General features: G+C 46.8%; 1 protein-coding gene across 1 annotated transcript; it reads left to right on the top strand.

The window, feature by feature from the left end:
• Nucleotides 1–30,788: 30,788 nt before the first annotated feature.
• On the top strand, nucleotides 30,789–56,204 carry LOC130291919 (olfactomedin-4-like). The gene is made up of 8 exons (XM_056541353.1): nucleotides 30,789–31,305; nucleotides 31,527–31,783; nucleotides 32,979–33,173; nucleotides 34,106–34,351; nucleotides 39,688–39,837; nucleotides 42,374–42,586; nucleotides 43,038–43,194; nucleotides 54,980–56,204. Exons 1-8 carry the CDS (start codon nucleotides 30,789–30,791, stop codon nucleotides 55,804–55,806), a joined length of 2,562 nt encoding a protein of 853 aa, XP_056397328.1. The 3' UTR covers nucleotides 55,807–56,204.
• The last annotated feature ends 15,885 nt before the right edge of the window (nucleotides 56,205–72,089 follow it).

The following is a 72,089-nucleotide window of genomic DNA, read 5'->3' as shown; positions in this document are numbered from 1 at the left end:
GCCCTCCAGCTGGTCCCTCGGGGACGGAAGTTCTTGAAGAATCATCAAGTGAAGGAACTCCTGATGACTCGGAGGTGGTGTTGCGGCGGTCTCAAAGGACTACACAGGGCAAACTACCCATAAGGTACCAGGACTCACATTTAGTACCTGCACACATAGTACCTTTGATAACCCACTTCAATGCTCTGCCAATCACTTTTCAGTACCCTAGATTACTAACTCAGATGTACTACCTCAAGTTTCTCTAGTACATACATCAAAATAAATATCTCACTTAAGAAAACACTTAGGAATTGTAGCATATTGATACCCAATTCCTGCCACTGTTAGCTACACTTCTTCTTCTCCTTCCTTGCGTGTGTGAGATGCTCTGCCTGGCCAGTAGGTGCTCTTGCTAATAAAGTATTAAACACATAATTCTAAGAATAACCTAGATAGGTTGTTTTGAAAGTGTTCTAGGGATAAGTAGCGTGTAGACGATAGACCCTAGCAGCCACCCTTACTGTGACCTAGCTTCCGGCTAGCCAGTATAACCTCATGTGTACTTACAGGTAACTTATTGTTGGCGAATAAAATGTGTGAAATGATAAAAGTGTCTAGTCAGCTTGAAACTAAAGGTAAATAGAGCTGTACTAATGTCTAGATAGTAGTATGCTCGCGAATATTCGCAATGCGAATTTTATTCGTGAATATCGCATATTCGCGAATATTTTGTTCACAGTACACATCACAGTGATCATCCCTCTCTGCTTCCAGCTTGTGTGGTGTAAAGAAGGCTGCAATACTACTGTGTGCGACTGGCGCACGAATTTTCGCATATCGGAAAATTAGCATATGCTACTTTTCGCATATGCGAAATTTTGCTTATGCTAATTTTTGCACATGCAAACTTTTGTTTATGCTAATTGTAGCATATGCAAATTTTCGCATATGCGAAAATATAACGTGAATATTACGAATATGCGAATTTAGCGAATATATGACAAATATTTATCCATATATTCGCGAAATATCGCGAATTCGAATATGGCCTATGCTGCTCATCACTACTAGATAGTCTCATGTATAGAGAGTTATATTAATGTTCAGTTACATAGTTACATAGCTACATAGTTAGTACGGTCGAAAAAAGACATATGTCCATCAAGTTCAACCAGGGAATATGTAGAGAATTAATAAAGTGTCTTAGGAGCTAGCAACTACAGGTCAGATAGCTGCGTAATTGTCTAGTAAGCTTTGGAATGTATAATAAGTTTAATAAGGTTGTCTAGGAAGCTAGAAACTAAAGGATAGATAGCTTCTTCAAATTTGTAGATAGCATCAATGACTAGATAGATTCTAATTGTCTAGTCCAGATACTAGTAAGAGTATCAAAAGAATGTAAAAGTGTTCACTGTTTACTTCTTTACTTGTATTGCACTTGTATAGGAAATTTATAGATCATCCTGTTCTAGTCCTAGTCTCTCTGTCTTAGGGGACAGACGTAAGGGGGATTGTGGTGTCCCAGTACCGTATCCTATCCGGTACCTTTTTATTGTGGGTCCCCATAGCCAGAGTCCCTAGGACGTCAGGGTTCCTATTGTCCTATCTACCCCTAGTCACCTCTCATCCAGATAGTTATTGCACCAATAGCTTACTTAGGAAGCATGTAAATATTATATAAAAGCTCTATAAATAGTTAATTACCTGTCCCATAGCGTAGCAGGACCTGTGGGTCACGTGGTTAGGTGAACTCTATGGTATTTCTGCTCGAGGACCTTTGGAGGTCCTTGTGACGTAGTCAATCCCATCACTCATTGTAACAGTGAATGACGGATGTTCGGACCAATCAGATTAGCCCCGCCCCCTTCCCATATAAGAGAGCGGTGGCCATATTTTTGCTCTCTTGTTCCTGTGCAAGCAAGCAAGAAGCATCTGCGCTGCTGAGATCTATGAGTCTAGTCCTGAACCTTGCGGCGACGGCCGATAACTTCTAAATTCTGAGTGTATCAATAACCACGCACTCTGCAAGATCACCGGACCTTTTCTATCCCCTAAATCCGGACGGAACTGCAATAATTACCGTAAATTCAGAGACTTTAATTTATTTCAAGGTCCGCAACAATTGTCAGTATATAAAGACTGTATTCCTGAGACTGTCATTGTTCATTTGATGTACCTCAAGCACTTAAGTAAAGTTACCCAAGTTCAAGTTCAAGTACATTGTGGACCTTCAGTCATTTCATTATATGCACCTGTCGTTTCTGGGAAGGGCGGCGATAGGCCGGAGAATTACCTCAGCATACTAGCCCTCAGCCTGGTGTCACGAACTATAGGGTTAACATTAACCCCTTACCTACTACAACATCCCAACTACCATACACCCCCCAAGGCTACCACACTTGTCCTTAGTGTACATAGCTCTGCTTGTCCTCAGAGTACAGAGCCCTGCTTGTCCTCACTGCACAGAGCCCTGCTTGTCCTCAGTGTAAGAGCCCTGCTTGTGCTCAGTGTACAGAGCCCTGCTTGTCCTCACTGCAGAGAGCCCGGCTTGTCCTCACTGCATAGAGCCCTGTTTCTCCTCGGTGTACAGAGCCCTGCTTGTCCTCAGTGTACAGAGCCCTGCTTGTTCTCACTGCAGAGAGCCCGGCTTGTCCTCACTGCATAGAGCCCTGTTTCTCCTCGGTGTACAGAGCACTGCTTGTCCTCAGTGTACAGAGCCCTGCTTGTTCTCAGTGTACAGAGCCCTGCTTGTCCTCAATGTACAGAGCCCTGCTTGTTCTCAGTGTACAAAGCCCTGCTTGTCCTCACTGCACAGAGCCCTGCTTGTCCTCAGTGTACAGAGCATTGCTTCTCTTCAGTGTACAGAGCCCTGCTTGTCCTTAGTGTACAGAGCCCTGCTTGTCCTCAGTGTACAGAGCCCTGCTTGTCCTCACTGTACAGAGCCCTTCTTGTCTTCAGTGTACAGAACCCTGCTTGTGCTCAGTGTAAGACCCCTACTTGTCCTCACTGCAGAGAGCCTGGCTTGTCCTCACTGCACAGAGCCCTGTTTCTCTTCATTGTACAGAGCTCTGCTTGTCCTCAGTGTACAGAGTCCTTCTTGTCCTCAGTGTACAGAGCCCTGCTTGTCCTCAGTGTACAGGGTCCTGCTTGTCCTCACTGCACAAAGCCTGACTTGTCCTCACTGCGCAGAGCCCGACTTGTCCTCAGTGCAGAGAGCCCTGCTTGTCTACAGTCCACAGAGCCCTGCTTGTCCTCAGTGTACAGAGCCCTGCTTGTCCTCAGTGTACAGAACCCTGCTTGTCTTCAGTGCACAGAGCCCTGCTTGTTCTCAGTGTACAGAGCCCTTCTTGTCCTCACTGCACAGAGCCCTGCTTGTCCACAGTGTACAGAGCCCTGCTTGTCCTCAGTGTACAGAGCCCTGCTTGTCCTCAGTGTACAGACCCCTTCTTGTCCTCACTACACAGATCCCGGCTTGTCCTCAGTAGACAGACCCTGCTTGCCCTTGTCCTCACTGCACAGAGCCCTGCTTGGCCTCAATGCACATAGCCCTGCATGTCCTCAGTGTGAAAAGGATGACCATTATGATTTTAATTACTGATAACTTTGATTACTTTAATATATATTATAGATAGATGTATATGCTAATATGCTGCAGGAAAACATTATTTTCCTCATGAGACATATCAGCTTGCTATTTGCTTGTAACTAAGTTGAAGACTGTTGGATGAGACCAAAAGACATCCAGAATTTTCTGGTAGAATAGGGAAATGGCAACATAAGTGACCTATGGAAGAAAGAAAGAAATGAATGCTTAATATGCTAATATATACAGACTCAATATTCAAATAACCAATCAAAATATAACATGATGATTTAGACCTGATAACTAACCTCCCCTTTTTGTCAAAACAATGTACTTCCGTAAAATAAACAGAACTCCTTGGGACAGCTCCTTAGCCAGTATGCTGAGAAGGAGATATATACCAACATTTTGTCTGGTGCTTATTTCTTATGTTGACACTCAGCAGTATACAGCGGCAGTCACTCACATTTTAAGGCCTAAACAACAGCCAACCTTAACAAGTGTACAGAGCTCTGCTTTTCCTCAGTGTACAGAGCCCTGCTTTTCCTCAGTTTACAGAGCACTGCTTGTCCTCAGTGTGCAGAGACCTACTTGTCCTCAGTGTACAGAGTCCTGCTTGTCCTCAGTGTACAGAGCCCTGCTTGTTCTCACTGCTCAGAGCCCTGCTGGTCATTAGTGTACAGAGCCCTGCTTGTCCTCACTGCACAGAGCCCTACTTCTCCTTAGTGTACAGAGCCCTGCTTGTCCTCAGTGTACAGAGCCTGGCTTGTCCTCAGTGTACAGAGCCCTACTTGTCCACTCACACTTCCTGTATTTGGACTCCTCACAGAGACACACAGGCAATAGCTGCAGGAACAAAAATATACACATTTTTTAATCAGTGTCTATTACAAATATATCTATATTATATAAAAAGCTTTTGTTAACAACAGGTACACTTTAAGTAAATCCTTTTCTCACAGGAGGGAAACATATTACATCAAGGCATCAAATCCCTAGTGTACTTGCCTAGCCATGATGGGGTTAGAGAGCATTTATAGCCAAGGAATCGAGATAATTACTAGTTTCAGGATCACCTGGCAGACACTTAGCTGCTCATTTGCATGTGGCATGTGATTCATTAAAAATAACAACTTAATTTTCTCTGATTAGTATATATGATTGGCAATACAATTATGTTTTGAACATGACAGCACAAGACCTATGTAGTGGTTTAGGCAGTTTGGTGAATCCAAGTCTGCTGATGGTTTCCTTTTAACCCCTTAAGGACTCAGGGTTTTTCAGTTTTTGCACTTTCGTTTTTTCCTCCTTACCTTTTAAAAATTATAACCCTTTCAATTTTCCACCTAAAAATCCATATTCATATTATGGCTTATTTTTTGCATCACCAATTCTACTTTGCAGTGACATCAGTCATTTTACCCAAAAATTCACGAAGAAACGGAAAAAAAACAATTGTGCGACAAAATCGAAGAAAAAACACCATTTTGTAACTTTTGGGGGCTTCCGTTTCTACGCAGTGCATATTTCGGTAAGAATGACACCTTATCATTATTCTGTTGGTCCATACAGTTAAAATGATACCCTACTTATATAGGTTTGATTTTTTCATACTTCTGGAAAAATCATAACTACATGCAGGAAAATTTATACGTTTAAAAAGGTCCTCTTCTGACCCCTATAACTTTTTTATTTTTCCACGTACAGGGCTGTATGAGGGCTCATTTTTTGCGCCGTTATCTGAAGTTTTTATCAGTATGATATTTGTTTTGATTGGACTTTTTGATCACTTTTTATTAATTTTTTAATGGTATAAAAAGTGACCAAAATTTTTTTGCGCGTACGCCATTGACCGTGCGGTTTAATTAATGATATATTTTTATAGATCGGACATTTACGCACATGGTGATACCACATATGTTTATTTCTATTTTTATTTACACCGTTTTTTTTTTTATTGGGGAAAGGGGGGTGATTCAAACTTTTATTAGGGAAGGGGTTAAATGACCTTTATTAACACTTTTTTTTTGCAGTGTTATAGGTACCATAGGGACCTATAACACTGCACACACTGATCTCCTATGCTGATCACTGGCGTGCATTAACACGCCTGTGATCAGCGTTATCGGCGCTTGACTGCTCCTACCTGGATCTCAGGCACGGAGCAGTCATTCGTCGATCGGACACCGAGGAGGCAGGTAAGGGCCCTCCCGGTGTCCTGTAAGCTGTTCGGGACACCGCGATTTCACCGCGGGGGTCCCGAACAGCCCGACTGACTAGCCGGGATACTTTCACTTTCGCTTTAGAAGCGGCGGCCAGCTTTGAGCGCCGCTTCTAAAGAGTTAATACCGCACATCGCCGCGATCGGCAGTTGATGAGCACTATAACCCTGTGTATCGGGTTATAGTGCGGGTGAACTGTTGACCGTTTTCCTTTAAGATTGTTTAGGAACACTAAAGAAAACTAAACCCGAAATCATTTGTAAAGCATGTTTTGATATGATTTAATGCTGCTTTGTTGCATCAGGACCTGTGCAGCTCACCATAATTGATGGATCTTGCATTTTGACAGTGACTTTAAAGTGGACATGTCAGCAGAGGTGTTAATAAGCACACGGCTATATAGAGCTTCACATTAGAATCCCTGGCATACCCTTCTTATCTGCATATGCCTAAACCTCAATGACACACAGGGCGTACATATGCACCCTGGACACAATGCGGGTAAATGAAACTGCATACCCGGTGAGTACTGGATGCTATCAGCCAGGACCCACCACTAATACACATATCGGTGTGATTACCGATGTCTACATTGGTTGCAAAAAAAATAAAATTATGTGCCATTCTTACTTTTTCATGTGACATATATGTAGTGAGGGGGTGGGAAATCTAGATTATGTTGTAAAGATAATAAAAGTAATTATTTGTTAAATTCTCAATTGTAATGAAAAATATTGTAATGGTCAAAAGGTTCTGTGCTTTAGGATTCTATTTCAATCACTGCTGTCTCCTAGTTCCCTAATTTCCTATGTATACTTTTATCATAGGTTATAAATGTCCCCATATGTGCAGCTGTTATTATGTAACTCAACAATAAAGTACTTTACCTTACTTTAAAAATCAATTGCTTCCTTGTTCATGTGGATCGTCATTACCAATAATTCAAAGTTCTGCCTTGTCCTTTACATAGACTATAATAACATATAAGGTTAGCCGGAAATAAAGTTAAATAAAGCTGAAAACATTTGCAACAATCTGCAGACTAAGAGTTTATTTTATATTTCTTTAGAATACTTAGATTAGGAGAGAAAACACAAGCTCTAACCCAACTCTCTTTTATTTTTAAAGAGGGAATAGCAGCCATGCTGTCACGATTCGGCTGGCAGGAGGTGGATCCTCTGTGCCAGAGAGGGATTGGCGTGGACCGTGCTAGTGGACCGGTTCTAAGTTACTACTGGTATTCACCAGAGCCCGCCGCAAAGCGGGATGGTCTTGCAGTGGCGGTAGTAACCAGGTCGTATCCACTAGCAACGGCTCAACCTCTCTGACTGCTGAAGATAGGCGCGGTACAAGGGAGTAGACAAGAGCAAGGTCGGACGTAGCAGAAGGTCGGGGCAGGCAGCAAGGATCGTAGTCAGGGGCAACGGCAGGAGGTCTGGAACACAGGCTAGGAACATACAAGGAAACGCTTTCACTGGCACAATGGCAACAAGATCCGGCGAGGGAGTGCAGGGGAAGTGAGGTATACATAGGGAGTGCACAGGTGAACACACTAATTAGACCAACTGCGCCAATCAGTGGCGCAGTGGCCCTTTAAATCGCAGAGACCCGGCGCGCGCGCACCCTAGGGAGCGGGGCCGCGCGCGCCGGGACAGGACCGACGGAGAGCGAGTCAGGTACGGGAGCCGGGGTGCGCATCGCGAGCGGGCGCCATCCGCATCGCGAATCGCATCCCGGCTGGGGGCGGTATCGCAGCGCACCCGGTCAGTAGATCTGACCGGGGCGCTGCAGTAGCGAGGATGTTGCGAGCGCTCCGGGGAGGAGCGGGGACCCGGAGCGCTCGGCGTAACAGTACCCCCCCCTTGGGTCTCCCCCTCTTCTTGGAGCCTGAGAACCTGAGGACCAGACTTTTGTCTAGGATGTTGTCCTCAGGTTCCCAGGATCTCTCTTCAGGACCACAGCCCTCCCAATCAACCCAAAAAAATTTTTTCCCTCTGACCGTCTTGGAGGCCAGTATCTCCTTCACGGAGAAGATGTCAGAAGAACCGGAAACAGGAGTGGGAGAAACAAGTTTGGGAGAGAAACGGTTGATGATGAGTGGTTTAAGGAGAGAGACATGAAAGGCATTGGGAATACGAAGAGAAGGAGGAAGAAGAAGTTTGTAAGAGACAGGATTAATTTGGCACAAGATTTTGAAAGGACCCAGATAGCGTGGTCCCAGTTTGTAACTGGGGACACGGAAGCGGACATATTTAGCGGAGAGCCATACCTTGTCTCCGGGAGCAAAAATGGGGGAAGCTCTTCTTTTCTTATCGGCAAACTTTTTCATGCGAGATGAAGCCTGTAAAAGAGAATTTTGGGTCTCTTTCCATATGGTGGAAAGATCACGAGTCACTTCATCCACAGCGGGCAAACCAGAGGGCAAGGGAGTAGGGAGGGGGGGAAGAGGGTGACGGCCGTACACCACGAAAAATGGGGACTTAGCAGAAGATTCAGAGACTCTGAAGTTGTACGAGAATTCGGCCCATGGTAGAAGATCTGCCCAGTCATCCTGGTGGGAGGAAACAAAATGCCGTAAATAGTCACCCAGGACCTGGTTAATTCTTTCTACTTGCCCATTGGATTGAGGATGATAAGCAGAAGAGAAGTTTAATTTAATCTTGAGTTGTTTACAGAGAGCCCTCCAGAATTTTGACACGAATTGGACGCCTCTATCCGAGACGATCTGCGTGGGCAAACCGCGAAGACGAAAAATGTGTACAAAAAATTGTTTTGCCAACTGAGGCGCTGAAGGAAGACCAGGAAGAGGAATAAAATGTGCCATCTTGGAAAATCGATCAACGACCACCCAAACAACAGTGTTGCCACGGGATGGGGGTAAGTCTGTAATAAAGTCCATACCAATCAGAGACCAAGGCTGTTCGGGGACAGGCAGAGGATGAAGGAGACCAGCAGGCTTCTGGCGAGGAGTCTTATCCCGGGCACAGACAGTACAGGCCCGCACAAAATCAATAACATCCGTCTCCAGAGTCGGCCACCAATAGAAACGAGAGATGAGTTGCAAGGACTTTTTGATGCCCGCATGGCCTGCGAGGTGGGAGGAGTGACCCCATTTGAGAATCCCGAGACGTTGGCGTGGAGAAACGAAGGTCTTCCCTGGAGGAGTTTGCCTGATGGAGACTGGAGAAGTGGAGATCAGACAGTCAGGAGGAATGATGTGTTGCGGAGAGACCTCTACTTCCGAGGCATCCGAGGAACGAGAGAGAGCATCGGCCCTAATGTTCTTGTCGGCAGGGCGAAAATGAATTTCAAAGTTAAAACGGGCAAAGAACAACGACCACCTGGCCTGGCGAGGATTCAGCCGTTGGGCAGACTGGAGATAGGAGAGATTCTTGTGATCGGTGTAAATGATAACTGGAAATTTTGATCCCTCCAGCAGATGCCTCCATTCCTCAAGTGCCAATTTAATGGCCAGTAGTTCTCGATCCCCGATGGAGTAGTTCCTCTCCGCCGGAGAGAAGGTCCTAGAAAAAAACCCACAAGTAACAGCATGCCCGGAAGAATTTTTTTGTAGAAGGACTGCTCCAGCTCCCACTGAGGAGGCATCAACCTCCAATAGGAAGGGTTTAGATGGGTCAGGTCTGGAGAGCACGGGAGCAGAAGAAAAGGCAGACTTGAGCCGATTAAATGCGTCTTCCGCTTGGGGAGACCAGGACTTAGGATTGGCATTCTTCTTGGTTAAAGCCACGATAGGAGCCACAATAGTGGAAAAATGTGGAATAAATTGTCTGTAATAATTGGCGAACCCCAAAAAACGTTGGATAGCACGGAGTCCGGAGGGGCGTGGCCAATCTAAGACGGCAGAGAGTTTATCTGGGTCCATTTGTAGTCCCTGGCCAGAGACCAAGTATCCTAGGAAAGGAAGAGATTGACATTCAAACAGACATTTCTCCATTTTGGCATAAAGTTGATTGTCTCGAAGTCTCTGAAGAACCATGCGGACATGCTGGCGATGCTCTTCTAAGTTGGCAGAAAAAATCAGAATATCGTCCAGATACACAACAACACAGGAATATAAGAGATCACGAAAAATTTCATTAACAAAGTCTTGGAAGACGGCAGGGGCGTTGCACAGGCCAAAGGACATGACTAGATACTCAAAGTGTCCATCTCTGGTGTTAAATGCAGTTTTCCATTCGTCCCCCTCCCTGATGCGGATGAGATTATAAGCACCTCTTAAGTCCAGTTTGGTAAAGATGTGGGCACCTTGAAGGCGATCAAAGAGTTCTGAGATAAGAGGTAGGGGGTAGCGGTTCTTTACCGTGATTTTATTAAGTCCGCGGTAATCAATGCAAGGACGTAGGGAGCCATCTTTTTTGGACACAAAGAAAAATCCAGCTCCGGCAGGAGAGGAGGATTTGCGGATAACCCCCTTTTTTAAATTTTCCTGGATGTATTCAGACATAGTAAGAGTCTCTGGGGCGGACAGAGGATAAATTCTGCCCCGGGGTGGAGTAGTGCCCGGGAGGAGGTCAATAGGACAGTCATAAGGCCTGTGAGGAGGTAAAGTCTCAGCTTGTTTTTTGCAAAATACGTCAGCATAGTCCATATAAGCCTTAGGGAGACCGGTTACAGGGGGACCCACAGGGTCACGGCAAGGAGTACTGGGAACCGGTTTAAGACAGTCCTTGAAACAAGAAGTACCCCAGCTCTTGATCTCTCCTGTGGACCAATCAAGGGTTGGGGAATGGCGTTGAAGCCACGGTAGTCCAAGGAGAATTTCGGAAGTGCAATTGGAGAGGACCAAAAACTCAATTTTTTCGTGATGAGGTCCGATGCACATTAGGAGGGGCTCCGTGCGGTAACGCACGGTACAGTCCAATCTTTCATTGTTAACACAATTGATGTAGAGGGGTCTGGCGAGACTGGTCACCGGGATGTTGAACCTGTTGATGAGAGAGGCCAAAATAAAATTTCCTGCAGATCCGGAATCCAAGAAGGCCATAGTAGAGAAGGAGAAGGTAGAGGCAGATATCCGCACAGGCACAGGAAGGCGTGGAGAAGCAGAGTTGACATCAAGAACTGTCTCACCTTTGTACGGAGTCAGCGTACGTCTTTCCAGGCGGGGAGGACGGATAGGACAATCCTTCAGGAAGTGTTCGGTACGGCACAGTACAGGCAAAGATTCTCCATGCGGCGTCGTGTCCTCTCTTGAGGTGTCAAGCGAGACCGGTCAACTTGCATAGCCTCCACGGCGGGAGGCACAGGAACGGATTGCAGAGGACCAGAGGAGAGAGGAGCCGGGGAGAAAAAACGCCTCGTGTGAACAAAGTCCATATCCTGGCGGAGCTCCTGACGCCTTTCGGAAAAACGCATGTCAATGCGAGTGGCTAGATGAATGAGTTCATGCAGGTTAGCAGGAATTTCTCGTGCGGCCAGAACATCTTTAATGTTGCTGGATAGGCCTTTTTTAAAGGTCGCGCAGAGGGCCTCATTATTCCAGGATAATTCGGAAGCAAGAGTACGGAATTGGATGGCGTACTCGCCAACGGAAGAATTACCCTGGACCAGGTTCAGCAGGGCAGTCTCAGCAGAAGAGGCTCGGGCAGGTTCCTCAAAGACACTTTGAATTTCCGAGAAGAAGAAGTGTACAGAGGCAGTGACGGGGTCATTGCGGTCCCAGAGCGGTGTGGCCCATGACAGAGCTTTCCCAGACAGAAGGCTGACTACGAAAGCCACCTTAGACCTTTCAGTAGGAAACTGGTCCGACATCATCTCCAAGTGCAGGGAACATTGCGAAAGAAAGCCACGGCAAAACTTAGAGTCCCCATCAAATTTATCCGGCAAGGATAGTCGTAGGCCGGAAGCGGCCACTCGCTGCGGAGGAGGTGCAGGAGCTGGCGGAGGAGATGATTGCTGAAGCTGTGGTAGTAGCTGCTGTAGCATCACGGTCAGTTGAGACAGCTGGTGGCCTTGTTGCGCTATCTGTTGCGACTGCTGGGCGACCACCGTGGTGAGGTCGGCGACAACTGGCAGTGGAACTTCAGCGGGATCCATGGCCGGATCTACTGTAACGATTCGGCTGGCAGGAGGTGGATTCTCTGTGCCAGAGAGGGATTGGCGTGGACCGTGCTAGTGGACCGGTTCTAAGTTACTACTGGTATTCACCAGAGCCCGCCGCAAAGCGGGATGGTCTTGCAGCGGCGGTAGTAACCAGGTCGTATCCACTAGCAACGGCTCAACCTCTCTGACTGCTGAAGATAGGCGCGGTACAAGGGAGTAGACAAGAGCAAGGTCGGACGTAGCAGAAGGTCGGGGCAGGCAGCAAGGATCGTAGTCAGGGGCAACGGCAGGAGGTCTGGAACACAGGCTAGGAACATACAAGGAAACGCTTTCACTGGCACAATGGCAACAAGATCCGGCGAGGGAGTGCAGGGGAAGTGAGGTATACATAGGGAGTGCACAGGTGAACACACTAATTAGACCAACTGCGCCAATCAGTGGCGCAGTGGCCCTTTAAATCGCAGAGACCCGGCGCGCGCGCGCCCTAGGGAGCGGGGCCGCGCGCGCCGGGACAGGACCGACGGAGAGCGAGTCAGGTACGGGAGCCGGGGTGCGCATCGCGAGCGGGCGCCACCCGCATCGCGAATCGCATCCCGGCTGGGGGCGGTATCGCAGCGCACCCGGTCAGTAGATCTGACCGGGGCGCTGCAGTAGCGAGGATGTTGCGAGCGCTACGGGGAGGAGCGGGGACCCGGAGCGCTCGGCGTAACACATGCCTTTGTCATGCTCCATCAGAAGTGGAGCTACAAGGGGAGTAGACAGGCAATCGCACATAGCTGAAGAGACCCAGAGTCTCTTCTGTGGCGGCATGGCACATAATAGATGTAGGTCCACAATGGATCCCGGGATCTTCAAGATGCTTCTACTGCATGTACCTCACTATTTATGTGTTAGTGGAGCTTCTATAAAAAGGTCAAAATCTAACTTCTGGAAATTAGCAGATACAACCGATTTAAAATATATCATTGTTACTCTTCATGCCCCCCTCTAGTATCATGCTGAGTGTGGCTGCCAGCACTTCATTTGTCTGTGGCTATGCTGTATCATCAGGGCTAGCCTGCTCTGATGATGTCATGAAGCAGAATTTGTATACAGTATCTGCTCTCCACACTGCCTTCAGCCATCCAGCCACCCTCATTGCCTTCAGCCATCCAGCCACCCTCATTACCGTCAGCCATCCATTCACCCTCATTGCCTTCAGCCTTCCAGCCACCCTCATTGACGTCAGTCATCCAGCCACCCTCATTGCCTTCAGCCATCCAGCCACCCTCATTGCCGTCAGCCATCAAGCCACCCTCATTGCCTTCAGCCATCCAGCCACCCTCATTGCCTTCAGCCTTCCAGCCACCCTCATTGCCTTCAGCCATCCAGCCACCCTAATTGCCTACAGCCATCCAGCCACCCTCATTGCCTTCAGCCTTCCAGCCACCCTCATTGTCCCCTGATTCCCAGCCACCTCCATTTTCTCCAGCCATCCACATTGCCATCAGCCCCACAGCGCTATTGCCTCCATCCATCCCACCGCTATTGTCTCCATCAACCCCATCGCTCTATTGCATCCATCGGATATTGCTTCCATTAACCCCCACGCCCAACTATTGCCTCCATTCACCACCCACCAATCCCTGCTATTGCCTCCATTGAGCATGCCCTGCTATTGCCTCCATTCACCCCCACCTGCTGATGCCTCCATTCACCCCTCACCCCTGCTATTGCCTCCATTCACCTACCAATCCACCCCCTATTGCCTCCATTCACCCCCCCCACCGCCCCACAATTGCCTCTATTTACTCCCTTGCTATTGCCTCCATTGACCCCCCACCCTGCTATTGGACCGGGGTGTGATGCAGGTAGATGGTGCAACACACCATAGTCCATAAACACTCCTGGCAACCACGTGGCTGTATATTTGCCTTATATCCTCCTGATGACCTAAACATGTAGAGGGGAGGTGGCACTTATTCATGTTTTAACATTAGTGTTACATTGGCGCTGACAGTTGGATTTCTGCAGTCTCCAACCTTTATGCACTGTTGTGAACTGACATCCACCCAAATAGGAGGCACCTATACTATTACAGCACTGTAACACTTGGCTTTTAACTTTGCCATAGTGACATATATTTTTTATTACTATGGACTAATTAAAATTTATGCTTTAGGGGTATTTTTGTATAAAAGGTCTCTTTTGCCCCTGCCCTGTTTCTTTGGGGAATTTTCCTTAGTTAGGATCCCTGGATCATCCTGGGAGCTTTTATGAGTTATAGATGCATAATATGATGGATTTGAATGTTTATTTGTTGTTTCCATTGACTTATAATGAGGTCTGAATGCGTTCCGTCAAGGTTAATGGCATTTTAACAGCAAGAAGAGTAAAAGAGACTCTAGAAAGCAATGTGAACAGAAACTTACAAAGAAGGGTCAGTGGGGGAATATTTTTCAAAAGCCTGGGTGACTCGATCCTATCAAAAACATTTCTACTGAAAAAAAATGATTTATAGATTTTTTTTGTTGTTTGTTTTCCAAGCACATACTGCAAGGGAGAAGAGGCTTTTGAATAATTTTAACCCCTTAAGGACTCAGCATTTTTCAGTTTTTGTATATTAGTTTTTCCCTCCTTACCTTTTAAAAATCATTACCCTTTCAATTTTGCACCTAAAAATCCATATCATGGCTTATATATTTGTACCACCAACTCTGCTTTGTAAGGACATCAGTCATTTTACGGCAAAACAGAAAAAAAAAATCGTTGTGCGACAAAATTGAAAAGAAACTGCCATTTTGTAAATTTTGGGGGCTTCCGTTTCTACGCAGAGCATTCTTCGGTAAAAATGACCCCTTCTCTTTATTCTGTACGTCCATAGGATTAAAATTATACTCTAATTAGATAGGTTTGATTTTGTCTCACTTCTGGAAAAAATCATAACTGTTAAAGCCTGCGCTCCGGCCGCACATGACGGCCGCGAACGCATTGTCCCTTCTCCCGGCGGGGCTGGGATTCGCATCGCGGGTTGCTCCCGCATGCGAATCCCGGCCCATCACTTACCTCGCCCCTCTACCACCTCCTCCACTGTGTCTCAGCTCCGGCGCGCATGTCCCCGTCTCCTAGGGCACGCGCACGCCGGAGCTCTGAAATTTAAAGGGCCAGTACGCCCATAATTATGTGTAACACCTGACACTACTCTATAAGTCCCTGCACCTCCCAAACTTCTCTGCCGGATCGCTTGACTGCTCCTGCCTGGATCTCAGGCATGGAGCAGTCATTCGTCGATCAGACACCGAGGAGGCAGGTAAGGGCCCTCCCGGTGTCCTGCAAGCTGTTCGGGACGCCGCGATTTCACCGCGGCGGTCCCGAACAGCCCGACTGACAAGCCAGGATACTTTCACTTTCACAGTGTACAGAGCCCTGCTTGTCCTCACTGCACAAAGCCCGACTTGTCCTCACTGCACAGAGCCCAACTTGTCCTCACTGCAAAGAGCCTGACTTGTCCTCAGTGCACAGAGCCCTGCTTGTCCTCAGTGTACAGAGCCCTGCTTGTCCTCAGTGTACAGAGCCCTGCTTGTCCTCAGTGTACAGAGCCCTGCTTGTTCTCAGTGTACAGAGCCCTTCTTGTCCTCACTGCACAGAGCCCTGCTTGTCCTCAGTGTACAGAGCCCTGCTTGTCCTCAGTGTAGAGAGCCCTGCTTGTCCTCAGTGTACAGACCCCTTCTTGTCCTCACTACACAGAGCCTGGCTTGTCCTCAGTACACAGACCCTGCTTGCCCTTGTCCTCACTGCACAGAGCCCTGCTTGGCCTCAATGCACATAGCCCTGCTTGTCCTCAGTGTGATAAGGATGACCATTATTATTTTGATTACTGGTAACTTTGAATACTTTAATATATATTAAAAATAGATGTATATGCTAATATGCTGCAGAAAAACATTATTTTCCTCATCAGACAAATCAGCTTGTAACTAAGTTGAAGCCTGTTGGATGAGATCAAAAGATGTAAGATTAAGAAGGAGTTGGAAGTTAGAGACAAAACATTTAAAGAAATATAGACTGTGCAGAAGGACAAATACATCCAGAATTTTCTGGTAGAATGGGGAAATGGCAACATAAGTGACCTATGGAAGAAAGAAAGAACTGAATGCTTAATATGCTAATATATACAGACTCAATATTCAAATAACCAATCAAAATATAACAAGATGATTTAGACATGATAACTAACCTCCCCTTTTTGTCAAAACAATGTACTTCTGTAAAATAATCAGAACTCCTTGGGACAGCTCCTTAGCCAGTATGCTGAGAAGGAGATATATACCAACATTTTGTCTGGTGTTTATTTCTTATGTTGACACTCAGCTGTATACAGCGGCAGTCACTCACATTTTAAGATCTAAACAACAGCCAACCTTAAAAAGTGTACAGAGCCCTGCTTTTCCTCAGTGTACAGAGCCCTGCTTGTCCTCAGTATACAGAACCCTGCTTGTATTGGCAATAGAGGTAAAGGAAATGAAGAGAGTTCACTCACCACTTCTAGTGCTTGTACTATTTTATGGGGTGCAGTAAAACAGCGCCTACATGGATCTGTTCGGACGCCGGCTTAGACACGAGTCTTGGCCTGCTCGTGTCTCAGCCGGCGTCTGAACAGATCCATGTAGGAGCTATTTTACTGCACCCCATAATAAAGTACAAGCACCAGAATCGGTGAGTGAACTCTCTTCATTTTCTTTACCTCTATTGTCGATAAATTATTTGAATACTCTATGAGATTGATGCACTCGCAACAGTAGCCAAGCTTCAAACACAAGAAAAATAGTGCCGACCGCTGTATCTTTTTGCATGTACAAGAACCCTGCTTGTCCTCAGTTTACAGAGCCCTGATTGTCCTCAGTGTACAGAGCCCTGCTTGTCCTCACTGCACAGAGCCCTGCTTGTCTTCAGTGTACAGAACTCTGCTTGTCTTCAGTGTACAGAGCCCTGCTTGTCCTCAGTGTACAGAGCCCTGCTTGTCCTCAGTGTACAGAGCCCTGCTTGTCCTCACTGCAGAGAGCCCGGCTTGTCCTCACTGCACAGAGCCCTGTTTCTTCTCAGTGTACAGAGCCCTGCTTGTACTCAGTGTACAGAGCCCTGCTTGTTCTCAGTGTACAGAGCCCGGCTTGTTCTCAGTGTAAAGAGCCCTGCTTGTCCTCAGTGTACAGATCCCTGCTTGTCCTCAGTGTACAGAGCCCTACTTGTCCTCATTGTACAGAGCCCTACTTGTTCTCAGTGTACAGAGCCCTGCTTGTCCTCACTGCACAGAGCCCTGCTTGTCCTCAGTGTAAGGAGCATTGATTGTCCTCAGTGTACAGAGCCCTGCTTGTCCTTAGTGTACAGAGCCCTGCTTGTCCTTAGTGTACAGAGCCCTGCTTGTCCTCGGTGTGCAGAGCCCTGCTTGTCCTCAGTGTACAGAGCCCTTCTTGCCTTTAGTGTACAGAACCCTGCTTGTCCTCATTGTAAGAGCCCTGCTTGTCCTCAATGTACAGAGCCATGCTTGTTCTCAGTGTACAGAGCCCTGCTTGTCCTCACTGCACAGGGCCCTGCTTGTCCTCAGTGTAAGGAGCATTGCTTGTCCTTAGTGTTCAGAGCCCTGCTTGTCCTTAGTGTACAGAGCCCTGCTTGTCCTTAGTGTACGTAGCTCTGCTTGTCCTCAGTGTACAGAGCCCTTCTTGTCTTCAGTGTACAGAACCCTGCTTGTCCTCAGTGTAAGAGCCCTGCTTATCCTCAGTGTACAGAGCCTGGCTTTGCCTCACTGCTCAGAGCCCTGCGTGTCCTCAGTGTACAGAGCCCTGCTTTTCCTCAGCGCACAGATCTTTGCTTGTTCTATATGTACAGAGCCATGCTAGTCCTCAGTGCACAGAGCCATGCTTGTCCTTAGTGCATAGAGCCCTGCTTGTCCTCAATGTACAGAGCCCTGATCAATGTACAGAGCCCTGCTTGTTCTCACTGTACAGAGCCCTGCTTGTCCTCACTGCACAGAGCCCGGCTTGTCCTCAACGCACAGATCTTTGCTTGTTCTAAGTTTACAGAGCCCTGCTAGTCCTCAGCACACAGAGCCCTGCTTGTCCTTAGTGCATAGAGCCCTGCTTGTCCTCACTGCACAGAGCCCTGCTTGTCCTCATTGTACAGAGCCTGACTTGTCCTTAGTTTACAGAGCCCTGCTTGTCCTCAGTGTACAGAGCCCTGCTTGTCCTCACTGCACAGAGCAAAGCTTGTCCTCACTGCAAAGAGCCCCACTTGCCCTCAGTGTACAGAGCCCTGCTTGTCCTTAGTATACAGAGCCCTGCTCATTGTACAGAGCCCTGCTTGTTCTCAGTGTACAGAGCCCTGCTTGTCCTCACTGCACAGAGCCCTGCTTGTCCTCAGTGTAAGGAGCATTGCTTGTCCTCAGTGTCAGAGCGCTGCTTGTCCTTAGTGTACAGAGCCCTGCTTGTCCTTAGTGTACGTAGATCTGCTTGTCCTCAGTGTACAGAGCCCTTCTTGTCTTTAGTGTACAGAACCCTGCTTGTCCTCATTGTAAGAGCCCTGCTTGTCCTCAGTATACAGAGCCATGCTTGTCCTAACTGCAGAGAGCCCGGCTTGTCCTCACTGCTCAGAGCCCTGTTTCTCCTCAGTGTACAGAGCCTTGCTTGTCCTCAGTGTACAGAGTCCTTCTTGTCCTCAGTGTACAGAGTGCTGCTTTTCCTCACTGCACAGAGCCCTGCTTGTCATCAGTGCACAGAGCCCTGCTTGTCATCAGTGCACAGAGCCCTGCTAGGCCTCACTGCACAGAACCTTGCTTGTCCTGAGTGCACAGAGCCCTGCTTGTCCTCAGTGTACAAAGCCCTGCTTGTTCTCAGTGTACAGAACCCTGCTTGTCCTCAGTGTAAAGAGCCCTGCTTGTCTTCAGTGCACAGAGCCCTGCTTGTTCTCAGTGTACAGAGCCCTGCTTTTCCTCACTGCACAGAGCCCTGCTTGTCCTCAGTGTACAGAGCCCTGCTTGTCCTCAGTATAGAGAGCCCTGCTTGTCCTCAGTGTACAGACCCCTTCTTGTCCTCACTACACAGAGCATGGCTTGTCCTCAGTACACAGACCCTGCTTGCCCTTGTCCTCATTGCACAGAGCCCTGCTTGGCCTCAATGCACATAGCCCTGCTTGTCCTCAGTGTGATAAGGATGACCATTATGATTTTGATTGCTGAAAACTTTGATTACTTTAATATATTAAAAATAGATGTATATGCTAATATGCTGCAGAAAACATTATTTTCCTCATGAGACATATCAGCTTGCGATTTGCTTGTAACTAAGTTCAAGACTGTTGGATGAGAACAAAAGACGTAAGATTAAGAAGGAGTTGGAAGTTAGAGACAAAACATTTGAAGAAATATAGACTGCAGAAGGACAAATACCGTATTTATCGGCGTATAACACACACTGGCGTATAACACACAGCCACATTTTAACAGGGAAATTTAAGTAACAAAAAATTAAATGTAAAATAAATGACTGGACTAAATGCCACATCATCCCCCCAACTTCGTTTTCTTCTGCACCTCAGTTTGGTCCCGTCCCCTCCAGTGCCACATGATTCCTTCCCTTTTATCAGTCCTTGTACCACATTATCCCTCTCATCGCCACCCCTCATGTCTCATCATCCTCCCATGTCTCATCATTTCCCCCTGTCATAGACCACCACTGGCCATACAGACATTAAGCATTTAGTGCCTCCCCACCATCATTTCCCCCTGCCTCATCATCCCCCACCCTGTCTCATCATGTCCCCATCATCCCCCCCCTCATCATTTCCCCGTCTAATCATCCCCACCCTGTCTCATCATGTCCCCCATCATTCCCCCTTCATCATTTCCCCCTGTCTCATCATCCCCCACCCTGTCTCATCATGTCCCCATCATCCCCCCTCATCATTTCCCCGTCTAATCATCCCCACCCTGTCTCATCATGTCCCCCATCATTCCCCCTTCATCATTTCCCCCTGTCTCATCATCCCCCAACCTGTCTCATCATGTCCCCCCATCACCCCCCCTCCTCATCCCCCACCCTGTTTCATCATCCCCCACCCTGTCTCATCATGTCCCCCATCATTCCCCCCTCATCATCCCCCTACCCTGTCTCATCATGTCCCCATCATTCCCCCCTAATTATCCCCCCACCCTGTCTCATCATGTCCCCCATTATTCCCCCCCTCATCATTTCCCCCTGTCTCATTATGCCCCCCATCATTCCCCCCCCCCCCACCCTAAAAATATTGTAATGGTCAAAAGGTTCTGTGCTTTAGGATTATATTTCAATCACTGCTGTCTCCTAGTTCCCTAATTTCCTATGTATACTTTTATCATAGGTTATAAATGTCCCCATATGTGCAGCTGTTATTATGTAACTCAACAATAAAGTACTTTACCTTACTTTAAAAATCAATTGCTTCCTTGTTCATGTGGATCGTCATTACCAATAATTCAAAGTTCTGCCTTGTCCTTTACATAGACTATAATAACATATAAGGTTAGCCGGAAATAAAGTTAAATAAAGCTGAAAACATTTGCAACAATCTGCAGACTAAGAGTTTTTTTTATATTTCTTTAGAATACTTAGATTAGGAGAGAAAACACAAGCTCTAACCCAACTCTCTTTTATTTTTAAAGAGGGAATAGCAGCCATGCCTTTGTCATGCTCCATCAGAAGTGGAGCTACAAGGGGAGTAGACAGGCAATCGCACATAGCTGAAGAGACCCAGAGTCTCTTCTGTGGCGGCATGGCACATAATAGATGTAGGTCCACAATGGATCCCGGGATCTTCAAGATGCTTCTACTGCATGTACCTCACTATTTATGTGTTAGTGGAGCTTCTATAAAAAGGTCAAAATCTAACTTCTGGAAGTTAGCAGATACAACCGATTTAAAATATATCATTGTTACTCTTCATGCCCCCCTCTAGTATCATGCTGAGTGTGGCTGCCAGCACTTCATTTGGCTGTGGCTATGCTGTATCATCAGGGCTAGCCTGCTCTAATGATGTCATGAAGCAGAATTTTTATACAGTATCTGCTCTCCACACTGCCTTCAGCCATCCAGCCACCCTCATTGCCTTCAGCCATCCAGCCACCCTCATTGCCTTCAGCCATCCAGCCACCCTCATTGCCTTCAGCCATCCAGCCACCCTCATTGCCTTCAGCCATCCAGCCACCCTCATTGCCGTCAGCCATCCAGCCACCCTCATTGCCGTCAGCCATCCAGCCACCCTCATTGCCTTCAGCCATCCAGCCACCCTCATTACCTTCAACCATCCAGCCACCCTCATTGCCTTCAGCCTTCCAGCCACCCTCATTGCTGTCAGCCATCCAGCCACCCTCATTGCCTTCAGCCTTCCAGCCACCCTCATTGCCGTCAGCCATCCAGCCACCCTCATTGCCTTCAGCCTTCCAGCCACCCTCATTGCCTTCAGCCATCCAGCCACCCTCATTGCCTTCAGCCATCCAGCCACCCTCATTGCCGTCAGCCATCCAGCCACCTTCATTGCCTTCAGCCTTCCAGCCACCCTCATTGCCGTCAGCCATCCAGCCACCCTCATTGCCTTCAGCTTTCCAGCCACCCTCATTGTCCCCTGATTCCCAGCCACCCCCATTTTCTCCAGCCATCCACATTGCCATCAGCCCCACAGCGCTATTGCCTCCATCCATCCCACCGCTATTGTCTCCATCAACCCCATCCCTCTATTGCATCCATTGGATATTGCTTCTATTAACCCCCCCCCCAACTATTGCCTCCATTCACCACCCACCAACCCCTGCTATTGTCTCCATTCACCCCCACCTCATTATTGCCTCCATTCACCAACCCCCTGCTATTGCCTCCACTGAGCACCCCCTGCTATTGCCTCCATTCACCCCCACCTGCAGATGCCTCCATTCACCCCTCACCCCTGCTATTGCCTCCATTCATCTACCAATCCGCCCCCTATTGCCTCCATTCACCCCCCCCCCACCACCACCACCCCTGCTATTGTCTCTATTTACCCCCTTGCTATTGCCTCCATTAACCCCCTCCCCCTGCTATTGGACTGGGGTGTGACGCAGGTAGATGGTGCAACACCTCATAGTCCATAAACACTCCTGGCAACCACATGGCTGTATGTTTGCCTCATATCCTCCTGATGACCTAAACATGTAGAGGGGAGGTGGCACTTATTCATGTTTTAACATTAGTGTTACATTGGCGCTGACAGTTGGATTTCTGCAGTCTCCAACCTTTATGCACTGTTGTGAACTGACATCCACCCAAATAGGAGGCACCTATACTATTACAGCACTGTAACACTTGGCTTTTAACTTTGCCATAGTGACATATATTTTTTATTACTTTGGACTAATAAAAATTTATGCTTTAGGGGTATTTTTGTATAAAAGGTCTCTTTTGCCCTTGCCCTGTTTCTTTGGGGAATTATCCTTAGTTATGATCCCTGGATCATCCTGGGAGCTTTTATGAGTTATAGATGCATAATACGATGGATTTGAATGTATATTTCTTGTCTCCATTGACTTATAATGAGGTCTGAATGCGTTCCGTCAAGGTTAATGGCATTTTAACAGCAAGAAGAGTAAAAGAGACTCTAGAAAGCAATGTGAACAGAAACTTACAAAGAAGGGTCAGTGGGGGAATATTTTTAAAAAGCCTGGGTGACTCGATCCTATCAAAAACATTTCTACTGAAAAAAAAATGATTTATAGATTTTTTTGTTGTTTGTTTTCCAAGCACATACTGCAAGAGAGAAGAGGCTTTTGAATAATTTTAACCCCTTAAGGACTCAGTTTTTGTATTTTAGTTTTTCCCTAATTACCTTTTAAAAATCATAACCCTTTCAATTTTGCACCTAAAAATCCATATCATGGCTTATATATTTGCACCACCAATTCTGCTTTGTAAGGACATCAGTCATTTTACAGCGAAACTAAAAAAAAAAATCGTTGTTTTGCGAAAAAATTGAAAAGAAAATGCCATTTTGTAAATTTTGGGGGCTTCCGTTTCTACGCAGAGACTCTAATTATATAGGTTTGATTTTGTCTCACTTCTGGAAAAAATCATAACTGTTACAGCCTGCGCTCCGGCCACACATGTCGGCCGCTTCCGCATTGTCCCTTCTCCCGGCGGGGCCGGGATTCGCATCGCGGGACGCTCCCGCATGCGAATCCCGGCCCGTCACTTACCTCGCTCCTCTGCCACCTCCTCCACTGTGTCTCAGCTCCGGCGCGCATGTCCCTGTCTCCTAGGGCACGCGCGCCAGAGCTCTGAAATTTAACCCCTTAAGTACTCAGGGTTTTTCCGTTATTGCACTTTCGTTTTTTCCTCCTTACCTTTTAAAAATCATAACCCTTTACATTTTCCACCTAAAAATCCATATTATGGCTTTTATTTTTGTGTCACCAATTCTACTTTGCAGTGACATCAATCATTTTACCCAAGAATTCATGACGAAACGGAAAAAAAAATCATTGTGCGACAAAATCGAAGAAAAAAACGCCATTTTGTAAATTTTGGGGGCTTCCATTTCTACGCAGTGCATATTTCGGTAAAAATGACACCTTATCATTATTCTGTAGGTCCATACGGTTAAAATGATACCCTACTTATATAGGTTTGATTATGTCGCACTTCTGGAAAAAATCATAACTACATGCAGGAAAATTTATACGTTTAAAAATGTCCTCTTCTGACCCCTATTTTTTTTTTTTCCACGTACAGGACGGTATGAGGGCTCATTTTTTGCGCCGTGATCTGAAGTTTTTATCGGTATGATTTTTGTTTTGGTCTGACTTTTTGATCACTTTTTATTCATTTTTGAATGGTATAAAAAGTGACCAAAATACGCTTTTTTTGCGCGTACGCCATTGACTGTGAGGTTTAATTAACAATATATTTTTATAGTTTGGACATTTACGCACGCGGCAATACCACATATGTTTATTTTTATTTTTATTTACACTGTTTTATTTTTTTTTATGGGAAAAGGGGGTGATTCAAACTTTTATTAGGGAAGGGGTTAGATTACCTTTATTAACACTTTTTTTGACTTTTTTTTGCAGTGTTATAGGTCCCATAGGGACCTATAATACTGCACACACTGATCTCCTATGCTGATCACTGGCGTGTATTAACACGCCTGTGATCAGCGTTATCGGCGCTTGACTGCTCCTGCCTGGATCTCAGGCACGGAGCAGTCATTCGTCGATCAGACACCGAGGAGGCAGGTAAGGGCCCTCCCGGTGTCCTGCAAGCTGTTCGGGACGCCGCGGCGGTCCCGAACTGCCCGACTGACAAGCCAGGATACTTTCACTTTCGCTTCTAAAGGGTTAATACCGCACATTGCCGCGATCGGCGATGTGTGGTATTAGCCGCGGGTCCCGGCCGCTGATGAGCGCCGGGACCGACGCGATGTGATGCGGGGTCGCAGCGCGACCCCGCTTCACATCGCGGGAGCCGGCGCAGGATGTAAATATACGTCCTGCGTCGTTAAGGGGTTAAAGGGCCAGTACGCCCATAATTATGTGTAACACCTGACACTACTCTATAAGTCCCTGCACCTCCCACACTTCTCTGCCGGATCTTCAGTGACATTTGACTGAGAGAAAGTGTTCCCATTGCCTGTTTTGCCATTCCCATGTATCCAGACCTTTCCGCTACGTTTTTTGACTACGAACCTTTGCCACCTGCCTTGACCTTCTGCTACGTTTGACTAAGCTACAGCCTCATCCTTCGGTATGTCGTCTTGCCCAGTTACCTGTGTGGTCGAGCCGTGTCGGGAGTAGCGATCTGGGTGTCGCCTGCCCAGCAAGCCCATCCTGCCTTGCGGCGGGCTCTGGTGAAAACCAGCGGCACCTTAGACTTCGCTCCATGATACGGTCCGAGTCATCAGCCACACAGGTGGAGGATCCACTTCCAGCTCCGTGACAGCCTCCATCCAGGTGAGTGACAATAACTACATGCATGAAAATTAATACCTTTAAAAATGTCCTATTCTGATCCCTATAACATTTTTATTTTTCTGCATATGGGGATGTATAAGGCCTCATTTTTTGGCGCCGTGATGTGAAGTTTTTATCGGTACCATTTTTGTTTAGAATTTTTTGATCGCTTTTTATTCATTTTTTTTATGTATAAAAAGTGTCCAAAAATACGCTATTTTGGAATTTTTTTTACGTTTACGCCATTGACCGTGCGGTTTATTTAACAAAATATTTTTATAGTTCGGACATTTACACATGCGGCTATACCAAATATGTTTATTTTTATTTACATAGAGGTTTTTTTTATGGGAAAAGGGGGGTGATTCAGACTTTTATTAGGGAAGTTAAATCACATTAACTAACACTTTTTTTTTGCTTTGTTAAAGCCCCCATAGGGGACTATAACATAGCACACACTGATTGCGGCAGGCTCTGGTGTGTTACGCCTAGCGCTCCGGGTCCCCGCTCCTCCCCGGAGCGCTCACGGCGTCTCTCTCCCCGCAGCGCCCCGGTCAGTCCCGCTGACCGGGAGCGCTGCACTGTCATGGCCGTCGGAGATGCGATTCGCACAGCGGGACGCGCCCGCTCGCGAATCGCATCCCAGGTCACTTACCCGTCCCGGTCCCCTGCTGTCATGTGCTGGCGCGCGCGGCTCCGCTCTCTAGGGCGCGCGCGTGCCAGCTCTCTGAGACTTAAAGGGCCAGTGCACCAATGATTGGTGCCTGGCCCAATTAGCTTAATTGGCTCCCACCTGCTCCCAGACTATATCTGCTCACTGCCCCTGCACTCCCTTGCCGGATCTTGTTGCCTTGTGCCAGTGAAAGCGTTTAGTGTGTCCAAAGCCTGTGTTACCTGAACTTCTGCTATCCATCTTGACTACGAACCTTGCCGCCTGCCCCGACCTTCTGCTACGTCTGACCTTGCCTCTGCCTAGTCCTTCTGTCCCACGCCTTCTCAGCAGTCAGCGAGGTTGAGCCGTTGCTAGTGGATACGACCTGGTTGCTACTGCCGCAGCAAGACCATCCCGCTTTGCGGCGGGCTCTGGTGAACACCAGTAGCCTCTTAGAACCGGTCCACTAGCACGGTCCACGCCAATCCCTCGCTGACACAGAGGATCCACTACCTGGAAGCCGAATCGTGACAGTAGATCCGGCCATGGATCCCGCTGAGGTGCCGCTGCCAAGTCTCGCTGACCTTACCACGGTGGTCGCTCAGCAATCGCAGCAAATTGCCCAACAAGGACAGCAGCTGTCGCAGTTGACCGCCACGTTACAGCAACTTCTGCCTCTGCTACAGCAGCAACCATCTCCTCCGCCAGCTCCTGCACCTCCTCCGCAGCGAGTGGCCGCTCCTAGCCTCCGCTTGTCCCTGCCGGACAAATTTGATGGGGACTCCAGACTCTGCCGTGGATTTTTGTCTCAGTGTTCCCTGCATATGGAGATGTTGTCGGACTTGTTTCCTACAGAACGGTCTATGGTGGCGTTCGTAGTGAGCCTACTTTCTGGAAAGGCCTTGTCTTGGGCCACACCGCTCTGGGACCGCAATGATCCTGCCACAGCCACAGTCCAGTCCTTCTTCGCTGAAGTCCGGAGTGTCTTCGAGGAACCAGCCCGAGCTTCTTCTGCCGAGACTGCCCTGCTGAACCTGGTCCAGGGTAATTCTTCAGTGGGCGAGTACGCCATCCAATTTCGTACTCTTGCTTCTGAATTATCATGGAATAATGAGGCTCTCTGCGCGACCTTTAAAAAAGGCCTATCCAGTCGCATCAAGGATGTGCTGGCCGCACGAGAGATTCCTGCCAACCTGCAAGAACTTATCCATTTGGCCACCCGCATTGACATGCGTTTTTCTGAGAGACATCAGGAGCTCCGCCAGGAAAAAGACTTAGATCTCTGGGCACCTCTCCCACAGCATCCTTTGCAGTCTACGCCTGGGCCTCCCGCCGAGGAGGCCATGCAAGTGGATCGGTCTCGCCTGACCCAGGAAGAGAGGAATCGCCGTAGGGAAGAAAATCTCTGTCTGTACTGTGCCAGTACCGAGCATTTCTTGGTGGATTGCCCTATCCGTCCTCCACGTCTGGGAAACGCACGCACGCACCCAGCTCACGTGGGTGTGGCGTCTCTTGGTTCTAAGTCTGCTTCTCCACGTCTCACGGTGCCCGTGCGGATTTCTCCTTCAGCCAACTCCTCCCTCTCAGCCGTGGCCTGCTTGGACTCTGGTGCCTCTGGGAATTTTATTTTGGAGTCGTTTGTGAATAAATTCCGCATCCCGGTGACCCGTCTCGTCAAGCCGCTCTACATTTCCGCGGTCAATGGAGTCAGATTGGATTGCGCCGTGCGTTACCGCACAGAACCCCTCCTGATGTGTATTGGACCCCACCACGAAAGGATTGAGTTATTCGTCCTTCCCAACTGTACCTCTGAGGTCCTCCTCGGTCTGCCATGGCTCCGGCTTCATTCTCCCACCCTTGATTGGACCATCGGGGAGATCAAGAACTGGGACTCTGCCTGCCATAGGAAGTGCCTCTCCCCCCCTCCCAGTCCCGTCAGGCAAGCCTCAGTGCCTCCTCATGGCCCCCGTCCTGGTGTCACACTGCCCCGTGCCAGGCTTCGCCCTCTGCCCTCCCTCCCCATTCCCACTCCTGCTGTACTGCCTGCCGTTGAGGAAACCCTCCATTCTTTCCCGGTGTCCTCATCCCAGGGGAGGCAGTTACCGGACAAAGAAAAGGGGAGACCTAAGGGGGGGGGTACTGTTACGCCTAGCGCTCCGGGTCCCCGCTCCTCCCCGGAGCGCTCACGGCGTCTCTCTCCCCGCAGCGCCCCGGTCAGTCCCGCTGACCGGGAGCGCTGCACTGTCATGGCCGTCGGGGATGCGATTCGCACAGCGGGACGCGCCCGCTCGCGAATCGCATCCCAGGTCACTTACCCGTCCCGGTCCCCTGCTGTCATGTGCTGGCGCGCGCGGCTCCGCTCTCTAGGGCGCGCGCGCGCCAGCTCTCTGAGACTTAAAGGGCCAGTGCACCAATGATTGGTGCCTGGCCCAATTAGCTTAATTGGCTCCCACCTGCTCCCAGACTATATCTGCTCACTGCCCCTGCACTCCCTTGCCGGATCTTGTTGCCTTGTGCCAGTGAAAGCGTTTAGTGTGTCCAAAGCCTGTGTTACCTGAACTTCTGCTATCCATCTTGACTACGAACCTTGCCGCCTGCCCCGACCTTCTGCTACGTCTGACCTTGCCTCTGCCTAGTCCTTCTGTCCCACGCCTTCTCAGCAGTCAGCGAGGTTGAGCCGTTGCTAGTGGATACGACCTGGTTGCTACTGCCGCAGCAAGACCATCCCGCTTTGCGGCGGGCTCTGGTGAACACCAGTAGCCTCTTAGAACCGGTCCACTAGCACGGTCCACGCCAATCCCTCGCTGACACAGAGGATCCACTACCTGGAAGCCGAATCGTGACATGGTGAAAACGAGCGGCACCTTAGATTCTGCTCCCTGGCATGGCCCTCATCATCAGCCACACAGGTCCAGTGGATCTACTACCTCCAGTGTTCCAGTCTACTAACCGTGAGTCTTACAGTAAGATCTGGCCATGGATCCCGCTGAGGTACCCCTGCCTGAAGTCTCGGATCTTCCCTCAGTTGTGGTTCGTCAGTCGCAGCAGTTGGCCCATCAAGCGCAGCAACTAAGTCAATTGTCTGCCATGATGCAGCAGCTACTAGCCATGCAGCAGCAACAGCCACAACCTGCTCCAGTCACTCCACCTGTTCCTGCAGCGTCTTTTGGGTCCAAGCTACGTTTACCATTACCCACAAAGTTTGATGGAGTTCCTAATTTGTGCAGAGGCTTCGTGACAAAGTGCTCCATGCATCTGGAGCTCATGGCAGACCAGTTCCCGACGGAACGAGCTAAGGTGGCCTTTGTGGTCAGTCATTTGTCCGGTAAAGCCTGGTCTGGGCTACTCCTCTCTGGGACTGCGGTGACACGGTGTCCTCCAACTTGATGGCTTTTCTTGCTGAATTTGCAGCATATTTGAGGAAACCGCACATGCCTCCTCTGCCGAAACTGCTCTACTGAACCTCCGCCAAGAGAATTCCTCCGTTGGTGACTACGCGGTTCAATTTTGCACCTTTGAACTGGCATGGAACAATGAGGCCTTGTGTGTTACATTATAAAAAGCACTGTCTAGCAGAATAAAAGATGCTCTCGTTGCGTGAGATCCTCTGTCTTCCCTGTGTGAACTAATCTATCTAGACACACGTATTGATGTACGTTTTGCCGTGAGGCAGGAAGAACTTTGAATGGAGAGAAAACCTGCCCGAACACGGCAATGTCCTCCCTTGGCACCCGTGTTCCTATTTCCTCCTCTACAGTCTTCTTTACCTCTTGCCGAAGAGGCCATGCAAGTGGATTGTTCACGCTTAACGCAACAGGAAAGATCTCAACAACGCAGTGAGAATTTGTGCCTATATTGTGCCAGCCCAGAGGACTTTCTCAAAGACTGTTCTGCTCGTCCAAGGCATCCGAGAAATGCTCGCACCTAGGACACATGAGAGAGGCATCCCTAGGTGTGAATATTACCTCTCCTTTCTTGGACTTAGGGTCTGCCGGCGCCTTCATGGATTTCTCATTGGTCCAAAAATATTGTAGTCCTCTACCTAGGCTGGCTAAGCCTTTTTTAATTTCCATTGTAAATTGACAAAATCTGGACTGCAAGGTGCTATTCCGCACAGAGCCTCTCGTAATGCAAGAGCCTTGCATAAGGAAAAGATTGAATTCTACATGCTTCCTCACTGTACTTCGGAGCATCATTTTGATCTTCCTTCGCTTCAACAGCATTCTCCGCAACTTGACTGGAGATTTGGAGAGATTACACGCTGGGGACCATTCTGTCAAAATCATTGTCTCGTGCCAGTCCGGACTAAAGCTGTTTCTTTTCTTCCTCCTATGCCTGGTCTGCCTCTTCCTTACCAAGATTTTTCAGGTGTATTCTGCGAGAAGCAGGCCAAGATTCTACCTCAACATCGTCCTTACGTGTTACACAGTGCACTCCAGCCAGACACACCAGCCATGAGCGCATCTCCCTTCATATGTCTCCTGTCGGCGGGGCTGTGATTCGCATCGCGGGACGACCTCACATCCGAGTCCCAGCCCGTCACTTACCTCAGCCTTCTGCCTCCGTCTCTAAGCTCCGGCGCACGTGCCCGCCTCCTAGGGTGCGCGCGCAGGAGCTCTGAAATTTAAAGGGCCAGTAAGCCCATAATCATGGTTTTCACCTGTCCCAATGTTATAAGTTTCTGCACCTCCCACATACCTCTGCCGGGTCTTTGTTTGCCCCAGTGCCTTAGTGAAAGCGTTATACTGTGTTTCCTTGCCGTGTACCAGACCTTGTATTCCGTGACCTGACCGTGTACCTTGCCGCCTGCCTACTGATCTTCTGCTACGTTCCTGTTTACGCTCCTGTGCCGCCTGCCCTGACCTCCTACTACCCAGACTACGTCCTGTCTCTTCCCTTCCATACCTTGCATCATCTCAGCTGCCTGTGTGGTTGGGTCGTGCCAGGGATAGAGACCTGGGTGCTGCCTGCCGCAGCAAGACCATCACACTTTGTGGCGGGCTCTGGGGAAAACCAGCAGCACCTTAGACTCCGCTCCCTGGCCCGGCCCGTGTCATCTGCCACACAGGTCCAGCGGATCTACGACCTCTCGTGTTCCTGACTACTGTGGTCCATCGGATCCACTTCCTCCCGAGTGCCAGTCGACTGCGGTGAGTCTAACAGTAAGATCCGTCCAGGGATCCCATTGAGGTACCCTTGCCAGAGTTTTCGGACTTTCCCTTCATTGTAGTCCATCAGTCGCAGAAGTTAGCCTGTCAGGCGCAGCAACTAACTCAACTGTCCACCATGTAACAATTACTTACTATGCAGCAGCAGCAACCGCAACCTGTTCCAGCCTCTCCACCCGTTTCTGCAGCCCCTTCTGGATCAAAGCTTCGTCTTCCTCTTCCCACGAAGTTTGATGGTGACCCTAAGTTGTGTAGAGGCTTTATAACTCAATGCTCCATGCACCTGGAGCTCATGGCGGATCCCGACAGAACGAGCGAAGGTGGCGTTTGTGGTAAGCCTCTTGTCCCTTTCTGGGATCATGGTGACCCAATTTCCTCTAACCTTATGTCCTTCCTAGCTGAATTCCGCAGCGTTTTTGAAGAACCCGCACAAGCCTCCTCTGCCGAGACGGCTCTTCTGAACCTAAGCCAAGGGATTATGTTGTTCAGTTTTGCACCCTCGCTTCAGAATTGGCATGGAACGACGAAGCCTTGTGTGCTACATTTAAAAAAGGACGCTCTTGCTGCATGTGATCCTCCGACTAACCTGTGTGAACTAGTTCATCTAGCCACACGCATTGATGCGCATTTTCCTGAGAGGCAGGAAGAACTTTGTACGCAAAGAGAACCTGCCCGAACACAGCTTTTTCCTCGCTTGGCACCCGTGTTGCAACGTCCACCTCTACAGTCTTCTTTGCCTCTAGCTGAAGAGACTATGCAAGTGGATCGTACTCACTTAACGCAGCTGGAAAGATCCCGAAGACGCAATGAGAATTTGTGCCTATACTGTGCCAGTCCGGAGTACTTTCTCAAAGACTGTTCTATATGTCCTCAGTTTCTGGGAAATGCTTGCATCTAGGGCACGTGGGAGAGGCATACCTAGATGTGAATACTATCTCTCCTAGCTTGATTATACCTGTTCAAATCCACGCTTCTGCCATGACTTCTTTCTTTGCTTCTGCATTCTTGGACTCCGGTTCCACTGGCAACTTCATTGATGCCTCTCTGGTACATGAATATCATCTCCCTGTAACTCGTCTAGCCAAGTCTTTGTTCATTTCTTCAGTCAATGGACAAAATCTGGACTGTAAGGTGCTATAGTGCACATAGCCTCTCGTCAAGCAAGTGGGCTTCTTTCATAAAGAAAAAAATGAATTCTACTTGCTTCCTCGCTGTACTTCTCAGCTACTTTTTGGTCTTCCTTGGCTCCAACATCATTTTCCGCAACTGTACTGGAAATCAGGAGAGATTACTCGCTGGCGACAGAACTGTCAGAATCGTTGTATTGTACCAGTCCGGCCAAGAGTTGTTTCTTCCTTCTGCCTTCCCCTTATCAGGATTATTCTGATGTTTTCTACGAAAGGCAGACCGAGAATTCACCTCCACATCGTCCATCAACTGCCCAATTGATTTACAGCCTGGAACTATGCCATCATGTGGAAGAATCTATCCTTTGTCAGTTCCTGAGATATAAGCCATGGAAAAATATATCCAGGAGAACCTCCAAAAAGGATTTATTAAAAAGTCCTCCTCCACTGCTGGTGCACGGTTCTTCTTTGTAGTTAAGAAGGATGGTTCTCTCCATCCATGTATTGATTATAGGGGTCTCAACAAACTGACGGTCAAAAATCGCTATCCTCTCCCTCTGATCTCAAAACTTTTTGATCGTATCTTATAACCTGATTCGAATCCAAGAGGGAGACGAATGGAAAACAGCCTTTAATACCCAAGATGGACATTTTGAATATCTTGTGATGCCATTCAGCCTTTGCAATGCTCCAGCTGTTTTTCAGGAATTCGTCAATGATATCTTCCGAGATCTTTTCTACATCTATGTTGTGTTTCTTGATGACATCTTGATTTTCTCTTCCAACTTAGAGGAGCATCGTTCTCACTTTCGTCTGGTTCTTCAGCGTTTTTGGAAGAATCATCTCTACGCCAAACTGGAGAAATGCCTATTTGAGAAGTCTAGTCTCCCGTTTCTCGGATACATTGTCTCCCATCAAGGCCTGCAGATGGATCCAGAGAAACTGTCTGCTGTTTTGGATTGACCCCGTCCTACTGGTCTTCGGCTTTTCAACGCTTTCTGGGATTTGCCAACTATTATCGTCAGTTCATCCCACACTTCTTATCCTTGGTCGCTCCTATTGTAGCTCTAACCAGAAAGAACTCTAACCCTAAGTTATGTCCTCCAGAGGTCGAGGAGGCTTTCTCTCGCCTAAATTCTGCATTTGCTTCAGCTCCCGTGCTTTCAAGACCTGATCCAGAAAAACCTTTTGCTTTGGAGGTTGACGCTTCGTCTGTAGGAATTGGTGCCATTGTTACCCAGAAAAACTCCAATGGTAAGTCTGTAACCTGTGGTTTCCTTTCAAAAACCTTCTTGCCAGCAGAGAGGAATTACTCCATTGGAGATCGAGAACTTCTTGCTATAAAACTACTCATAGAGGAGTGGCGACATTTGTTGGAAGGGTCTCCTCATCTGGTCAGTATCTACTCAAACCACAAGAATCTCTTATACCTACATTTTGCTCAGCGATTGAATCCCCGCCAGGCAAGGTGGTCATTGTTATTTTCCAGATTTAATTTCTTAATTCACTTCAGTCCAGCTAACAAGAAAATTAGAGCATATGTTCTTTCCAGGTCCTATGACATTATAGGTTTGGACTACACGCCAAGGCATATTATTCCTCCAGATCATTTGATTTCTGTAGCTCCTTCTGTACTTCAGCAGGTTCCTCCTGGAAAATGTACTGAAGGTACTGAAATGGGGTCATTCTTCTTTGTTGGCAGGACACCATTGCATCACTGGTGGCTGCATCTTGAACGCGATGTCTCCAATTTTCTCCGTTCCTGTGTTACCTGTGCCCGTGACAAATCTCCTCGGCAGAAACCTGCGGGACTCTTATAGCCATTGCCCATCTGGGAGACTCCCTGGTCTCACATCGCCATGGACTTTATTACCGATCTGCCTCCATCCCATAATAGCACGGTCATCTGGGTCGTGGTTGATCAGTTTTCCAAGATGGCTCATTTCATCCCTTTACTTGGTCTCCCATCTGCTCCACAGCTGGTGAAGCACTTCTTACAACATATCTTTTGCCTACTTGGTCTACCTAGTCATATCGTCTCGGATCGCGGAGTTCAGTTTGTTTCCAAGTACTGGTGAGCTCTCTGTACTCATCTTGACATCAATCTGGACTTCTATGCCTACCACCCTCAGTCCAACGGTCAGGTGGAGGGGGTAAATCAGATTCAGGAGAATTATCTTCGCATTTTGTTTCAGCTCGGCAGGTTCACTGGGTTGATCCTCTTCCTTAGGCCGAATTCTCCCATCATAAGGATTGTTTATCAGTTTCCTCCGGAGTACCAGCTGTTGATGAACTTGTCCGTGACTTCTCTTCCATTTGGCAACAGACTCGGCACTCTTTAGCTCTAGTCTTTTCCCGCATGAAAACCCAGACAGATAAGAAAAGAAGACCTCCTCCGTCTCATAAGGTTTGGTTATCTTCCATGTACATTCGCTTCAAGATTCCTAGCTATAAGTTGGGTCCTCGTTTCTTGGGTCTGTTACAGAAAATCAATCCAGTCTCATATAAACTCTGTTTGCCTTCTTCTCTATGCATTCCTAACTCTTTTCATGTGTCATTCCTCAAGCCTCTGGTAATCAACCGTTACTCTCATAGTAATACTGCTCCCACACCCGTTTCTGGCTCCTGCAAGGAAGAAAATTATTTTTAGTTAACTGGAGGGCATTTGGTCCTGAGGAGAGATCCTGGGAGCCTGAGGAGAATATCCTGGACCGTAATCTTCTCAAAAAAAATTTGGAGCCTCAAAAAGAGGGGGAGACCAAAGGGCACACTCTGGCCGTGAATGCATTCTCCCTCTCTCGTCCCCAGCCGGCGGGGCTGGGATTCGCATCACGGGATGCGCCCGCATGCGAATCTCAGCCCGTCACTTACCTCCGTCCTCTGCTGCTTCCTCTGTCTCTCAGCTCCGGCACACATGCTCCTAGGTCACGCGTGTGCCGAAGATTTAAAGGGCCAGTGCGCCATGCAATCAATTAGAAAAAGCTTTTTTTCCCTGCCTTTTAGTGTATACTTTGGGTCCATTTTTATTAATGCAGTTTGTGATAGGTATTGCATTTTTAGGTGTTTTTCTACAGGCTACTCTGTAGTACCTGAAAATATGTTGAACATTGTTTGAATTAATAAAATACCAACGAAAAAGGCTTGTAAAGAAAAGCATAGAAATATGCTCTCTGCAGCAAAGATACTGGAGAAGATTACAGGAGATCCCCGCTATGGACAGGGACAAGACAGTGGTCTCCTGATTCTGTACATCCGCCAGCCACATCATTTCCCCCCCCCCCCCCATCCCCCTATGCCACTTTATTGCCTTTGTGCCAAATCATCCCCCCCTTTATTACTCCCTGTGCCACATAATTTCCCCCTGATCCCCTCCTGTGCCATTTCATTCCACTGGGCCATTTCATTGCCTCCTTTATCCCCCTGTGCCACGTTATTCTCCCTGTGCCAAATCATACACCCCCCTCATCCCTTGCACCACATCACTTTTCCTCTTCCCTTCTTCCCCTGTTGTTCTTCCTTCCTGGCCAGCAGGCTCAGGTGCATGGAGCTCTCGGTCGGGTTTGACATTCTCCTGACTTCCTCTGCTCTTACTGAGAGCAGCAGTAGTGGCTGCACGCACTGATGAGTGACGTCAGAAGCATCATTCCTCACTATTGGCAGCTGCCGCTGCTCTCAGCCTCTCAGTAAATGGAGCACAGAAGACATCAGGAGAATGTCAAACCTGCTAAGAGCCCATGCACCTGAGCCTGCTGGCCAGGTAAGAACAACAACAGGGCGAGGAGGGAAGGGGAAAAGTGATGTGGCATAAGGGGTTAGGGTGGGATAATTTGGCACAGGGGGAATAAAGTGGCACAGGGAGTTCAAGGGGGAGGAATGAAGTGGCATTGGAGGGATCAAGAGGAGGAATAAAATGGCATGGGCGGGTGAAATGGTACAGGGGTGTGATAAGGGGGTGATTAAACAGCACTGGCAGATTGTACTGTAATATTGCTTTTTATCGTGTTTTATAGGTAATTACACTCTGGAGTGATTGCAGTACATTATTTGGTCATTTAGAAAGATTTTTTAGCCTATCTCTCAATAGCGAACAGTTTTTTATTCCCTGCGAGTGTCTGCTATTGGGAGATTCTACTGTATATGCAAAATGTACATCAAAATATTGATCTGTAATAAGACTAGTCATAAATAATACCTGTATCTGCTTGTCATTGGGCACATATCCATCCATCATGAAATAAAGAATATTGTTTCCCACAGTTTATAGAACAGTCATATATCAAGTAAACTTACAAGCAAGATAAAGTGATACCAAGTGGGAGGGTGGAACATACACATTTGTGTGTATATATAGTGGGCTACCATAAGGTGTTGAGTATAGAAGACATGAAGGACACCATGTTCACCTTCTTTATATTGCTCCTTGGCTTCTGCCAGAATCATGCAGCTAGCATGGTAACTTGTGTTGAACATTTCCTGACATTACTATAACTCTGTATGTATAATGTGTTAAAACTCTCTTAAAGGGAACCAAACATTATATTTTACCAAATATAACACTTGGAAATGCATTATAAATGGTAAAATCTTTCTTTTTTTTTTTTTTATAACATGGTAAAATCTTTATCCTCACCATCCCCAGGGGACATTTTTGCCCCCAGGGATGGTGAGGAAATGAAGTTTGTAAGTAACCCTCTCCACCCAGTAAGTAGTCTCCTGGGCGGGGAGCTGTACTTACATGGGCTGTCAATCACTCCGAGGGGGCGTCACTACTGCCGAAGTAACGGGACTAGGTAAGTACAGCTCTCCGCCCAGAGGGCTACTTAGGGGTGGTGGGGGCAACTTACAAACTTTACATGCTCACCATCCCTGGGGGGCAAAAATGTCCCCTGGGGATGGTGAAGATAAAGATTTTACCGTATATAACGCGTTGAAAATCATTATATTTGGTAAAATCTAATGCTTAGTTCCCTTTAACTTGTGTTGGTAGAGTGGCTACAAAGAGTTTAGAGACCAGAAGAAGCCTAAAGGGCAAAATACAATGAGGAAGGGCTATTCAAGATCAATTATTTATTTTTATGTATTTTTTATTTATTTTTATGTATTTTTATTTATTTTATTTACTTATTTATTCATTTATTTATTCAAATTAACTGGTACCACAAATTTATACAGATTTATAAATTACTCCTATTTAACAAAAGTCTTCTAGCTTTGATCAGCTGCTATTTATTCTCGAGGAAGTTATGTAGTCTTTTCAGTCAGACATGGTGCTCTCTGCTGCCACCTCTGTCCATGTTAGGAACTATCCAAAGCAGGAGCAAATCCCCATAGCTCTCTGTACAGTTACTGACACAGACAGATGGGGTAGCAGAGAGTATATGTGACTGGAAAGACTGCATGACTTCCTCCAGAGCCCACAACAGTTAATAATAACGGGATGGCTTGAGTTGTTTTTATTTTTGTTTTTTAAATAGAAGTCATTAACAAAACTGATACTAGTTGATTTGAAAACATTGTTGTTGTTTTTTTACAGAGAACCCCTTGAAGCAAAGACTTGCTGTGTCAAGTTATTTGTCTTATATGTGTGCCTTCCAGGATTAATTTATCCCTTATATAGAAGAGGCCAACAATTTTTATAAAGATATTGGACATACTTGAAGGGGCTACAAGTATTAGCATTTGAAGAGACAGATAAAAAAAAACTCCATATAACAACACTATATTATGCCTAAATAATATTGCTACTCCCATTGACAAATAAATGCTCCCAGATAGAAATGTTGGATTGCTGAAAAATGTGGCATGCAGTTATGTCTAAGGTAGATATGTAAATGATTACAGGTATAGTCTGATTCAGTGATTCCCAACAGGGGTAGTGTCAGGCCCTGCCCAGGGTACCGCGACACTCCGGCAATTTTTTTTAAATCTCCCGCCCAGCCTGCGCACCTGTGAATCACGACGGCGCAGGAGGGAAGGGAAGCCTGCGTGCGCATTGCGTGTATGCGCACACAGCGTCCCCCTCCCCCCTGCGCCGCTGAGAGTGAGTCCCACCCATGCAGGCAAGGATGTGGATAAATGTGAATGGGAATGGTGCTTTGGCCCCCGGACCAGCTTCCCAGCCCCTCGGATCAGCTTCCCGGCCCCCGCAGAAGGAAAAACAGCTCAATTAATGTACTGCACCATCTCCCCTTTGTCACCTCTGTCCACCCCCCTTTGTCATCCTCTCTGTTACCCCCTTTCACCCTTGTCTGTGTTTTTTTTTTTTTTTTTGCTCATCAAGATTGGTAAGGGTTTCCCACGAAAAAAAATTCTGAAGGGTTCCCGAGCCAAAAAAGTCTGGGAAACACTGGTCTGATTACACACTGGGTCTTGCCACAAGGGGGGCATAAAAATGCTTCTCCTGCTGCCCTATAAAAAAACAGTATCTTATAGGTTACTTACTTGTAATGTAATAGAATAACAACATTTTGTCCAGCGAGTTGCCACTGCTCACAACCCCTTATACAGTGCATAGATGATGTGATATGGGAAAGTACTCCGTACAGAAAAATAAAGATGGTGCTCAGTGAATTATTGTGAATACAAAAGTCCTTAAAGGAAAACTGTCACACGTTTTCTCCCGCACTATCCACAGGTACTGATGGATAGTGCGGAAGACCCTGATTCCTATGATCCCTACCTTGGCTGGATCCGCCCGCCATTTCCCCCGCAATCTTAGTTTTATTATATGTGGAAATCTGGCTGTAACTGGCAGGGGCGGGGCTTTTGTAGCTTAACTTGCACTGATGTCAGCACCGCCCGTCCGCAGCACCACCCGCTTATGAATATTCATCCCCCTCCCCCCAGCTCTCCCTCTCTTCGCCGGTCCTATCTGGAGGGAGATTTTTGATCTATATACACCTATGTTCTTTGGTTGCTTTAAAATTCCATATACAAGTTGTATAATGGGCAGAAATAGTACAGCTCCTCATGTACACTCACTTGATGCTTATTCTCAACAGTTACCTGAAAATACAGGTACAATTCAAGGGTATATTCAAATGTCACAGTCATTTAATGGTTTTTCACAAACAGCAATATGGAAATAAACCCTCACAGCATCACTGATTTTGATAATTATGTAATATAGTTATATATATATATATATATATATATATATATATATATATATATAAAAGAGGATTGCAGCAGCACACATTGGTCAAAAAAATTGAGACTCTTAGCGCACTTTTTGATCAAAACGTGTCCCCCATCCACCACGGGGAGGTGGCCTCATTTAGGATGGGAACCTAGCACAAATTCTGAGCCTAACACTCAACTATCCACTCACTTCTGCTGGGCATATAGCCTCTGACTGGGTGACATGCTGGATCCATTTAAAACTCCACCTGTGAGAAAGGGGGAGGGGTGCACAGCTAAACAGGGTGCCATTACCCCCTGAATTGTACATACAAGAAAAAAGAAAGATAGTCGGCACAACAGCCTAATACACGGGTGCACACTGCCATGGCATCAGAGTATACAAAAAAAGAGGATTGCAGCAGCACTTTTTTGTATACTCTGATGCCATGACAGTGTGCACCTGTGTATTAGGCTGTTGTGCCGGCTATCTTTCTTTTTTCTTGTATATATATAAATATATATATATATATATATATATATATATATATATATATATATATGTATGTATGTATGTATGTGTGTGTGTGTGTGTGTGTGTGTCTCTTTATGTGTCTGTGGCATTTATGACGTTTTCTCTATTTTGTATACATTGATGCCATAAAAAATACCTGAATCTCGTATTTGCTGTTTGCTTAATGATTATATTACAAAACACTGTACAAACAGTTACATGTATAGATTATAGTATAATCACAATATAACACTAACATTGTTGTTTTTCAATAGACTCAAAATTTTGAGGGTTCTACAGATGAGCTGGGAGTTTGTCATTGCTCTGTTGTTCTTCCGGATTCTACATTTCCAGCAGATCGCTTTGAGATGCTAGAGATCTCCAACTGGAATTTGAGTATCACTGTCCAGAAGGAAATCACAAAGGTATAGAATGAGTTTGGGGTATTTTTCTCTATTTATCTTAATATTGTAGCTGTTTAGCTGACTACACTGCTCAAAAAATAAAGGGAACACTTAAACAACACAATGTAACTTCAAGTCACTGACACTTCTGTGAAATCCCACTGTCCACTCAGGAAGAACACTGATTGACCATCAATTTCACATGCTGCTGTGCAAATGGAACAGACAACAGGTGGAAATTATAGGCAATTAGCAGGACAGCCCCAGTAAAGGAGTGGTTCTTCAGGTGATGACAAAAGACCACTTCTCAGTTCCTATGCTTTGTTGCTGATGTTTTGGTCACTTTTGAATGCTGGCGGTGCTTTCACTCTAGTGGTAGCATGAGACGGAGTCTACAACCCACACAAGTGGCTCAAGTAGTGCAGCTCATCCAGGATGGCACATCAATGCGAGCTGTGGCAAGAAGGTTTGCTGTGTCTGTCAGCATAGTGTCCAGAGAATGGAGGCACTACCAGGAGACAGACCAGTACATCAGGAGATGTGGAGGAGGCTGTAGGAAGGCAACAACCCAGCAGCAGGACCGCTACCTCCGCCTTTGTGCAAGGAGGAGCAGGAGGAGCACTGCCAGAGCCCTGTAAAATGACCTCCAGCAGGCCACAAATGTGCATGTGTCCACTCAAACGGTCAGAAACAGACTCCATGAGGGTGGTATGAGGGCCCGATGTACACAGGTAGGGGTTGTGCTTACAGCGTGCAGGACGTTTGGCATTTGCCAGAGAACACCAAGATTGGCAAATTCGCCACTGGCACCCTGTGCTCTTCACAGATGAAAGCAAGTTCACACTGAGCACATGCGACAGACGTGACAGAGTCTGGAGACGCCATGGAGAACGTTCTGCTGCCGGCAACATCCTCCAGCATGACCGGTTTGGTGGTGGGTCAGTAATGGTGTGGGGTGGCATTTCTTTGGGGGGCTGCACAGCCATTAGGTACCGAGATGAGATCCTCAGACCCCTTGTGAGACCATATGCTGTTGCGGTTGGCCCTGGGTTCCTCCTAATGCAAGACAATGCTAGACCTCATGTGGCTGGAGTGTGTCAGCAGTTCCTGCAAGAGGAAGGCATTGACGCTATGGACTGGCCACCTGTTCCCCAGACCTGAATCCGATTGAGCACATCTGGGACATCATGTCTCACTCCATCCACCAACGCCACGTTGCACCACAGACTGTCCAGGAGTTGGCGGATGCTTTAGTCCAGGTCTGGGAGGACATCCCTCAGGAGACCATCCGCCACCTCATCAGGAGCATGCCCAGTCCTTGTAGGGAGATCATACAGAGGCCACACACACTACTGAGCCTCATTTTGACTTGTTTTAAGGACATTACATAAAGTTGGATCAGCCTGTAGTGTGGTTTCCTACTGTGATTTTGAGTGTGACTCCATATCCAGACCTCCATGGGTTGATAAATTTGATTTCCATTGATAATGTTTGTGTGATTTTGTTGTCAGCGCATTCAACTATGTAAAGACGAAAGTATTTCATATGATTAGTTCATTCATTCAGATCTGGGATGTGTTATCTTAGTGTTCCCTTTATTTTTTTGAGCAGTGTACTATAATTGTACTACAAACTGAAAAAAAGCAATTTATAGTGTACCAAACTACAAATACAATCTTTTAATAATTTTTTACAACATTTTTTTTTACCATAAGGTCAGCAAAGTAGGGGTTCCTTGATTTGGACCTCCCCTATTACCAAAGTGTACTGCTTTAAGAAAGGGAACCTCTCCCTTCCAGTAGGTACACAGTCAACCATGTATGGTCACTTGCGGCTCTTGAACCAGACCCACAGTGCTAGAGACATGTACATGGTGGAGCTCTTCATAGAGCACTACCATTAGGTACAAAGCAAATTAAATAGACTTGTGAAACTCGACAGGGTTTGCAAAGTCTGCTCACCTTTTTAGGTTGTGTGCCAGACACAACCACAGTGACAGCGCAAAAGATGGTGGTGCAGCTCTCCTGGGGTCGGTATGAGTATACACCCACAGAACGGTATGCTGTAGATAGAAAGAAGAAGCGAAGAAGCCGGGTTCACAGCACGATCCATCAGTCAGAATCAGGGTAGTAGAAAACGTAACAATCTTTATTCAGCTTTATTTGGCTGAATAAAGATTGTTAAGTTTTCTACTACCCTGATTCTGACTGATCGCGCTGTGAACCCGGCTTCTTCGCTTCTTCTTCCTATCTACTACAGTGCTGAAGTCAGCCCATTTTTACTCTATAAGGTTGAGTTATTACAATAAGCCAACTCCTTTAACCAATAAATGCCACATTATTGCCATTTAGGTTATGGAGCCATTGGCATAAGAGAAAAAGGGAGATGTAAAAATGTTAGGGGGCACAATTATTAAAATCTAGTCCCTGGCAACTATATTTCTTTCTTTTAATAAAATGTTCCTACTATGGACTTGATTTCATACATTTTGTTTATTGTTCCAAAGTATCTTTACCCCCAATGAACATGCATGACCCTATATAATATTACTGTACAGATCCAGCACTATGAGAGTACCCTGATTATTTACATGGAGCGGCTGATTAACCTGACTAAACGAGTGGAGGTAATGGAGATGGGAGGTCTGTCATACACCGAGCTGGACTTCGAGCTGGTCAAGTTAGAGATTAAAGAAATAGAATCCCTGATATGGCAGCTGAAAATTTCAATGAACAGTACCAATGTTGTGGTGGAAACTCTGTATTTGGAGGTAAGAGTGGTAGGAGTCAAAACATTTTTTTTAAGTGCCTGGGCCACATTGTAAAATATGCATTCCATAGGCCAATGTCCCATCTGGACCCTTATAGCTTGACCCCTGGATAAGCGATAGAGAAAAGGGCAAGACTTTTTCATGAAATTAAATTGTATGGTCTGATACAAGGGCAAATGTGCCCTTTTTGCTTTGTTAAAGCTTATCTTGGTCTCATTTTATTGTATACCTCAGTCTTTCATCTCAGGAAATGGTTGGGGCAAATAATTTACAATTCAATTTGTTCCTTAAAGGGGTACTCCACTGCCCCAGCATTCGGAACATTTAGTTCCAAACAGTGGGTGTGGGTTGTCTTGGCCACGTCTTGGCCACGCCCCCTCAATGCAAGTCTATGGGAGGGTGCTGCCATATTCTGTACATATATTTCATTGTAATGTTTTATCTGTTGCAGATACGTAACTTATCTGTCTTGGTGAACCAACTGGAGGTCTATGACAAGAACAACGTTCTAGTGATCAGAAAGGAAATTGCAGCTTTGAAAAAACGTTTGGAGGATTGTGAGAAGAATGAAACACGACCACAACCTCCACTTCCTCCAGTCAACTACGGTGAGTAGGCAAATTTTTTGTGTTTTTTATTTTTTGTGGCAGTATCATACTACAGTGGTCTCCAAACTGTGGCCCTCCAGATGTTGCAAAAATTCAACACCCAACATGCCTGGGCAGCCAACGTTGTAACAGCATTACCATATCACAAAATTTTACCTAAAGGTTTACCCACATTGTTTTAGTAGTTGCAGAGAGGAATTGTATAAAGTGGTCCTTCAAGTTACAATAATGATTGGTTTCAGGACAACCATTGTATGTTGAGAACATAACTCTATGGAAACCTGGTAATTGGGTCTGAAACCCCCAAAATGTCATCCAAAAATAGGAAAAAGTGAGGATTAAAGAAAAATAAGAACATAACTAATATAGATAAAGCAAATCCTTATATATAAAAGTAAGAAAGATCTGCTGGAAGCTGTAATCACTGTCTATGTAGAGGACAGGAGCTTCTTCAGGGTCCTGTACAGTACACAAAGGGTCCTAAAAAAGTTAAATGGAGCCGCCCTTACTTGGTGTCCAAAGGAGCCGCTAACCCTGGCACAGGTAAAGAGTACAGAACATGTAATACCTCCCTGTACTGTAGGAGGCGCTACCAGACAGCCAGTCAGTGCATACGCTTCAGTAATACAGGGGTTTTACCAGTGAATGCCCATTCTGATTGGTCAGATCTTCCAGCCATTGACACGTTTCACAGATCTGGACTGGACTTTTATGTCCCTGCCCACTCACATAAATGATTCCCTAATTAAAAAAAAAAATTTCATTCTAAAAAATAGAAAATTTGTTCTCTACAATTTTTCCCATTCCTACTGTATTTTTTTTCTTTGTGTGTGTGTACAATGCCATCCCTTTTTTTGGATCGCTAAGGTAAAAAAAAAGAATAAAAATTGCCCGCAAAAACCTCAATGTTAAAACCCACATGGCTTTTTTTGTGGTGTTTTTTCACTCCCATAGACTTCTATGGGAGGAAAACACCAAGATTTTCCAGAAAAAACACCAACAGTCTCAACATGAGGTTGTTTTTGAAAATCGCTCACTGGGCCCAAAATAGCAGAAAAAACGTCAAAAGGATTAGAAAACTGCTAAACACATCGAGCGGATTTGGCATTTATTAGTTCCCTATTGACTTGCAGCTAACATCTGGCCGCAGCATTTTTTCAAGGAAAAAAAGCTGTGCGGCAGAATTGGTGTTTTTGGCTGAAGAACCTTAGTGAAATTCCAGCCTGACATTTCCCATTCCTTTTGAATACATATGTGGCTTTGAATCAAAAACTGCAGTGGCAGATTTCCGAAAAACGACAGAAAAAGTCCTTTGTGGAAACCTAGTCTAACCCATATTATTTTTGTCCATTCCCAAAACTACAGTTGCAGTCGTATATGGCAGCCCAAGTCCCCATATATTTTCTTATAATCCTCTCCCAAAAAAATATGACAAATCTCCCTCTTCTACTTGACATTTTGGACAACTAGAAATGAAAAGGAAGTGTAGTGTAACCTGTGAATACCTTTACACTGTGCTATTCTCTTATTTACATTCAAGGCTATGTTCCAGGCTATGTTCACATAAACGTTAGGAGCTCTGCTAAAATGACAGGATTTTAGCGAAGAAAAAAAGTTCTGAATGTCAGATTATTTTTCTGCTAATATCATTCAAAATAACGGCATCTAACAGAACCCCCGACGGACTCCATTTACTGAATGGGTCCTGTCGGGATCCCTTGGTGTTCGGTGTCACACCCTCCATGCAGCCCCGTTATCAGCATGTCTAATGGAGCTCCGTAATGCTGATGTAAACATAGCCTAATATCTATATACCAACAGGAGAAAACCAGTAATGAAAAACATGCTTTATTTAATGAATATGAAATTCGACATATATTTTAAATGTAAAGAAATATAAAATCAAGGCACCACAGGAACAGCTACAAAAAAGTGGAGAAGGTACGGTAGGTACAGATAGATGGAGTACCGGGAAAAATGCACTTAGAGCAGAGATAAGACCACAAGGGACATATATAAAACTAGGGTATACATTTAATCAATTAATATACAAGAGATATATTACAAGGGTATTAATGGCAAAGTTAGCCCAGGAACACATAAGATAAATAACATCCTGCCATGCACTGCCTACCTACCACCTCCTCCAACCCCAACGTACGTTTCGCTTGTGCTTTGTCAGATGCCCCCTGATGAAGCACAAGCGAAACGTACGTGTTCCTGTGCTAACTTTGCCATTTATACCCTTGTAATATATCTCTTGTATATTCATTGATTTAATGTATACCCTAGTTTTATATTGTCACGATTCGGCTCACAGGTAGTGGATCCTCTGTGCCAGCGAGGGATTGGCGTGGACCGTGCTGGTGGACCGGTTCTAAGAGGCTACTGGTGTTCACCAGAGCCCGCCGCAAAGCGGGATGGTCTTGCTGCGGCAGTAGCAACCAGGTCGTATCCACTAGCAACGGCTCAACCTCTCTGACTGCTGAAGATAGGCGCGGTACAAGGGAGTAGACAAGAGCAAGGTCGGACGTAGCAGAAGGTCGGGGCAGGCAGCAAGGATCGTAGTCAGGGGCAACGGCAGGAGGTCTGGAACACAGGCTAGGAACACACAAGGAAACGCTTTCACTGGCACAAGGCAACAAGATCCGGCAAGGGAGTGCAGGGGAGGTGATCAGATATAGCCAGGGAGCAGGTGGAAGCCAATTAAGCTAATTGGGCCAGGCACCAATCATTGGTGCACTGGCCCTTTAAGTCTCAGAGAGCTGGCGCGCGCGCGCCCTAGAGAGCGGAGCCGCGCGCGCCAGCACATGACAGGAGGGGCCCGGGACGGGTAAGTGACCTGGGATGCGACTCGCGAGCGGGCGCGTCCCGCTGTGCGAATCGCATCCCCGACGGCCATGTCAGTGCAGCGCTCCCGGTCAGCGGGACCGACCGGGGCGCTGCAGGGAGAGAGACGCCGTGAGCGCCCCGGGGAGGAGCGGGGACCCGGAGCGCTAGGCGTAACATATATATGTCCCTTGTGGTCTTATCTCTGCTCTAAGTGCATTTTTCCCGGTACTCCATCTATCTGTACCTACCGTACCTTCTCCACTTTTCTGCAGCTGTTCCTGTGGTGCCTTGATTTTATATTTCTTTACATTTTAAATGTATGTCGAATTGCATATTCATTAAATAAAGCATGTTTTTCATTACTGGTTTTCTCCTGTTGGTGTATATGTATCTTTCACAAACCAGTGGTGGCTTTTCCCTCTTGGGCTAGGCCCCCTTTTCTTGTTAGTGATATAGCCTAATATCTCTTAACACACTATTTCATACTTCCTTCTTGACTCCTCCTATACCCAGCGGCCGTTTTATTCCTACTCTTCAGAAGGATTCTTTATAGCTATATTTCCAATCCATTTTAATAAATTTTCCCCATGTGTAATCCCATAATAAATTCAACTACCTCATGTTAACAAATGTTTCATCTATAGCTACTCTTCTCCTTCTAAATGCATTTTTGATCTGTAAATATCTAAATTTGTGAACTTTTGTGAGCCCAAAACTCTTAAAGTGGTACTCCGGCGGAAAACTATTTTTTTAAAATTAACTGGTGTTACGCCGAGCGCTCCGGGTCCCCGCTCCTCCCCGGAGCGCTCGCTACACTCTCGCTCCCGCAACGCCCCGGTCAGATCCACTGACCGGGTGCGCTGCGATTCCGCCTCCAGCCGGGATGCGATTCGCGATGCGGGTGGCGCCCGCTCGCGATGCGCACCCCGGCTCCCGTACCTGACTCGCTCTCCGTCGGTCCTGTCCCGGCGCGCGCGGCCCCGCTCCCTAGGGCGCGCGCGCGCCGGGTCTCTGCGATTTAAAGGGCCACTGCGCCGCTGATTGGCGCAGTGGTTCTAATCAGTGTGTTCACCTGTGCACTCCCTATGTATACCTCACTCCCCTGCACTCCCTCGCCGGATCTTGTTGCCATTGTGCCAGTGAAAGCGTTCCCTTGTGTGTTCCTAGCCTGTGTTCCAGACCTCCTGCCGTTGCCCCTGACTACGATCCTTGCTGCCTACCCCGACCTTCTGCTACGTCCGACCTTGCTTCTGTCTACTCCCTTGTACCGCGCCTATCTTCAGCAGTCAGAGAGGTTGAGCCGTTGCTAGTGGATACGACCTGGTCACTACCGCCGCAGCAAGACCATCCCGCTTTGCGGCGGGCTCTGGTGAATACCAGTAGTGACTTAGAACCGGTCCACTAGCACGGTCCACGCCAATCCCTCTCTGGCACAGAGGATCCACCTCCTGCCAGCCGGCATCGTGACAGTAGATCCGGCCATGGATCCCGCTGAAGTTCCTCTGCCAGTTGTCGCCGACCTCACCACGGTGGTCGCCCAGCAGTCACAACAGATAGCGCAACAAGGCCACCAGCTGTCTCAACTGACCGTGATGCTACAACAGCTACTACCACAGCTTCAGCAATCATCTCCTCCGCCAGCTCCTGCACCTCCTCCGCAGCGAGTGGCCGCCTCTGGCCTACGACTATCCTTGCCGGATAAATTTGATGGGGACTCTAAGTTTTGCCGTGGCTTTCTTTCACAATGTTCCCTGCACTTGGAGATGATGTCGGACCAGTTTCCTACTGAAAGGTCTAAGGTGGCTTTCGTAGTCAGCCTTCTGTCTGGAAAAGCTCTGTCATGGGCCACACCGCTCTGGGACCGCAATGACCCCGTCACTGCCTCTGTACACTCCTTCTTCTCGGAAATTCGAAGTGTCTTTGAGGAACCTGCCCGAGCCTCTTCTGCTGAGACTGCCCTGCTGAACCTGGTCCAGGGTAATTCTTCCGTTGGCGAGTACGCCATGCAATTCCGTACTCTTGCTTCAGAACTTTCCTGGAATAATGAGGCCCTCTGCGCGACCTTTAAAAAAGGCCTATCCAGCAACATTAAAGATGTTCTGGCCGCACGAGAAATTCCTGCTAACCTACATGAACTCATTCATCTAGCCACTCGCATTGACATGCGTTTTTCCGAAAGGCGTCAGGAGCTCCGCCAGGATATGGACTTTGTTCGCACGAGGCGTTTTTTCTCCCCGGCTCCTCTCTCCTCTGGTCCTCTGCAATCCGTTCCTGTGCCTCCCGCCGTGGAGGCTATGCAAGTTGACCGGTCTCGCCTGACACCTCAAGAGAGGACACGACGCCGCATGGAGAATCTCTGCCTGTACTGTGCCGGTACCGAACACTTCCTGAAGGATTGTCCTATCCGTCCTCCCCGCCTGGAAAGACGTACGCTGACTCCGCACAAAGGTGAAACAGTCCTTGATGTCAACTCTGCTTCTCCACGTCTTACTGTGCCTGTGCGGATATCTGCCTCTACCTTCTCCTTCTCCACTAAGGCCTTCTTGGACTCCGGATCTGCAGGAAACTTTATTTTGGCCTCTCTCATCAACAGGTTCAACATCCCAGTGACCAGTCTCGCCAGACCTCTCTACATCAATTGCGTTAACAATGAAAGATTGGACTGTGCCGTGCGTTACCGCACGGAACCCCTCCTAATGTGCATCGGACCTCACCACGAAAAAATTGAGTTTTTGGTCCTCTCCAATTGCACTTCCGAAATTCTCCTTGGACTACCCTGGCTTCAACACCATTCCCCAACCCTGGATTGGTCCACAGGGGAGATCAAGAGTTGGGGTCCCTCTTGTTTCAAGGACTGCCTTAAACCGGTTACCAGTACTCCTTGCCGTGACCCTGTGGTTCCCCCTGTAACCGGTCTCCCTAAGGCCTATATGGACTTTGCGGATGTTTTTTGCAAAAAACAAGCTGAGACTCTACCTCCTCACAGGCCTTATGACTGTCCTATTGACCTCCTCCCGGGCACTACTCCACCCCGGGGCAGAATTTATCCTCTCTCTGCCCCAGAGACTCTTGCTATGTCTGAGTACATCCAGGAAAATTTAAAAAAGGGCTTTATCCGCAAATCCTCCTCTCCTGCCGGAGCCGGATTTTTCTTTGTGTCCAAAAAAGATGGCTCCCTACGTCCTTGCATTGACTACCGCGGTCTTAATAAAATCACGGTAAAGAACCGCTACCCTCTACCTCTCATCTCTGAACTCTTTGATCGCCTCCAAGGTGCCCACATCTTTACAAAACTGGACTTAAGAGGTGCTTATTATCTCATCCGCATCAGAGAGGGGGATGAATGGAAAACGGCATTTAACACTAGAGATGGACACTTTGAGTATCTGGTCATGCCCTTTGGCCTGTGCAACGCCCCTGCCGTCTTCCAAGACTTTGTTAATGAAATTTTTCGTGATCTCTTATATTCCTGTGTTGTTGTGTATCTGGACGATATCCTGATTTTTTCTGCCAACCTAGAAGAACACCGCCAGCATGTCCGCATGGTTCTTCAGAGACTTTGTGACAATCAACTTTATGCCAAAATGGAGAAATGTCTGTTTGAATGTCAATCTCTTCCTTTCCTAGGATACTTGGTCTCTGGCCAGGGACTACAAATGGATCCAGACAAACTCTCTGCCGTCTTAGATTGGCCACGCCCCTCCGGACTCCGTGCTATCCAACGTTTTTTGGGGTTCGCCAATTATTACAGACAATTTATTCCACATTTTTCCACCATTGTGGCTCCTATCGTGGCTTTAACCAAAAAGAATGCCAATCCTAAGTCATGGTCTCCTCAAGCGGAAGACGCCTTTAAACAGCTCAAGTCTGCCTTTTCTTCAGCTCCCGTGCTCTCCAGACCTGACCCATCTAAACCCTTCCTATTGGAGGTTGATGCCTCCTCAGTAGGAGCTGGAGCGGTCCTTCTACAAAAAAATTCTTCCGGGCATGCTGTTACTTGTGGGTTTTTTTCTAAGACCTTCTCTCCGGCGGAGAGGAACTACTCCATCGGGGATCGAGAGCTACTAGCCATTAAATTAGCACTTGAGGAATGGAGGCATCTGCTGGAGGGATCAAGATTTCCAGTTATTATTTACACCGATCACAAGAACCTCTCCTATCTCCAGTCTGCCCAACGGCTGAATCCTCGCCAGGCCAGGTGGTCTCTGTTCTTTGCCCGATTTAATTTTGAAATTCACTTTCGGCCTGCCGATAAGAACATTAGGGCCGATGCTCTCTCTCGTTCCTCGGATGCCTCGGAAGTAGAGCTCTCTCCGCAACACATCATTCCTCCTGACTGCCTGATCTCCACTTCTCCAGCCTCCATCAGGCAAACTCCTCCAGGGAAGACCTTCGTCTCTCCACGCCAACGCCTCGGAATCCTCAAATGGGGTCACTCCTCCCATCTCGCAGGTCATGCGGGCATCAAGAAATCCGTGCAACTCATCTCTCGTTTCTATTGGTGGCCGACTCTGGAGACGGATGTTGTGGATTTTGTGCGAGCCTGCACTGTCTGTGCCCGGGATAAGACTCCTCGCCAGAAGCCCGCTGGTCTTCTTCATCCTCTGCCTGTTCCCGAACAGCCTTGGTCTCTGATTGGTATGGACTTTATTACAGACTTACCCTCATCCCATGGCAACACTGTTGTTTGGGTGGTCGTTGATCGATTCTCCAAGATGGCACATTTCATCCCTCTTCCTGGTCTTCCTTCTGCGCCTCAGTTGGCAAAACAATTTTTTGTACACATTTTTCGTCTTCACGGGTTGCCCACGCAGATCGTCTCGGATAGAGGCGTCCAATTCGTGTCTAAATTCTGGAGGGCTCTCTGTAAACAACTCAAGATTAAATTAAACTTTTCTTCTGCTTATCATCCTCAATCCAATGGGCAAGTAGAAAGAATTAACCAGGTCCTGGGTGATTATTTACGGCATTTTGTTTCCTCCCGCCAGGATGACTGGGCAGATCTTCTACCATGGGCCGAATTCTCGTATAACTTCAGAGTTTCTGAATCTTCTTCCAAATCCCCATTTTTCGTGGTGTACGGCCGTCACCCTCTTCCCCCCCTCCCTACTCCCTTGCCCTCTGGTGTACCCGCTGTGGATGAAATAACTCGTGATCTTTCCACCATATGGAAAGAGACCCAAAATTCTCTCTTACAGGCTTCATCACGCATGAAGAAGTTTGCTGATAAGAAAAGAAGAGCTCCCCCCATTTTTTCTCCCGGAGACAAGGTATGGCTCTCCGCTAAATATGTCCGCTTCCGTGTTCCCAGCTACAAATTGGGACCACGCTATCTTGGTCCTTTCAAAATTTTGTGCCAGATTAATCCTGTCTCTTATAAACTTCTTCTCCCTCCTTCTCTTCGTATTCCTAATGCCTTTCACGTTTCTCTTCTTAAACCACTCATCATCAACCGTTTCTCTCCTAAACTTATCTCTCCCACTCCTGTCTCCGGTTCTTCAGACATCTTTCCTGTAAAGGAGATACTGGCCTCCAAAAAGGTCAGAGGAAAAACCTTCTTTTTGGTTGACTGGGAGGGCTGTGGTCCTGAAGAGAGATCCTGGGAACCTGAGGACAATATCCTAGATAAAAATCTGGTCCTCAGGTTCTCAGGCTCCAAGAAGAGGGGGAGACCCAAGGGGGGCGGTACTGTTACGCCGAGCGCTCCGGGTCCCCGCTCCTCCCCGGAGCGCTCGCTACACTCTCGCTCCCGCAACGCCCCGGTCAGATCCACTGACCGGGTGCGCTGCGATTCCGCCTCCAGCCGGGATGCGATTCGCGATGCGGGTGGCGCCCGCTCGCGATGCGCACCCCGGCTCCCGTACCTGACTCGCTCTCCGTCGGTCCTGTCCCGGCGCGCGCGGCCCCGCTCCCTAGGGCGCGCGCGCGCCGGGTCTCTGCGATTTAAAGGGCCACTGCGCCGCTGATTGGCGCAGTGGTTCTAATCAGTGTGTTCACCTGTGCACTCCCTATGTATACCTCACTTCCCCTGCACTCCCTCGCCGGATCTTGTTGCCATTGTGCCAGTGAAAGCGTTCCCTTGTGTGTTCCTAGCCTGTGTTCCAGACCTCCTGCCGTTGCCCCTGACTACGATCCTTGCTGCCTGCCCCGACCTTCTGCTACGTCCGACCTTGCTTCTGTCTACTCCCTTGTACCGCGCCTATCTTCAGCAGTCAGAGAGGTTGAGCCGTTGCTAGTGGATATGACCTGGTCACTACCGCCGCAGCAAGACCATCCCGCTTTGCGGCGGGCTCTGGTGAATACCAGTAGTGACTTAGAACCGGTCCACTAGCACGGTCCACGCCAATCCCTCTCTGGCACAGAGGATCCACCTCCTGCCAGCCGGCATCGTGACAACTGGTACCAGAAAGTTAAACAGATTTGTAAATGACTTCTATTTAAAAATCTTAATAATTCCAGTACTTATCAGCTGCTGTGTACTACAGAGGAAGTTGTATAGTTCTTTTCCATCTGACCACAGTTCTCTCTGCTGACACCTCTGTCCATATCAGGAACTGTCCAGAGGAGGAAAGGTTTGCTATGGGGATTCCCTTGTACTCGGGACAGTTCCTGCCATTTAACCCCAATATATTCAAGACTATTGGTGTCTTTCAGAATTTTCAATGCACACAGGGATGCCGATCATATAATTTTTTTTTAGCTTATAGTTAACTATTTGATTGCTTGTACAATACACTGCAATACGTTAATGTACTGTTACAGGGAAGGGGCAGGGGAAATCCCCATTGGAAGTGACTACCATGTGGTATCTAACCACCTAGATGATGCAGTCACTATTAACATGCATCTAGGCAATTAGGTGGCTGGGCTCAGAGTACAGATACTTTCATGGCATTAGCTGGCACTAAAGGTGTACTCAGCCCCCAGACATCTTATCCCCTATAAAAAGGATAGGCGATAAGATATCTGATCGTAGGGGTCCTGCCGCTGGGACCCCCTGCAATCTCCGTGCAGCACCCGATGTTCTGAACACACTGAGATCCGGCAGCAGTTGTCGTGACACCACGCCCCTTCATTCATGCATATGGAAGGGGGCATGACCCGGCCGGCCCCTGCGATCAGACATCTTATCTCTATCCTTTGGATAGGGGATAAGATGTCTAGGGGTGGAGTATCCCAGGGAATATGTCAGCAGTATCACCCCCACTAATTTGCTTGTTCTGCTGTTAGTGTGGGTGATGCTGATCAAAATGGTCTTATTCTGGGCCTTATCCTCCTAGGTGCCGTCCGTGCTGAGATATCCTTCCAAATTTTAATATATAAATGAAGGTCTCTAGCCCCGGGGTTCACTGGTTCTCCTTCCTGACCAGTGTTGGGCCTCAAGTCACCAAATCAATATTCATCCTCCTCTGCATTAAGCTGCTACATGCTGGGATCCTGCACATGTGCTCTGCCCCTGCGCGCATGCATGAGATCTCAGCACGTTCCAGCAGCGCGCGAAAGAGGAATAGCATGAATATTCATTAGGTGGCGTGAGGCACAATACTGGCTGGGAAGAAGAACCTGTGCATCTTGGGGATGGAAAACATCCTGAATGTACCAAGACCTTTATTTACATACTGGGATTTGTAAGGATATCTCAGGAATGGTGGCATCTAGAAAGGTAAAGTAAGGGACAGTTTGATCAGTGTCACCGGCTCTAACAGGCAGTACTTGCAGGATAGTTAGGGTGATGTTGCTGACAGATTCCCTTTAAGGGGTTAATGAATCCTAAATGCCAGATGGGGTAGACAGATGGGGTAGTACTACAGAAGGGGGACAATATATAAATAGGGGTATATATGGAGGGCAACACTGCAGGAGAAGGGTAAAAAAGGGCAGTTCTACAGAAAAGGGGCAGTTCTACAGGAGAGGGTAGAGAGGGAGGACTACTTTTGAAGAACAGAGGGAGCACTCATTTTTGAGAATAGAGGGGACCAATATTGCAATGAAGTAGTAGAGGGGGCACTATTTCATGGGTAGGTAGAGAAGAGTACTATTCAAGTTGAGGGGCCGCTGCTATAAAGAGGAGCCCAACTCTTATCCACAGTTTTTACTTCCACACAGGGGATCACCACAGGCAGTACAGCTGGGTGCAAGCTAGAAGAACAGAGGAGTAGACAGGCTTTGGGCATAATCGTGGGAAGGAAAAGGGGCAGAGCCCACCGCACCTGTGACATTGACAAATGACCACAAGGGAGCAGATGCACCATCTTCCTTGTGATTAAAGTGACCCCACAGGCGTTGTGTTCAGGGATCTTGTAGGCTACAGAGTCAGACCAATATAGGCCAGCAGCTTACAAGATCCCCAGAAACCTCACTACAAATATCAGGACATTCAGGAGATTTTTCATTACAGCAGGGCAGTGCCCAAAATCTGGAACTGTCCCACTGGATCATGGAAAGTTGGGAGGCAGGAGCTTTAGCATGATGGCTACCACTTCTCTCTACCTGGGCACTATTGCTGTAATATGTCCAAGACACAGAGCATGTGCAGTTCATAGCATGAATGGCTCCAGCATAATAAAAAGGGTAAAAGGGATTTTTTTTTTATCAAAAAAAAAGTGTAACACAATGTAACCTATTATTTAAACATACATGCTGTAAGTACATAAACAAATAATGATACATTTGCATCAAACAATTCTCAAATACCCTTTATTTAACCTTTGATTGCTGTCAATGAATGGCACCATACATTGAAATGACAGTAGTGCCAAGCTTGAAGTATCATGCCTATGAAGATTTGGTGGTGTACTGGCCTTGAAGGGGCCTCAACAAAATACTGACTAAAGGTCTAAAGACTTATGGGATGTTTTCTGACTGCACCATACACACATAACTTTGATGTCCACCAAAGCAGAATTTTAGTTATCTATAAAAATTGGACATGTGTTTTTGTTCTTTTGTGCAGGCAAGTGTGACCATGGAGAAATAATGAATATCACCAAACCTTTTATAGTACAACTGAATTATGGGGGATCCGGTAACCCAATTGGAGGTTGGGGAAATGATGCACTTCTTGGAGCTGACCAAAGTATTCATTGGGTGGCTCTTGTCCAAGTTGATAACAGAATCATGTATTCCATACGTATCTTCAGCTCCTATGATAGTCTCTTGATCTACCAAGTTAAGGAAGAAAAGATTGTTCGAACAGTAAGCGGTAATATCTGGGTGTATACAAATTGTGGACAAGGAGGTGGCATGGTTGTGTTCAACAATACACTGTACTATAACTGCTATAACACTCAGAATCTCTGTAAATATAACTTACAGACAACCACAGTAGAGCGCAGGGTTCTTACTGATGCCACATACAACAATCGGTTTTCATACTCCTCATCAGCTTGGCAGGACATAGACTTTGCAACTGATGAAGATGGTCTTTGGGTCATTTATACCACGGAAGCAGATGGTGGTAATATTCATATTGCTAAAGTTAATCCCATTACTCTTGAGGTGATGCAGACATGGGCCACTACCCAGTTCAAGCGTGGTGTTACCAATGCATTCATGGCATGTGGAGTCCTGTATGCCACTAGAGCCCTCAGCACAAGTAAAGAAGAGATATTTTATATGTATGACACTAAGGCAAACAAAGAAGGCTACCTAAGCGTGCAGTTTGATAAGGTAAAGGAGAACATTCATAGTCTCAACTACAACCCTAACAATCACAAGCTCTACATGTTCAATGATGCTTATATGGTCACGTATGATCTTACTTTCAAACAACTTAAATAAAAAGGTTCTCAAATTTAAAATCAAGAATTTGCCAGTGACAATCCATATTCAAGAATCCCATGGCCTTTTGATGATTATTGCTAAAAGGGGTTGTTAAAAATTAGAGTACAGGTTGTTTTTTTACCCCAGAAATAGCTCCACTCCATTCCATGGGCTGTGTCTGGTATTGCAGTTCACCCCTATTTTCCTGAATAGAGCTATGCATCCAGACACTGCCTGAGGAAAGAGGGGTGATGTTTCTGGGAAGGGAACAGTCCATTTTTATTTTTTTGGGTACAGAAGAATAAAATCTACAACCCTGACAATTTTATATTTGATTGATGTTTGCTTTTAATATATATTTTTTCATTTCATTCAAATAAAACCATATGTTATTGCAGCTTTGTGTGTTATTATTATTACTTAATATACACTAAAACGATTATTAGTTAATCCATAAGGTAACTGACAGGAGGAACCTCACTAAATATCATAAAACATATCAAGGAATTGGTGACCAGGATGATACAGTATATGTAGACATTACATACAGTAGTTACAGACTACTAATCAGCACTGTGAAGTCTGAACCTGAAATCATACTCCTTTCCATCAATCCCTCCTTACTAATATTTGTTAGGTTAGCATGAAGAAGAAGGTGGAAAAAAGAAAGACACTGAATCCACCACCATTCACAGAAGAGCTCACCATTCCCCTTCCCTGTAGAATGACCTCTGAAAAGTTCACAGAGAACGGCCAGTATTGTCTTCAATTCATCTGAATGGGACAGCTCCTGTCTATTGTTGTGTATGTCCATGGGTTCTGCTGTAAAGTATATCATTAAATGCTGTTAAAAACAGCTGGGGCAAGATGGCTGTGCCTAGGAAATAAAAAGAAAGACAATGTCATAAAAGTAAAAACAATTAGAAAAAAGTATTTGTTTCAGTATCGTTCTCTAATCAGGAACAAAATATAGGAGATGCATTGCCTTTAACCTGTTAAGGACGAAGGGCGTACAGGTATACCCTTGCACCCTGGTACTTAAAGAGGCACTCCCCTGCAAAACTTTTTTTTTTTAATCAACTGGTGCCAGAAAGTTAAACAGATTTGTAAATGACTTCTATTAAAAAAATCTTAATCCTTCCAGTACTCAGTATCAGCTGCTGTAGGTTCCACAGGAAGTTCTTTTCTTTTTTAATTTATTTTCTGTCTGACCACAGTGCTCTCTGCTGACACCTCTGTCCATGTCAGGAACTGTCCAGAGCAGAAGCAAATTCCCATAGCAAACCTATGCTGCTCTGGAGCACTGTGGTCAGACATAAAGGAAATTTAAAAAGAAAAGAACTTCCTCTGTAGTTTACAATTGCTGACAAGTACTGGAAAGATTAAGATTTTTTTATAGAAGTAATTTACAAATCTGTACAACTTTCTGGCACCAGTTGATTAAAAAAAATGTTTTCCAGTGGAGTACTCCTTTAAGGACCAAGGAAGTACCTGTATGCCCTGGATCCTTAAGCTGCTTTGAAGCGAGTGATGGAGCTGTACTATCTGTAGCCTCACACTACCTGCTTATGCCGGGCAGTGGCGATCCTACCGCTGCCCGGCATTTAAGCCTTTAGATGCCAAGATCAATGCCGCTCACTGCATCTACAGTGAAAATGAAAGATGTCAGCAGCTTAATAGAGTGCATGGAACCCCCGCATTGTGATTGTGAGGGTTCCGTGAGCCAAAATGGTGGAGGAGAGATCCCTTACCCGATAGCCGATTCAATGATGTAGCCTGGCTATATCAGCAGATTGCCTTTCACATTCTATAATGCTATACCATAGCATAAAAATAAAATAAAATTCTAAAATGATGTAAAACCCCCTCCCCTAATAACCCCCCCTTGTTTTCTCCTTTTACAAAAAAAATGAATGTATTTGGTATCGCTGCATGCATAAATTTCCAAACTATTAAAATATAATGTTTATGATGCCGCAAGTTAAACAGCGTAAACGTAAAAAAATACCAAACGTCAAAAATACAGATTTTAATAACATCATATATTGGAAAACAATTAATAAAACCCCTAACCCTGGGTAGCATTTTAGCGCATTATAGTAACCCCACAGCGATAGTATGCATTAATGGTTCTCCCGACAAAGCAGCCCTCTTCTATATGTGCTGGTCATGGAACACTTGCTGCAAGCGATCTGTCTCCACCCAGCCATGCAGTGTATTCCGGTAAAGAATATGCACTTTAATGCTTCCGCTTTTGCAGATGATCTCCATTCTCCCCCCCCCGGATACCTCACTCCCCGCACTTCTGTCGGTTCTTGAGGAATTGCATTAAAAGTGTGGCCTTGAATGTGTCTCTTGATCCTACTACAGTGTAGAGACAAAGCACGACTTTTCATTTCCCCTGGCACCCTACATCTTTGCAATATCTGGGGGATATAGTCCCTCACGACTTGTCTTGTATTGTAGACCTGAATCTCCTTCAATTGCTTACCCGATTTAAAGGAAAACTGTCAGCCAGTTAATCCACACGAAACCCAATTTACTGGGTGATAGTGTGGGTGAACATGAGTCCAACGAGGGGTCACTTACTTTAGTGGCCGCTGAGTTCTCCCCATACAAAGTTCTGTTTTGTGCTCTCTGTACTCGAGCTTTGCAGGCAGTCCCCTTGCATCCATGTTGCTTTGGGTCCCGGAGGAAGGGGCCTATGCCCGCCCCCACGGTTTGCATATTCATTTTCTTCACATGCCCTGAAGCGCAGTGCTCTGTCTGCAGAGCCCATGTGCTTGAAGATTTTACGCAACTCTCACGTCCTGATGGCGTGAGAGCTGTGTATCCCTGGAGAGCGCTCTCTACAGTGTAACTGCGTATGCGCCAGGCCCCTCGCTACGGAAGTCAAGAGTAGCGAGGGCCTGGCGCATGCGCAGTTACACTATGCAGAGCGCTCTCCGGGGACGCGCAGCTCTCACATCATCAGGACGTGTGAGCTGCGTAAAATCTTCAAGTGCATACGCTCTGTAGACAGAGCACTGCACTCCGGGGACATGTGAAGAAAATGAATATGAAAACCTTCCTCCGGGACCCTTCCTCCGGGACCCAAAGCAACATGGATGCCGGGGGACTGCCTTCAAAGCGCGAGTAAAGAGAGGACAAACAGAATCAGTGGAGAACTCAACTCTCTCTCTGTTTTTCTCTTTTCAATATGTACAACTCCAGCACTTCTATGCCACATGGCGGGCTCCCAGGGACCTCCATCGGGAAACGACTGCTTTTCAAAAATGATGCTTGAGCTCCAGTAAGCCTGTTCACTTGGTGTCCCAGCTATACGCGCTGCTATGTCCCCGAGATTCCAGAGATCTCCTTCCTTACCAGAGGGGATGGGTGAGGGAACTTGGCTGTACTCCCAGCACCACGGAATGGGAAACTTCCTTCCTGCTTTGTCACAAATTCTCTGTGGCTCTCCAGGAGACTAACTATAAGTTGCTCTCCCGATGGTACAGGGTTCCTGCTCTTTTCCATCATTTCTACCCCTCGGTTCCTGATGTGTGCTGGAGGTGCGTACTAGAGATGAGCGAACTTTTCAAAAATTCGATTCGGCCGATTCGCCGAATTTTCCCGAAAAGATTGTTTCGATCCAAATTTGTTCGCAGCGAATCGATATTAAAAAAGGCTATTTCTAGCCTACATACAGCCTCTATAGGAGTATAGAACACTTTGCTGTGTCCTGGAGTGTGCTGGGTTAGTGAAATAATACTGTTATTCAGAATAACATGCAGATTACCGGCATCGCTCTTAGAATCACTGCCGCACAGCAGCACAATGACAGAGCCTGGTGGTGGCATCAGTGTCAGGAGACCATATAGTGACTGAATAACATAGCGTGGAGGTGTTGGCAGCATGAGGACACCATATAGTGGCTCAATGGACAGCGTGGAGGTGTTATCAGCATGAGGACACCATATAGTGGCTGAATGACACAGCATGGAGGTGTTGACAGCATGAGGACACCATACAGTGGCTGAATGGCACAGCGTGGAGGTGTTAGCAACATGAGGACACCATATAGTGGCTGAATGGCACAGCATGGAGGTGTTGGCAGCATGAGGACACCATATAGTGGCTGAATGGCACAGCGTGGAGGTGTTAGCAGCATGAGGACACCATATAGTGGCTGAATGGCACAGTGTGGAGGTGTTGGCAGCATGAGGACACCATATAGTGGCTGAATGGCACAGCGTGGAGGTGTTGGCAGCATGAGGACACCATATAGTGGCTAAATGACATAGCGTGGACATGTTGGCAGCAAGAGGAGACCATTTAGTGGCTGAATGGCACAGCGTGGAGTTGGCTGATGCACTAGTACACTACACACCAGGGCTTCACAATCCCCCCCCCCAAAAAAAAATCAGGAACCCATATATTGCCTGAAGGACACATCCTGGAGTTGGCTGATGCACCAGTACACACCCGGGCTTCACAATCCCCTCCAAAAAACAACAACATTTTAGAAATTTTTTAAAGAAATACCTTTGTGTAAGAACAAGCGCATATCCTACAGTTCACAAAACTCTATAATGCAGGACAGTGGACCACCCAAAGACATTCTTCTCAAAAATAATAAACCACACAATGTTTGAAATTTTTTTACAAAAACTAATTCAATATGTGTCTAAGCGCATCTGTCTCCGAAAGATCAGATCACCAAAGGACTTTTTTCGCCCAAAATGATGAAGCAGAGTTAATCCCTGTCCGTATTTTATTTTATTTTTTTTAATTTTCAATAAAAAATCACATCCAACAAGCGTTCCGTTGTGTAACGATTAGCATTCTGGAAAATTCAATTTTATTACCGATAAAATTATCAGTAAATAAAAAAAAAAAACACTATCCAAGAGTGTTTAATTACCCCATACATTACACCAGGAGCAGTCAGGAGTAGGCCTCAGCAGTACCCAAGAGGCTTTAATAACCCCCTACCTTTGCACGATCAATTGCGAGATCAAGCAATACCAGGTGTGTTATGCCCTCAGATTTCCGGGGCCGAAGGCGCGCTCCACTGAACGGATTAGCGTGTCTCTATCTTTCATCGACCGGTGCTGGTAACCCGCTAACTCCCGGAAAGGTAAGCTGCCGCTAAGCAGGTGGTCTCCCCCGGGCACGTTTGGCTCCAGAATTTCCACTACTGCCACACCACGCTGACTGCCAACCGTGCTACCGCCTTGCTGACTCAAGGGCAACCTGCAACTCTCTTCTCCCGATGATGTACCCCCCTTCTCCTGAGATCGAGCAATAACAGGTGTATTATGCCCCCAGATGTCCGGGGCCGCAGGCGCGCTCCACTGAACGGATTAGGGTGTGTCCATCTTTTTTGGTAGCACCCGCAATCCAAACATTTTTAATTCCCAGACCCAGGCCCCACCTCTGCGGTATGGTATCAGGAACCCATAGATTGCCTGAAAGACACAGCCTGGAGTTGGCTGATGCACGAGTACACACCCAGGCTTCACAATCCACCCCAAAAAAACGCAAAATTTTATTGAAATTGTCTGACAAAATACCAGTTTTTTTAAAACAAGCGCATTTACAGCAGTTCAGAAGACTCTATAATGCAGGACGGTGGACCACCAAAAGACATTCTTCTCAAAAATAATAAACCACACAATGTTTGAAATTTGGTTAAAAATATTATTACATGTGTGTAAGCGCATCTGTCTCCAAAATATCATATCACAAAAGGATTCTAATCGCCAAAAATGATTAAGCAGAGTTAATCCCTCTCCATATAGATATATATATTTTTTTTTTCATTAAAAAATCACACGCAACAAGCGTTCCGTTGTGTAACGGTTAGCATTCTGCAAATTTCAATTTTATTACTGATAAAATTATCAGTAAATTTAACAATAACACTACCCAAGAGTGTTTAACCCCTTAAGGACTGGGGGGTTTTCCGTTTTTGCATTTTCGTTTTTTGCTCCTTGCCTTTAAAAACTCTTTAAATTTTGCACCTAAAAATCCATATAATGGCTAATTTTTTGTGCCACCAATTCTACTTTGTAATGACGTCAGTCATTTTGCCCAAAAATGTACGGTGAAACGGGAAAAAAATCATTGTGCGACAAAATTTAAAAAAAAACGCTGTTTTGTAACTTTTGGGAGCTTCCGTTTCTACGTAGTACATTTTTCGATAATAATGACACCTTATCTTTATTCTGTAGGTCCATACGATTAAAATGATACCCTACTTATATAGGTTTGATTTTGTCAGACTTCTGGAAAAAACTCATAACTACATGCAGGAAAATTAATACGTTTAAAATTGTGATCTTCTGACCCCTATAACTTTTTAATTTTTCCGTGTATGGGGCGGTATGAGGGCTCATTTTTTGCGCCGTGATCTGAAGTTTTTAACGGTACCATTTTTGCAATGATATAAAAAGTTACCAAAAATGCACTATTTTGGACTTTGGAATTTTTTTGCGTGCACGCCATTGACCGAGCGGTTTAATTAATTATATATTTTTATAATTCGGACATTTTCGCACGTGATGATACCATATATGTTTATTTTTATTTTTAATTACACTGTGTTTTTTTTTTTTTTTTTTTTATTGGAAAAGGGGGATAATTCAAACTTTTAATAGGGGAGTTAAATGATCTTTATTCACTTTTTTTTCACTTTTTCTTTGCAGTGTTATAGGTCCCATAGACTGAGCTAGCCGGCAACATTCACTTTCGCTTTTAGCCGCGCGGATCAGCTCTGAGCGCGCGGCTAAAGGGTTAATAGCGCGCGGCGCTGCGCGCTATTAGAGGCGGGTCCCGGCTTCACTATGACGCCGGGCCCGCCGTGATATGATGCGGGGTTACTGTGTAACCCCGCGTTATATCAGGAGAGCAGGACCAAGGACGTACCGGTACGTCCTTGGTCCTTAAGGGGTTAATTACCCCATACATTGCACCAGGAGCAGTCAGGAGTAGGCCTCAGCAGTACCCAAGAGGCTTTAATAACCCCTTACCTTGCCCGATCAATTGCGAGAATGAGCAATAACAGGTGTGTTATGGCCTCAGATGTCCTGGGCCGCACTAGCGCTCCACTGAACGGATTAGCGTGTCTCTATCTTTCAAGGACAGGTGCGTATTGCATGCTGAAACCAGTTCCTGATAGGGATCTGGGATTGCTATTATTTAACCTTAAATCGAGGAATTACCAGTAAGTGAGGGTCATAAGCTGGCGTTGATTAAGTCCCTGCCCTTTGTACACACCGCCCCTCGCTATAAGCGATTGGATTAGTTAGTGAGTTGGTTAGTGAGGTCCTTGGATCGGCCCAGGCGGGGTAGGAGAAGGCCCTGGCAGAGCGCCGAGAATTTAACGATCATTGTTGAAATTTGCATTAAGCATGTATTTTGCTACTGCCAAACTTCAAAAAAATTATAGGCCCAAAGCCTGAGGCACCAGGGAGGCAAGTAGTTTGTGAAAGACACAGAATGAGTCTGGAGCAGTCATTCGCAGCACCCAAGAGGTTTTCATAACCCCTTACATTTAAAGATCAATGTTTACATTTGCATTGAGCATGTATTTAGCTACTGCTAAACTTCAAAAAATTATAGGTTCAAGGCCAGAAGCATCAGTTTTCCCCATATTAGGAGCATAGTTGTCCCCCAGATTAGGCAGCATAGATGTCCCCCAGATTAGGAGCATAGTTGTCCCCCAGATTAGGCAGCATAGATGTCCCCCAGATTAGGAGCATAGTTGTCCCCCAGAGTAGGCAGCATAGATGTCCCCTAGATTAGGAGCATAGTTGTCCACCAGAGTAGGCAGCATAAATGTCCCCAAGATTAGGCAGCATAGATGTCACCCAGATTAGGAGCATAGTTGTCCCCCAGATTAGGCAGCATAGATGTCCCCCAGATTAGGAGCATAGTTGTCCCCCAGAGTAGGCAGCATAGATGTCCCCTAGATTAGGAGCATAGTTGTCCCCCAGAGTAGGCAGCATAGATGTCCCCCAGATTAGGAGCATAGTTGTCCCCCAGATTAGGCAGCATAGATGTCCCCCAGATTAGGAGCATAGTTGTCCCCCAGATTAGGCAGCATAGATGTCCCCCAGATTAGGAGCATAGTTGTCCCCCAGAGTAGGCAGCACAGATGTCCCCCGGATTAGGCAGCATAGATGTCCCCCAGATTAGGAGCATACTTGTCCCCCAGAGTAGGCAGCATAGATGTCCCCCAGATTAGGAGCATACTTGTCCCCAGATTAGGCAGCATAGATGTCACCCAGATTAGGCAGCATAGATGTCCCCCAGATTAGGCAGCATAGATGTCACCCAGATTAGGCAGCATAGATGTCCCCCACATTAGGAGCATACTTGTCTTCCAGAGTAGGCAGCATAGATGTCCCCAAGATTAGGAGCATACTTGTCCCCCAGATTAGGCAGCATAGATGTCCACCAGATTAGGAGTTTAGTTGTCCCCCAGATTAGGAGCATAGTTGTCCCCCAGATAAGGAGCATAGTTGTCCCCCAGATTAGGCAGCATAGATGTCCCCCAGATTAGGAGCATAGTTGTCCCCCAGATTAGGCAGCATAGTTGTCCGTCAATTAGCGCGGGCCGGTCAGAGCCAATCAAAGGGCCGTATGTGGCAAGCGGGCCGTACAATGCCCAGGTCTGCCCCAGAGGGTTTCATAACCAACCACAATAGAGAAAATTTTGTTGAAGGAGCATGGTCAATCTACTCAGACCCATCTGTCATTGGTGGCTGGAAATCCTGGCTGATCCATCCCTGATTCATCTTGACAAACGTCAGTCTCTCCACATTTTTAGTGAACAGATGAGTTCACCTTTGGGTGACTATGGCCCCGGCCACACTAAACACCCGCTCTGATGGCACACTACTGGCCGGGCAGGACAGCTTTTCCAGGGCAAAGGAAGCTACTCATCAGCGACTGTAGACTCAGGCTGCTGCTGATTGAGCCGTTACTGCTCCTGCCACCCCTCCCCAGCAGCCGTGGCAGTGGAAGGTGAGCACAGAGGGCCCTCCTAGTCAGACCTGCGAGTGGATGGACCATGTGGCCGATAGGCATCGGCCAACCGACTACGTAGAAGCTCCCTGAAGTAGTTTGTCCTCTCAGTGGGTGTAAAAAAGGCCCCCATTCTGGGCCGGTAGCGAGGGTCTAATAAAGGTGGAGATCCAGAAGTCATCGCGCTGCCGAATTTTGACAATTCGGGGGTCACTACGCAAGCAACTCAGCATGCATCGTGCCATTTGTGACTCGCTGGGACTACCTGCCTCCATCTCCACTGAATACTGCCACGGTGTGTCTGGGTCCTCTGTCTCGCCTCCCTCCTAATAACCCTCCAGCTCCTCTGGCTGCTCCTGCTCCTCCTCTCCTGTCCAATGACCAGAAACACCGGCCATCTCATCCACCGTAAACTGTGCTCCGCTCTGCCCCTCATCATCCTCCTCCAGTTCCTCCCCCACAGGACTCATGCAGCCTTCTGATGTAGGCGCAACGTCTCCATTGCCGTGACCAGCCATGTTTTCAATCATTTTTTTGGACTAAATGTAGGAGTGGAATTACGTCGTTCATGGCGTAATTCAAGCGACTAACAAAAAATGTGGCTTCCTCAAAGGGCCTCAGCAAACGGCAGGTGTCACGTATGAGCTGCCACTCGTTCACATTGAAGTTACACAGGGGAGTACTCCTATCTGCTTGTATCATCAAAAAATTTGTGATGGCTTTTTTTTGTTCGTATAGTCTGTCCAACATACGCAGGGTGGAAATCCAACGTGTGGCAACGTCACAAATGAGACTATGTTGTGGGATACCGTTCTGACTCTGCAGCTCAAGCAAAGTGTGCTTGGCGGTGTACGAGTGGCTGAAGTGCATGCACAGTTTCCTTGCCATTGTCAGGACGTCTTGCTAATGCGGTGAAGACTTGATGAACTTCTTGACAACCAGATTCAACATGTGTGCCATGTGCAGGGCGAATGGTTCACACTTCCTTGTCACAGCGCGGCCACAATGTTCTTCCCATTGTCGGTCACCATGGTTCCCATTTCCAGATTTCGTGGAGTAAGCCATACTCGGATTTTTTCCCTAATGAACTTCAGCAGTTCCTCCCCTGTGTGACTCCGTTCGCCAAGGCAAACCATGTGAAGGACGGCTTGACACCGCTGTGCCCTACACACGTGGTACGATGAAAGGCCACCGAGATTTGGATGTGCAGTGGAGGCCGAGGACACGGGGGAGGAGGAGGAGGCGCACACTGTAAAAGGACCAACTGCCTGGGAGCGAGAGCGTGGAGGAGGAAGCGGTGTGACCTGTCCAAGTTTCTGTTGTGGCTGTGCAGGAACAACATTTACCCAGTGGGCCGTAAAAGACATGTATTGTCCCTGCCCGTAGATACAGCTCCACATGTTGGCGCTGCCGTGCACTTTTGAAAACACTGACAGGCTCAAGGACTGGCCCACCTTCTCTTCTACAAACTTATGCAGGGCTGGTACTGCCTTCGTCGCAAAGAAATGACGGCTTGGGACTCTCCACCTTGGCTCGGCACAAGCCATCAATTCCCTTAAAGCTGCAGAGTCCACCAGTTGGAAAGGGAGGGACTGCAACACCAGAAACTTGGACAGGAGCCCATTCAACTTCTGCTCCGTTGGATGAGTGGGCGCGTACTGTTGTCTCTTGGACATGGCTTCGACGATAGATTGTTGGCGGAATGGCTGACTACGAGCAGAAGAAGCAGGAGCGTAAGAAGGATGGTTTGACACAATGCTCCCTTCGGCTGAGGTGGTGGAGCCTTGGCTGGATGATGGAGGGAGCGGATGGCCACAGGGTGATGCGGCAGGCTGGACCACTACCTCGGAGCCACGGTTATCCCAGGCCGATTTATGGTGGCAAATCATGTGTTGACGCAGGGCCGTGGTGCCGAGATTGGGACCCTGGCCACGCTTCACTTTCTGCCGACAGATTTTGCATGTGACTACGCTAAGGTCCTCCGGATTCTTTATGATGAACAACCACACCGCAGAGTAGCTGATTTTCCCACCCGTAGTTCGCACTATTTCACTGCTATTGGCGCCGTCTCCAGGAACCCCTGTTCCACTACCTCCCTGAATGGTAGCTTGCCGCGAAGCAGGTGGTCTCCCCCTGGCACGTTTGGCTCCTGAATTTCCACTACTGCCACCACCACGCTGATTGCCAACCGTGCTACCCCCTTGCTGCCTCATAGACAAAGAGCAAATCCCTTCTCCTGATGATGATGAAGCCCCTTCTGCACCCGGCTCCCAATTGTGATCAGCTTCATCATCATCAAAAGATGTGTGCACGTCACTGATGTCCTCCTCGTGTTCCACAACAGTGTCTGCTTCAGGACCCTGAACAATTGAAACACCGCCTCCCACATCACTCTCCGCGTCACTACTTGGCCGCCTTGGCTGCCCATTAGCTGCTGACTGTCCTCTATTACATCGTCCTCACTAAATAGTGGAGCTGAACCCAAAGCATGAGATACTTCTTTGGGAGAGGGAACAGCTTAGGACAAAGGCAATGGGATTACAGGGACTGCTCCCGGGCCATGCCAACTGAGGGTTGCGTCTGAGGAACCCACCGACTCTTGACTGGGGTTGTCAGATGTCGCTTGTGATGATGGGGATGAGTGTGCAAACCAATTGACGAAGAGAGATGGGTCGACGACACGACCGCTGGGTGTTAACGGGAGCTCAGGCCTATTGCTGCGACTCCTGCTGCCACTCGCCCCAAGTCTGCTGCCAACTCTGCCTGACGTATGTAGGCCTCTGCCCCTTCTCTGTGCACGTCCTGGCACTTCCCTGCCTGACATACTTAGTGCGTTTATGAGGGTATAGAACGGCAGCAGGTGATTACTTACAGTTGTCCTTTCAAAGTATATAGGCCCTAGACAGAATAACAGTTACTAAATAGTACACTCCTTTGTTGTATGTATGCCCTTTGCAATGATGAGCGCACTGGTATGCGTATTTATACGCAGAAACTACACTTTTTTTTTTAAATACACCAGCAGGTGTATACTAATGTGTGGAATAGCACTGAATTTAGCACCGAGACAGAATAACAGGTAGTAAATAGTACACTACTTGCTTGTATTTATGCCCTTTGCAATGATGAGCGCACTGTTAAGCGTATTTGTACGCAGGAAAAACTATTTTTTTTCTTTAATACACCGGCAGGTGTATAACGTGTGGTATAACACTTAATTTAGCACAGAGACAGAAAAAAAGGTAGTATATGTACACTATTTGCTTGTATGTAGGCCCTTTGCAATGATAAGGCCACTGTTAAGCGCATTTTTACGCAGGAAAACCTTTTTTTTTCATTAATACACCGGCAGGTGTATACGTGTGGTATAACACTTAATTTAGCACAGAGACAGAAAAAAGGGAGTATATGGTACACTATTTGCTTGTATTTAGGCCCTTTGCAATGATAAGGCCACTGTTAAGCGTATTTGTACGCAGGAAAACCTTTTTTTTCTTTAATACACTGAATTTAGCACAGAGACAGAGTAACTGGTGAAAATTTGCAAAAAGGCACTAAAGTCCACACCAATATGACTTATTTCTGAACAGCAGCAGGACCCAACAGTGCAGCACCACCAAAAAAAATCCAAGGATTAAACCCTAAATTGCACTCTGTCACACAATTCTGAGCAGCAGAAGATTTGTGGAGCAAATAAAAATAAACTCAATTGGGCTGAAAAATGAGGAGATAAGATGGTTGATAAAGTTCAGGCAGCTTGGAGATCTGTATGAGGCAGCTGACAGCTATCTGCCCCTCTCTGCTGCAATGCTCAATAACGTGAATAGGAGGTTTAGCAATCAATGATCCTTCTCAGAGTAACAGCACAGCACTCTGCACTCCTGTCTTTCCCTAATGCTGATGTGAGTAGCAGTTGCAGTGTAACGCTGTGGTATGAGCTATTCACACACACACAGTCCCATCCATCTGAGTGCATAGATGAAATGAAGTGAGGCAAGATGGCCGCCGATTATATAGGGGCTGTGACATCACAGGGGTCAGTGAACACTGATAGCCTGCATCTCACATGTGGTTCAGGGTCAGCCCGCTGTTTCCCGCCCTCCCATAATCCCCTGCCCCATGTACTCACATGTGGATCCGCCATCTTAGGTCTCCAATAGGCTGGAACACTGTAAAATGGAGTTTAATGAAGCGATTCGTGCGATAGAATCGCGGCGATATTCGTATTCGTTGCGAATCAAATTTTTCATGAAATTCGTAACAAATTCGGGTTCGTCAACTTCGATTCACTCATCTCTAGTGCGGACAAGTAGGTGGGACAATGACTCATGTTTGGCTGTCATGCCCCCCTATGGCGGCGTACTGGCTGGCCATTCGTAAGCTTATTGCTGATATTACAGGTACTCAACTGGCGTCATCCCCACAGGTTTTACTGTTATCTATGCTCCCGTGTACCCCAGGGTCTTTACGGAAGGGTCTACCTGGTTTGTTGTTGGCTGCAGCTAGGCAGGTTGTTCCTAGACGCTGGAAGTCTATCTCCTCGCCCACTGTCACTGATTGGCTTCAGGAGGTCCTTCACATCCAGGGACTAGAAGAATGTTTAGCTGAACTTAATGGTCTTTGTCTTTTCTCCCCAATTTCTGCAATTTGATATCTCTGCACCCTCTCCTGAGCCCTCCTGACCAGTCTTTTTCTTCTCAACTTTTTCTTCTACTTGGTGCGCATTTCTTCCCTTCCCCCCTTTCTTTGACCTTCTCCCCTTCTCCCACTGCCCTTCTTGCTCCCCTGTTGTTTGTCTTTCCTGACCTCATCCCCCCCCTTGCTACTTCCCTTTCATTCCCTGTTTGAGTTTGTTGCCAGTTGATTTTTTCTCTACCCTACTACTCTTCCATGTTCTGTTTATTTGCTTCTGAAGGTGGGCACAGCACTACCAGCGTGATAATATGCTTCATACATGTACTCACTTATGTTATTTTATGTTGTTGTGTCTGATTTATTGCTCCTCTCCTCCTCCTCCGCGAGGTGATTTACGATTTGCTATCATGATGGTTTTATTTATTTTTCATTATTCTTTTCATGTGCCCCCCTACCTGCCTTTTATTTTCTGTATCCCTGATCATTGAATATGAAAAAAGAAAGATTAATAAAAAGCAATCAAAAAGCCCCAACAAAACAAAAATAGTACCTATAAAAACTATACTACAGATTACAGCACAATAAAATAAGCCCTCATACAGCCTCGTATACAGAAAATGAATTTTATGTATACGAAAACTATATAGATTGGGTATCGCTTTAATCGCATTAACCTACAGAATTACCATAAAGTGCACTGCGTAAAAACCAAAACCCCCTATAATTTGCAAAATTGCAGTGTTCTTAAAAAATTTACATTTTATGGTAAAATGAAAGATGTCATTACAAAGTACAATTGTTCTCAAGGGGTTAAGGTCTCTTATACAGAGCTCAAATATAATGATAATTGAGTTCTCTTTGCTACATGGTGCAGATCATCTGCTATAGTACACACAGCGATACCCTGCTACACACAGGGCTGGAGCAAGGATTTTTGCCGCCCCCCTTGACCCCGCCCACTGGATCCGCCCTTTGGCGTGCCCAACCTTACTACTGTGCTGACACACTGTAACAAACCCCCTCCTCATTTAATCTCCTTACTACTGGGATGACACACTGTAACAAACCTCCTCCTCATGTAATCTCCTTACTACTGGGTTGACATACTATAACAAACCTCCTCCTCATGTAATTACCTTACTACTGGGATGACACACTGTAACAAACCTCCTCCTCATGTAATCTCCTTACTACTGGGCTGACACACTGTAACAAACCTCCTCCTCGTGTAATCTCCTTACTACTGGGTTGACATACTATAACAAACCTCCTCCTCATGTAATCTCCTTACTACTGGGCTGACACACTGTAACAAACCTCCTCCTCATGTAATCTCCTTACTACTGGGGTGACACACTGTAACAAACCTCCTCCTCATGTAATCTCCTTACTACTGGGGTGACACACTACAACAAACCTCCTCCTCATGTAATCTCCTTACTACTGGGGTGACACACTGTAACAAACCTCCTCCTCATGTAATCTCCTTACTACTGGGGTGACACACTACAACAAACCTCCTCCTCATGTAATCTCCTTACTACTGGGGTGACACACTGTAACAAACCTCCTCCCCATGTAATCTCCTTACTACTGGGGTGACACACTGTAACAAACCTCCTCCTCATGTAATTTCCTTACTACTGGGGTGACACACTGTAACAAACCTCCTTCTCATGTAATCTTACTACTGGGGTGACACACTGTAACAAACCCCCTCTTCATGTAATCTCCTTACTACCAGGGTGACACACTGTAACAAACCTCCTCATCATGTAATCTCCTTACTTTTGGGGAAACCATTGTAACAAACCTCCTCCTCATGTAATCACCTTACTACTGGGGTGACACACTGTAACAATCCTCCTCTTCATGTAATCACCTTACTACTGGGGTGAGACACTGTAACAATCCTCCTCTTCATGTAATCTCCTTACTACTGGGGTGACACAATGTAACAAACCTCCTCATCATGTAATCTCCTTACTACTGGGGTGACACACTGTAACAATCCTCCTCTTCTTGTAATCTCCTTACTACTGGGGTGACACACTGTAACAAACCCCCTCTTCATGTAATCTCCTTACTACTAGGGTGACACACTGTAACAAACCTCCTCCTCATGTAATCTCCTTACTACTGGGGTGACACACTGTAACAAACCTCCTCCTCATGTAATCTCCTTAATACTGGGGTGACACACTGTAACAAACCCCCTCCTCATGTAACCTCCTTACGACTGGGGTGACACACTGTAACAAACCTCCTCCTCATGTAATCTCCTTACTACTTCGGTGACACACTGTAACAAACCTCCTCCTCATGTAATCTCCTCACTACTGGGGTGACACACTGTAACAAACCTCGTCCATATGTGATTACCTTATTACTGGGGTGACACACTGTAACAAACCCCCTCCTCATGTAATCTCCTTACTACTGGGGTGACACACTGTAACAAATCTCCTTCCATGTAATCTCCTCACTACTGGGGTGGCACACTGTAACAAACCTCCTCCTCATGTAATCTCCTTACTACTGGGGTGACACACTGTAACAACCCCCCTCCTCATGTAATCTCCTTACTACTGGGGTGACACACTGTAACAAACCCCCTCCTCATGTAATCTCCTTACTACTGGGGTGACACACTG

This window comes from Hyla sarda, chromosome 9 (genome assembly GCF_029499605.1).
Source record: "Hyla sarda isolate aHylSar1 chromosome 9, aHylSar1.hap1, whole genome shotgun sequence".
NCBI lineage: Eukaryota > Metazoa > Chordata > Amphibia > Anura > Hylidae > Hyla > Hyla sarda.
This window is presented reverse-complemented; position numbering and strand designations above follow the sequence as displayed.

Bases quoted from the DNA above. Each gene is read 5' to 3' on its own strand.
- LOC130291919 (XM_056541353.1), top strand. From the start codon at position 30,789: ATGCAGCAGCAGCAACCGCAACCTGTTCCAGCCTCTCCACCCGTTTCT. The intron at 42,587-43,037 runs GTAAGAGTGGTA...TATCTGTTGCAG, and splicing joins TGGAAACTCTGTATTTGGAG to ATACGTAACTTATCTGTCTT. The intron at 43,195-54,979 runs GTGAGTAGGCAA...TCTTTTGTGCAG, and splicing joins ACTTCCTCCAGTCAACTACG to GCAAGTGTGACCATGGAGAA.